This window comes from Lotus japonicus, chromosome 6, assembly GCF_012489685.1.
Source record: "Lotus japonicus ecotype B-129 chromosome 6, LjGifu_v1.2".
In the NCBI taxonomy this organism is placed as follows: Eukaryota; Viridiplantae; Streptophyta; class Magnoliopsida; order Fabales; family Fabaceae; genus Lotus; species Lotus japonicus.
Genome location: NC_080046.1, coordinates 3,332,929 through 3,392,074, shown reverse-complemented (window position 1 = coordinate 3,392,074; position 59,146 = coordinate 3,332,929). Strand labels below are relative to the sequence as shown.

Here is a 59,146-nt window from a genome sequence, read left to right as displayed (position 1 = left end):
TTGACATTCATGCAGGAACATCGCTCTTGTTATATCTCTGCTTTTTTTAGATGAGGTTGTTCCCCAAATTCCATTTGTCCCATGTGCATTTTGGAGAAGGAAACGGTGCTCCATGCTATGCTGCTATGCCCTACTGCACAAGATGTCTAGTTCGATAATTCCCTTTGTCTTTGCGTGTTCAGCAGCTCCCATCCCGTCTTTCCTTGAGTGGATTGAAGATTAACTCAAGCATTGTGATGATTACGGCCCTGATTTGTCTGCTGCCCTCTAACTTACATCTATCGTCTGCATATCACATCTTCGGATGAAACGTTTAGTGGTGTAGTCAATCGAGATCAAATTCCATAGACATAATCTAACCCCCCTTCCCCTGTTGTGTCCGTGTGATTTTCCTCAAAGGATCTAGCAGAGAAAATTACAGTTAATCATCCCAATTTATCTTTTCCATAAATAGCTCTAAGGGTGGACTCTTTGTTTGTTTTCGTTTGGTGGTTTGTTGTTGGGGTTGGTTTTTTCTAACTTTTGCTAGATATTGAAGAACTTTTTCTTGCCTTTCATTAAAAAAATTACTTTTCAAAAAAAAAAAAAAGATTATAATTCTAGAGGATAAGTGCTAATTTAGAGAGCAAAGGAAATTATTAATAATCAAATAAAAAGTACGGTCTCTTAGAGAGGAGACGAGGTGAAAGAACCTACATAACCCCCTACAACGGAAAAGCAACCAACAACCTAAACCACTAATAAAACCTCCAAAAGCCCCAAAAGTCAAGACAACCCAAAACCAACAACTAGAGCCCCAAAAGCCAAAAAAACCAATTGAACGTCGTAAGACTGCTTTGAACCCCCATGCTAATTTTCTCAAAGGTCCTCCGCCAGACCACAAATGACCTCTTCATCACTTTTGGGGAATACCAGATCTGCAAAATTTTCCAAAAACCAAACCTCCTTAGCACGCGTGAAACAAGGGCCAGGGGGAGAGGGAGAAGCAGCCGACGGAGGGCCGTTGGCGACATCCTCGCAATCAAATTTCTTTGGTCGACCTCTAGGCCTACAAGGAGAACCCTCTAAGTAACACTTCGCCTCTAGTTTCTTCCTTCACTGACCAAGGGGCCTGGGCCTCGGAGGAGAAAACTCAAGAGCAGGTTCCCCAAAACAGTAAGCCTCATCCACCGTAGGTGAAGAACATTGAGATAGAGCAATGACCGCCTCCCTCTGTTGCTCTAACAGGTCGTGAACCATAAAGCTATCCCTTTGAACAAACTCTAGACCTCCAAACTCCAAATCCCCATGGGGTCAAGATGAAACACCAACACCTGCAGAAGCTGAACAAGACCCCACCTCAAAGCTAGAAGGCAACAACAATATGGTGGAGAGAGGATTAGGAGAGATGTTATCGTGAGAGGGCACCACACACGGACTAGGGGCATAATGGAGAAGCCTTAAAGACGTGCTATCCAAACTAAGAAGAAGAGGATAAATGATAATTTAAATTAGTTAGGAATTTAATTTTGATCACAACACATAAATATATTAAAACCATGATAAGGAATTTTTTTAAGGACTTTAACCATTAAATATTGATACAAAAATTAATTCTTGGTTAAAAATGATAAAATATATTGAAAATATGTATTAGTAAAATTCAAATAATTTTGAGTATTTATTTTTGTATAAATTAAAACTCACAAGTTTTAAAAGGGGGTTTAATTCAAAACTTTTGAATTTCTTTTCCATAAAAATGTTAAATTTTGTATAAGAAAAGTTTGATAATATAAAATTATATTTTGAAAATTTTAATTAATAATTAATTATATTAATTATTTTTTTATTTTATCAAAAGCGCAACTTTAATTTATGAAAATAATAACTATGAGACCAACTCTCTCATATGGTAATTTGTTTTTCGAAAGAAAAATGATATATAAGATATTATAGTCAAGAATACACAAACCAACAACAAAAAAAAGGGGGCATAACAGGTAAAACAAACCAACGCAAGCCTCAAGACCAAACTATACAACTAGCCCCTAAAAGGGAGAAGGGACCGACCCCTTACCCCAAAGTAACCCCTACCAAAAGACCAATGAGGGAAGGGTCAGCGCAACATACAAGTAAAGCCTCCAGAGAATCAACCCGAAAAACCCCCTACAACCGACCAAAAAGGACCAACCAACCACCGCTTCTAAGAAGGTTTGCTTGCAACCCTGAACCAGATTGCGGCAACGATTCTCATATGGGTAAATTGTACAACAAATCATGAACAACCCAAATCAAAACAAAATAAACCCAACCCTTAATGCAACAACCAATCAAAATTTAGATTTTTTTAGACATAAAATTAAAATAATAAATTCAAAAGTTAATTTTTCTTTTTTGAAAATAAAAGGTGAGTCAAAGCCTCCCATGTGACCATTCGTTTGCATACACTTTCTTCAAAATGAAGAGCACGCGAGAGTTTTAACTTTTATTCTCACTCTACTATTTTAGCCTTCAATCATTACACTATCAATTTATATATATTTAAATATTTTACGGTAAAAATCTCATTTTCTACAAAATAACATTAGATCCCATCATTTTCTACCAAATCAAATGAGATGACAATTGCTACCCACCATCAAAATATAATCTGAGGCACTCCCTGGAGCTACGACACAACACCAGCAGGCCTCAACCTTCATACCAATTCATTACCAATTCTAAAACCAAGACACATCAGTCAAGGAAAAAACAATAACAAGCATTCAGATGCCGCAATGCATCAGAAAAACAGAAAGCAAACCAGTCACAATCATAATGTCTTATAACATCCAAAGCACATATAAAAGGGCACCAAAATGTCTTATGACATGAACCAGAGAAATAGAGTCACCACAACCAGCAAAAAACCAGCGACAGCATGCTCTAACACACCAGTACCTCCACCGAAATCACCTTTTCCCTTGTTTCATCAAGCTTTGACACCTGAACCAGAAAATTTAATAAATCATGAAAATAAGCAGAAATTTAAAATAACATTGATTGTAGATCAGCGGACTAAAATAAGGACATGTCTTGGTGAGGTTGTCCCCAATCCTGTCCTTATAATCAGAATTTAACATGTCATTTATAATATAAGCATAAGAAATTCAGAGTGAAAAAAGCTAAATAGTGCGGAACAAAATATTTAGAAGAATACCAAATGCATTGATGCATGAATTCCCCACAGCACTAGATGAGGATATCCACTCTTTTATTTATCACAATACATCATTAATATTAAAGAGTGAAAATCACATTTTTAAGAAAATCATAATTTGATTTGTGTTTGGTTACAATAATTAAAATTACTTTTTTTACCTTCTCTCATCTATCATAAAAGACTTCTTACAATAAGTTAATCAAAGTATCTTTTTCAAATAATATGTTTTCAATTTTTGAAAACTGATTTTTTTTAAAACTGAAACAAACATCTTAAAATCTTAAGAATTGATTTTTTAATTAAAAAAATGATTTTTCTTTTAAGAAAACTTAAAGAACCGCACTCTAAAGCACTTCATCTATTTGTCTATTCTTGAATTTTATTTAAGGTTTTTTTTTTAATAACTAGCATTCTTGAAACACCCACGAGATACGAGAACTCAAAGGTTTTACAACCTTGTCTTCCCTGCAATCTGATCTATGCAATACATTTTTTCATTCATGAATTAATTTGGTTCCAGATTCTTTCCAATTTTCAAAGACTATTTGTGCTATACAACTACATATATCACCAGACCTGAGTGCTATTGATTCCATAAAGATGGTTCGATCAAATAAAAGTGGTGGAAGTTGAAGAAACTTGTACGTACACACCCCAGGTGTTGTTCGATCAAATGACTAATGAATTCTTCCTATTCTTAAGTGAGTACCATCGATCATTTATTCATTAATTGAATTGTGTTTGTATTATGATAAAATGCATCTTTTGGATGCATTTGTGATTCTTAGCCTTAGGTTGTGAAAATTAAATGTATGTCTACTATAGATACAAACAAAATAAGTTTGTGCAGTTTGATTTTTACTTAACCAGCATAAACACATATAATATCATATTAGACCCCAAAACTTGCATTACTCACTTCTCGCACTCATCTTCCTACTCTACTGTTAAGGCCTATGGGGAAGAAGTCCAGTAATTAGGTTCCTCATGTATTAAGGCCTAGGTTTTCCCAAGAGAGTTTTTCCTCGTAAGGTTTTATAAAGACAATTTTTTAAAGTCTTTCCTTCAAGGAGTGTTGGGTTAGCTGTTGTAATTTTTTGTTGTTCTTAGACCTTTCTTCTTGCTCTTTCTATTGAGTTGAAGTACTCTTTACCCTTCATTTCAATATATATATATATTACATGACCTATAAAAAAAATACTTCAGGATCAGCTACACTTCAACTTCCAGAATATTCGAAACTCCTCACTTAGCTCATGTCATTTGTTATATAAAAGTAGTAAACATGACAAGATGATATTAATATATATAAGCATCAAGATATAATCCAACAATAACATTATCCCTAGTTAAGAGCCAATAACATTTCAGCATAACAAGAAATCATTTGAACCTATACATACCTTCAAATATAAATATATCCTTTGCATTCTTGTGAAGAGCAGTAGCACTTATGACTTAACTCTCTCAGCTTTATGAAGTTTTCTATTGTAGAAATTATAATTGTACGTAAGTTCTGTTCCTGCAGGTATGTTCCTCACAGCGTACATCATCATGTAGGGCAACGTCGACTTATCACCTTCTTCATTGATACATAGATTTGGAGTACAACTGTGATTTATAAATCGCGCAACGTTTCCATATCTTGTGGTGTCAATGTAACCTTTTCCAGCACCTACAAAAACATAAATTAAAGCACCCATTAAATTAAGTCTAAACACACACACCAGAGAAGATTTATTATATCCATCAGAATTCAGCAACATACCAATGTCGAGTATATAGTGATGTATACCCAATCTTAATTTATCTTTTCCGTCAGGATAAAATTCCCCAACGAACTCACAAACAAAGCTCTCTTTTGGAATGTAAGACCGGGTTCTGACACCCCAACCCTTCGTTTTGGTTTTGTATATAGCTAGTTGGAATGGACCACGCGAATCTTTTGGATTTGGCTGCCTCACCAAGCTCAGCCTCCCTGAATAGACTACATCAACTACATATTCAAAGGGTGGAGGCAACTCAACACAGTCACTTGTTGCCATCAATGGAATAGAAAACTTTTCTTTACCCTCAGAAACATCATTCCTTCGAGCCTTCTCCTTTTGCGCAATTGAACTTCCTTTAGATCTCTTGTGAGTGCTAGAACTTGAAGTAAATGACCCTTTAAAACCCAAATCTCCATGGGAAACACAGGTGGGGGGTTGATTTGGCATTCTATTCAATGTAAACTTGAACACAAGTCTCCCATTTTCACCCCTTCCTCGGGCAAAACCTGTCACCAAATATAGTCCATCGTAGACAAAAGCGAAATTAGAGCTATTGCCATTGTCATCAACAAAATTTTCAGAAACTTTCAATATCACCCTAACAGGACTTCTGGCTTCCATGCTGTTTCTCAAAGCGAGATTCCCTCGCTCCAATTTCTGATCATGAGAAGAACCACCATTTATTCTGGAATCAGGGTTCCCTCCCTCACCTATGTAGACCAATGAGCCATTGTGGAACATGTTAGCATAACGATTAGTAACAACAATGCTCGTTGCCAAAACTTGGTTTATGTTGTGGACATAATCAATTCCACTATGAGGTTGCTGGTGGAGGCCAGTAACAACAAGTTCAGCCCTGTAGTTGAATTTGTCACCCACTTGAATTCCTTCGAGAGGTCCCACTCGCTTTTCATTGTTTTCAACCTCATCCTTAGCTTTCATTATACTCATTGCCTTCCACAGAGCTTTTAGTTTTGCTCCCGGTTGTCCAGGATTCTTTGCTATCAGTTCATTGAAAAGTTTGGAAGACAATTCTCTAAATGCTTCTAGTGCTTTTCTCACATTTCTGTCTTCCAGAGAGTCTCGTTTCTTTTTCTTCTCAGAAGAAGCAATTAAAGTAAGAGTCTTCTGAGACACCATGGACGATGATGACTCTTTTCCATGATTTCTCCCAAATGGCGGTGCCATTTCTAGATCACTCCTTCTGCAAATAGAAAGAATAGTGTTAGCATATATATATAGCTATTGGAAGTACATTAAATGCACAAGGGAAACCATAGAACATGACAAGAAAAAGAGAACTTCAATGCAGTGAAAATGAATGAAAGAATGGGAAAAAAATAAAGAGAAGCATTAAAGTAATGGGGGCATTAGTTGAGGGAAAACAGTCAAAAGACAAATCAAATTAAGAAACACCAGTTAGAAATATGAAGCAAGTACTTGTAAAAATCATGAAACAAGCGGTTGGAAGAGTATTTGTTAGTGAGGAATGCTAACAATACCTACTCTAGCACTCAGCATTTTATTGCTTAAAATTTATGAGTCAAACTAAATTAGAAGAGAGACGTACATTTTTAGCGGACCACATATGATTTTTACCAATAGTTTTGATAACATTTTTCTTTGTTACTATTACTCGGTTAGGAAGAGAATAAATGGATTTTTTTTTATAAATTCACACTTACTTTTTATTTCACCTCATTTTCATTCACACTCTTTCTCTTCTCATCTCATCTATCTCTATCACTCATATTACTCATTTATCTATTTTCTATTTATCTTTCTTACATATGATATGAGTTTTGGATGTGAGCATATTTTATTCTAGAAATGAATTTTATATTTATATGATCAAATAAAATTGAAAATAAATTATATTATGTGATAACAAAATTTTGATTTTGTATAAAATGCTTTCAAATAAAATAAAATAAATATATTTATAAAATATCATGCAAGTCTCATACCACATCACATTACGTGTTTATAAATGTTATTTTATTTTAGTTTAGAGTTTAATTATAGTATATGCGGTAAAGAGTTACACTTATATCCATGTACATCTCATTGTAAAAGAATGGCTCTGATTTGGGTTTTTGTCTAGGTTTTTCATGTCGTTCCTATCTTGGGGCTGTGGTTTTCACTGAGGGGACAAAGAGAATTCGAAGAAAGACGAGGCTTTGGCGGGGGTTTGGGAAGGTTGATGGAGTCTGGGCATGAGTTTAGTGTTTTGTCTAGCATAGTGATGGTTTAGCTATGGATGTTAGTGAGATATATGAAAGTTGTGACGAATCTGTGTAGGTTGTATGTTCAGGATAGATGTGTCTCTATGCTGAGGTTGACTAAAATAGCGTGAGATAGTTTTTGTCAATGGCTACAGGATAAAGATATCTAATTATGGAATTCATAGTTTTATAACAACACACTAATCAAACATGCAAGATATTGAATAAACTGATGCCAAAATAAAATTTAAGAAATCATACAGAAGAAAAGAGGACTTGCCTTAATCTTGAGAATATGCGCACTTTTTCTCACTAAACCTACATAGTAAAGAAAGTCAAAAGAAAAAAAATTCAATGATAAAAAATAAATGTGAAACCAAAGAAAACATACAATACAAAAGACACAAAACAAAGAGACAAAATGAACAAACCACATGTCAGAACAAATGGATAAAGCAAGAATAACAATGGAGTGAACTAAAAGGAGATCTTAAAAACTGACCAGAATGTTGCTAACTGCTACGAATTTGTAATTTTACTAGAATAGAGAACAAGAATAAAAATGAAACAGGAAAGGAAATCGAATTGGATTTTTTTTAAAGGGCGACAAGCTAGAAGATAGAAAAATCTGACCTTTACTACAATGGATGATGCAAAGAAACCATCATCATATAAAACATGGAAGAAGTAATGCTTGCATGAAAAGTTTGAATCTTTTAAAACCAAAACTTTACATTGTTACAAACAAAATGAGGGATCTTTTCATGAAAAATGAGAGAAAGATATGATATTTATTGCAATTGGTGATTCAAATGACACATAAACATCTAAAACACAGAAGAAAAATAAAAAAATTGTTAGCATCTCACCCTATGAAAATATTGAAAGAGAAAGCATCTCAAGGTTGGAACAGAGAATCATAAAATAAAACATTGAAACAAAGTTCAACATAAAATAAAAAAGACTACGCGTGGTGAATGAAATAAAAATTGAAGCATGAAAATAAAGTGAAAAGAAAGAAACTCTTTGGATGAGAAAGAAGACCACTGAAGAAGAAGACAAAACATTAGCAAAATTGAAAAGAATAAAAGATACTTAGTGAACACATTCAAGTGTAAATAAGAACATAAAAGTGGAGTACAATGGAAGAAACTCACCTGATTAGAAGAGAGAAATGAGAATCATAAGGTTGGACCACAAAAGTTGAGAGGAAAATGTGAAACGATTAAGCGAAATATGAAAACGCAAATGGAGAAATTTCACAAAGAACCAAATGAATGAGTTGAATTAATTTAAAGAAGAACATTTGGGTATTAATTCAAAGGCCCTGCATGTGTAAAATAGATAAAGGCATCCAAAAAGTTTTCGGACAGTAAATGCAAGACCGCACTTATTTCAAATACATAGTCATTTCTGCATTTCCAAAACAAAAGATGATTTAATTACAAAAATAATAAATGCATTAATTAATTAATGAGACATATAAAAAATATTATATCTTTGAAGAAGCGGGATAAGACCATTGACGTGGAAACAACGATAAAGAAAAAAAAATTATACATATGAATTGTCTTGTGAAATATTCAAAATAAAATTATTTAAGGAAAAAAATATACTAAGAAATTTTGCTATTATTTAGTGTTTGGTAAATACTAACAAGGTCCAGTCTCAAGGTTGGAATAGAGAATCGCAAAACAAGACATTTAAACAAAGTTCAAAATAAAATACATAAAAAGACTGAGTGTGGTGAATGAAATAAATATTGAAGCATGAAAATAAAATGAAAAGAAAGAAACTTACTGGATGCGAGAGACGACCACTGACGAAGAAGACCAAACAACAGCAAAATTGAAAAAAATAAAAGAGACTTAGTGAACCCATTAAAGGAAAAATAAGAATATGAAAATGAAGTAAAATGGAAGAAACTCACCAGATTAGAAAAGAGAAATGATAGTTATAAGGTTGAACCACAAAAGTTTGAGAGGAAAATGTGAAACGATTGATCGAAATATGAAAAAGAAAATGGAGAAATTTCACAAATAACCAAATGAATGTGTTGAATTAATATTAAGAAGAACTTTTGGGTACTAATTACAAAGGTCCTTCCTATGTAAAAGAGATAAAGATATCCAAAAGGTTTTGGTGAGTAAATGCTAGACCGCACTTATTTCAAATTCATTGTTATTTTTACATTTCCAAAAAAAATGATTCTACAAAAATAATGAATTGATTAATTAATTAATGACACGCGATGAAAAATATTATACCTTTGAAAAAGCGGGATAAGACCATTGACGTGAAAACAAAGATAAAGAAAAAAATATATACATATGAATTGTCCCCTGGAATATTTAAAATAAAATTATTTAAGGAAAAAAATATACTAAAAAATTTTGCTATTATTTATTGTTTGGTAAATACTAACAAGGTCTAGTGTCAATGTTGGAACAGAGAATCGCAAAACAACATTGAAACAAAGTTCAAAATAAAATAAAATAAAATAAAAGGACTAAGTGTGGTGAATGAAATAAAAATGAAGCATGAAAATAAAGTGAAAAGAAAGAAACTTATTGGATGCGAGAGACGACCACTGAAGAAGAAGAAAAAAAACATCAACAAAATTGAAAAAAATAAAAGAGACTTAGTGAAACCATTAAAGGGAAAATAAGAACATGAAAATGAAGTACAATGGAAGAAACTCACCAGATTAGGAGAGAGAAATGAGAATTACAAGTTTGAACCACAAAAGTATAGAGGAAAATGTGTAACGATTAAGCGAAATATGAATAGGCAAATGGAGAAGTTTCACAAAGAACCAAATGAATGTGTTGAATTAATTTTAAGAAGAGCTTTTGGGTATTAATTACAAAGGCCCTGGCTGTGTAAAAGAGATAGAGGCATCCAAAAAGTTTTTGGTCAGTAAATGCTAGACGACACTTATGTCAAATACATAATTATTTTTACATTTCCAAAAAAAAGAGATGATTTAATTACAAAAATTATGAATGCATTAATTAATTAATGAGACATTATTTTGAATTAAGGGGGTGTACAAAAGTCTTAGGGATAGGGAGATTGTGGGGGACCGCCTCCGGCACCTTTGCTAGAGATTTCCTCTAGCTAAACATTAGATTATCTCTCACTTGTTTCACCCCTTTGTTTTTCTCTTCTTTCTTCTCTCTTCCTCATGCAACCTTCTCTTTCTTTTCTCCTTCTATTTTTTCTCTTCACGAGTTCTACTCACTTTTCGCTCATTCTCCATAATCGTTACTACCGCGTGACGGCTACGTATTGTAAATATATCTTCAGACATAAACATACATCACATTATCATACATGTACGCGTAATTATATTTTATGGCTTATTAAGCCGCCCTACGACCTATCTTACAAATCTAGGGCCACGACTATCAACACACATAATTAATATTATACATATTATTATTATACAGAGGTGATTGTCAGAAGGGTCATCAGGGGCTTCATATACATCCCTCAAACTTCTATTCACCACTACGCTTCATCATCCTCTAAGGGAGTGGTCTCTCGGGAGACATGGATCCTAATCCTGCCAGAGGGATCCTCTGAACTCAGTCGGGCATGTCTCCACATTCTTCTCAATCACACTGCATTGCTCAGTTGGGTGTAAACTACTCTAGACCCGTTAGCAATGGGCATGTTAGTCGGAATATCAGGCTAGGATCGGATCTCTAGTGCACAGGGTGAACTGGTATCGTAGGCTGGAAAACTGGTGGCTCATGAACGAAGAATGTAGGAACTATATATCGCGGTGGCATGTAAAAGGTGAAAGAAGGAGGATTAAAGGTCGGGTACCCAGGGTCAGAGAAGCTTGGATGACGGTACCAGAAGGTGGACATTCCTGTATAGGTGCATACACTTGTGTTCCCATCCACGCATCATCCCTTTGGCACGTGGAAATCAGCGACAATCGTCTCCACTGGAAATTTGTCCAATGAACTCTTGTGGGTCAGAATCTATAAATATGGGGCAAGGGGGATCTACAAAACAACTAAAGCATAAACAGACTTATAAGCCAACAAAACAGAATGCAAGCAAAACCATCATGCTTAATCAACACACACAAATCATATTACACCATGCACACAAAACACAAGGTCAAACAATCACAATTATAATATGTAGAGATGCAATGCATGTCACTACACTTCGCCAACTTGCTCAAATTGAATGTTGGGCCCATTGGTTATATACAATCTTTACTCTTCAGAACGCCGCTCGGGAACTTGGATACTAAATCTAGCCCAATTTCTTTACCGAGCAATGATTACCATCTCAGCTTAACGCAACCTCTCTTGGCCTTCCCACTCCACTAGCCGGAAACACAAGGATCCTAAACTCAACGGTTTAGTGTTGATTCCTACCACTGAATCGTCCCCAGGTCACCTCATCTCTGAAGCATCACCTCAGGTATCTTGGGCATCCATGCCAAGTGCAATCTGAGAGCTCTGTGTAAGTTGTCACGCAATCTTATTCCTTATTCCCTCTGCAAAACAAATTTATGCATGCAAAACAAAATACATATTTATACAACCAACTCCCCCTAATAAGCTAGCTAGCCAAGCTACATAGAGTTGGCTTCACATAACACTTACTTATACAATTCTGGATAATCTTCTTGAGGCGTCATCTCGAAACCTCACACAAGGTTTGATGACCAAGGATTATATGATCTTTTCTTGTGTTTTCTTTCTTTATTTTTATCTTTTTAAATCTTAATTGGTGTGTTCAGTAATAATTGATTCTTTTTATATTTTAGTGTCACCGTTTGCATTTTAGTCTCTTTAGAGTCTTTATTTGCATTTTAGGCCTTAGGATTAAGTCTTTTTTGCATTATGGTCCTTGGTTTAGCTTATTGGTGCATTTGGGTGTAAAATGGGAATTACATTATGAACATGTACTGAAATACCTTCTGAACTTTATGATGCTTAATGTAATTTTTGTTGTTACAAAGTGAAGGTTTATGTTCATTTAGTGTGCAGCCAAGTCATAAATGTCCATCATTTGTTGTCTTGGAATCTTTAATGGTGAAGAATGACAATGGTTGATGATGATTGAGGGCCAAAGAGTTTCAAAACTGAGAAATGATGACAATTAGAGTTGTTGAAGGCCATGAAGTGCATTAATGGGGGCAAAATGAGCTGAAAAATGATGAAAAGTTGTTGCTAGACGAGGTGTCCACGAATTTGCGTGCACCATAACCACTCACATGCGTGGAAGGACAACAACTTGGCACTTTGGGCCATGAAGGCCATGCATGTGCGTGCACACAGGCTACACACATGTGTGGTAGGTTAGTGACATGGCATGATGCCATGCATGTGTGTGAAAGAATGCGATGCATATGCGTGGCTCATCAGTTTCTTTTGCTATAAATAGAACACTTGTAATTTTAGTTTAGTATCTTAGATTTTCTTAATAATGGATTAGATAAGTATTTCTTAAGAGATTTCTTGGAGCTTATCTCAGGTTTTATTATGTCTTTCTTAGCCATGCTTAGCTAATTTTCATTTTAGCACTTAGTATGTGAATCATTTTCTATGTTATGTTTTAGTTTCTGAGTTTATATGAACATGGTTTTATTCTATGAATCTATTTCCCTTTTACAATATTAGCATTTCTTTTTATCGGCAATTGAATTAATGTATTGATTGGAAGTACAAGAGGTACTTCAATCTCAAATACAAGTAACAAAAACAACAAAAGAAGATCAAGGAGCTATTACAAATAATAGAACCAAAGAAGACTAATAGCCAAACTCCAAAGCAAGAAGACACGCATCTCCAGCAATGAATAAAGAGTCAAATTCAAGGAAGCACAACAATATTAGCGTTAATGCATGCAAGTTATTATGCTTATTCTTTTCAACAAATGAAAGTTTGGTTTAGAATAAGAGACCTGGGATTAGATTGATTGGCTACTTGTGCCTTAGGAATAAGGATAGAGATAGTTGGTGGCCTGATAAAAAACTCTCATCTTCAATTGAATTATTCATAGATACTAATAGACTAATGAGATTGAATTGAAATCTTTATTTGACTTGAGTAATCAACATCTAAAGACTTAGGCTAGATCAACCATATAATGAAGCTGAAAACATAACTTGATTTTGTAAAACTAAACCCAAGTGCTAGTCTTTTATCATAATCTTCTCTTTGTTTCTGAATCTAGTTCATCTTCAAACTGAATATATTTTGCCTTTTACTTTCTTGTGCTCTAAACAACTTTCTCTTCTTGCAAATTGGTTTGTCTCACAATCTATGTGGTCCGATTATCTTTTGTATTACTTTGAGCGTACCGTACACTTGCAGATTGCATATCAAGTTTTTGGTGTCGTTGTCGGGGGTTGTGTTGATTTATCAATTTTTTGTTGTTTTAAGTTGTTTAGAACATTGTTACTTTCTTGCTGAGTTCTTGTTGGAATAGGTGCTTTTGACTGTTTGTTCTTTGTATGCAAGGTTCAATTGATCCTAAATCGTTGCTTTTGGAGCCAGAGACCAATCAGACGGCGAGCGTAGCAAAGGAGGAATCAATCAAGCCGCTGACATGGTTGATGAAACCCTAGCACAACTCAAAGTAAGGCTTCATGCTGAGTTTGGTGCTCAGCTCCAACAAAAGGTTACTGATCGATTGTTTCGTGAGCAGCAATTGAGGGAGGAGGCAGACACTCAAAGGTATTTAAGAGACCTCACAGCCTCGTGAGTTGACTACAACTTTGATGGAAGAATCGTGGTTCCTCGAAATAATCCTCCCAACTTCCCGATTCCACCGCACTTCATCGCTTTGGTTTCCCAAAACCAGTATGGTAGAAGTGCCACTGAAGACGTTCACGTACACCTGGAGCGGTTCACTCATCATTGCTCCACTCTAAGGTGAAAAGTGAACTTGGACACAATTAGGTTGGTGCTCTTCCCTTTTTTTTTCTCTTAGGGATGTAGTAGAGGAGTGGCTCAAATCACAGCCACTACAGAGCATTACCTCTTGGGATGACTTGGCTGACAAATTTGTGGCAAAATTCTTCCCTGACAGCCAAGTCAGAAAATTGAAATAGGAGATCAAGTCCTTTTTCCAACTTGATTCTAAGAACCTCCGTGAAGCTTGGGAGTGCTCATTATGACGTTGGATGTCGCCAATGTTATGCATCATCCTTGCCCAATCTTCCTGAGTAACCACCAACGACCACGATGGCGGTATTGGTGGTGGGGGTGCCTGTGGTGCCTGTGGCTGCTGGACACGCGGATCTGAAACAACATGGCCCAGATGTGGTAGAACTGGACCCCTCTGAGCACCAACCACTAGATCTGGTTGGATCTGACATCGAGGCACCCAAATGCGTCGCCGCTCCGGTGAAACTCTGCGACGTCTGCGCCTAGTCTCTGTGGTCAAAAATCTTCAAACTCAAGTAAGTACTGAAAGAAATATGCGTGATCTGGGAATAAAAGTTCATCGACCCCCACAGACGACGCCAAAATGTTCCAGAATGAACACTTAGTACGGGTGTAGGCCCTAAACCCTAGCAGAAGTAAGGTGAGGTAATAACCTAGCCGTTTTCAGATAAATGCTAAAAGGTCCCTTACATGGTACACGAATTCTCTTTTATAGGGTTGATACAAGGAACTCTAACTCCTAAGCTAATTGGGTTAGATGGACCTCGTTACTCTTGGCTCAGTTCCCTTACGTGCTGGTGACCGCCATATGGCGGTCGCTTTGAATAACTATGCCTCTGTCACTGAATATGTTCATTGCCCTTGGCTTAAAGGCCCGTGCTCAGTTGAAACACCTATATGTAGGACCTCTTTAGGGGCTGGAGGTCTCACCCAATCCAAAATCTTTTATAAACTTGAATTTAAGTCATTGTCCTTTCTTATAAAATAGAGTACTACTTTGTCCTTTCTAACGTGAGAAGCTGATGCACGGGCTTGTTGTCATTAGCTCCCTTGCAATCTGTTTCTTCTTATGTTGCTTCTTTGCGATTTTTTCTTTTCATGTTGTGTTGATTTTATGTTTTTTTTTGTTTTTTTCCTTTTGTATTGCTTTGACTTATTAGTATCTTCAACTGGGACGGCTTGTTCCTAGTACTTGTTTTAAAAAAAATAGAGTACTACTTAAATCATAAAATAAATAAATAATACTCTTTCTTTAAAGTCTTTCTTCTTTTGATCGTGTACTAACATGTCAATCAACATATCGTCTAACTCTCATTTTTCATGAAAATTAAGAATTCCAAATCTTTATATTTCTAGTGGGTAACCACAACCCTCTTTTTTCTTTTTCTTTTTCTTTTTATTTTTACTATAAAAATAATATTTTTAACTAGCTTTACGTGGATGAATTTGACTTTTATAAAAATGATTCAACAAATTTTGCTTATTTGACTTTTAGTTTTCAGGAATATTGAATTTAAAACCATTTTTTTAGAAAAAGCTTGATAGTCAGAATTCACAAAAGTGGTGAAAACACATTTGTTTGTTCTGCTTCAAAAAATGATGCACTCACTCTAAACTCAACCTTACATTCATCATTATCTCGATCAGGGGCGGACCCACTCAGAGGCCAGGTGTGGCATTGGCCACACCGGTTTTTATTATTTTTTTTAAAAAAATTTATATGGTTAAAAAAAGAAAATTTATTTGTTTTCTATCACCACCACTCACGCACGCACGCGTCTTCTCTGTTCTCGCACGCAGCACTCTGTTCTCTCACTCTGTTCTCTCACGCCTCCGCCTCTCTCTGTCGATTCACGGCCGCACGGCGGCGGCGCACGCCTCTGGATCTCTCGACTCTCGTTCGTGCCTCTCGCCCTCTCTACTCCTGCTCTCCAACGAACCAACAACGAAGCTCCTGCCACAGACCCTCAGTGCTTAGTGCGACAGTGCTTGTCCCTCTCAACTGATTGAAGCTTTCACTCTCAGTCACTCACTCAAAGTCAAAACTCAAAAGGTAATGCTCTCAGTCACTCGAAGCTCTCACTCTCAGTCACTCAAAGGGTTTGGGACTTTGGATTCTTGTTCTAGGGTTTGAGGAAATTGAAATTGATATGTGGAAACTGAAATTGATATGTGGAAAAGGGTTTTCTGAATTCTTGTTCTAGGGTTTGAGGAAATTGAAATTGATATGTGAAAACTGAAATTGATATGTGGAAAAGGGTTTTTTGAATTCTTATTCTAGGGTTTAAGGAAATTGAAATTGACATGTGGAAACTGAAATTGATATGTGGAAAAGGGTTTTCTGAATTCTTGTTGGACATCTAATGATAGTTGTAATGAAATAAAATAAGATGAGATGGAATGTCACATAATATAGCTATCATTCCATTATTGATTACATCTAATGCAAATTGTTGCTATGTTATTTTGGTTTTTGATGGTTTCATTATCTCTTTATAGGATGAAGAAATTTTTTCCTGTGCTTTCAAGAGACAAAACTACTTCTTCGGTAAATCTAGACGCATCGGAAACTCCAAGTGAGGGTATTAAAATTGTTGATTATGAATTGTTGGAAATAGATCCAGGAATTAGGCCTCCAATTTCAAGCTATCATCCCGACATCCAAAATGAGGTAAGGAAAGCTTATTTAAAAATAAGTCGTCATCAACCTCTATAATATTTCTCTTTTAGTCTATAATTACTTTTATGTTTAGCTTCACTGATATTTAAAGTCTGGATCCGCCCCTGATCTCAATCTATCTACTAATGGCAATGATGATCATGCTAGTCCGTCTCATTAAATAGTAGATATATTTTACTATGTAATTAATTAGAAGATTTCAATAAGAACTAAAGAAACTTCTTATACTTGGTTGACATTTAGATCTTAAATTTTTATTAAATCAGTAGATCATGTGAAAATAAGTAAGCTTTTTCAGTAACTTTATATTAATTTTTCAAGTTGAAAATAATAATTTACGGTTTAAATTAAGATGTTATCATTCAGATGTTTTTCAATGTATTAGTTTAGAAAAAAATGTCAAGTTTATCTAAGTTTTACCAAGAGTTGGTTCTTAGTTGAAAACAATTCCTATTTCAACTATACATAGCGGGATTTTTCTAAAAAAGTTCTTAAGATTGAGGTTGTAATAAAATGAAGGATGATCATCTTAAAAATTTATTAGTTATATATATATTTTGATAGAGATATTGCTCAAAAGTTCAGTGTTAATACACACATAAATTTGTACCAAAAAAAATACACACATAAACAAATTTAATACTACGAATAAAAGAAAAAAAAATTACTTGATGGAAATTGCTACACTAAAGTACTAAACGCTGCACTAATTTGCTAAAAATTCCATAAGCATATGACAAATTCTTATAGATATTCAAATTTATCTTCAATTATCATTTAAATGAGGAGTTACGTAATGTAAGAATGTGAGTGTTACGTTGGAATCATAAATGTAGAGTTACTAGTGTGATATAAATGTCAAGGTGTGATAACAAAGAGTAGAAAGAAAAGCAAGGTGATGCCTCGTTTTCTTACCTGTTATTATAACAGGTATTTCCGAGTAATTTCGCGCTATAAGAAACAAAGACTTCGTGTTTTCAGAAGCAACTAGATTTTTCACCCGTGCGTTGCACGGGGAGCATATATCAATTAATTCATACTTTATAAACAAATAAATAAGTATAAATCAGCACAATAATATGAGGACGACTTTTAAAAAGACATAAATTTACACCAATTGACCAAAATATTTAAACGGTTGCCATAAATAGAAGAACATATACCTGTATAGATTAAATCATGCACTAAATGATATAAAAATTGATAATAAACCATCAAATAAGAACAACTCCATTATGAAAAGAATTTGAGGTTCTACACAGTTTCGAGATGAATGATATAAAAAATTGATAATAAATTAGCAAAATGATGTCTAGTTGATCCAAGCTACTCTCAAGAAAAACTCCTCTATTTTTTCTTGGACTTGGGCATTGTAAATGGAAAGGAATTAATTACTTCAACTTACAATTAAAAATCAAACACATAAATCCCATTATATATTGTATAATAACATGAAATTCGATTTAAAAAAAGCATTTACTGAAGACGAAGATAGATAGACGTATTCAATCTACTACAACAATTTAACAATTAAGTTTAAACCTGCAACTATAAATATTAAAATAATGATAAACTAATCTGCCATCCCAAAACATACTAAAAGATTTGGGTATTGAACTATTGGGAAATGGAATTTATATCATAATTGAATAGTTGGAAATATGAAAGTTTATTAATTTAAAAATAAAAACCCACTATCATAGCGAGAACCCACGGCTGATAAAATCCCACTATCAAATATTAATTGGAAATAGCATTAGATAAGAAGCCCAATGATTTAAAATTTAATTCATGACTCAACACAACTATTTTAAATTTGAATTAATACAACGTAGGAAAAATAACAAATAAACAACTTTTTGTAAAAACTTTATTTAAGAACAGATTTTGATATATAACTCAACTTTTTGTAAAAACTTTATTTAAGAACAAATTTTGATATATAACTCTTAAAACAAAGATATCTAATGGAATTAATACTCAGATTGATACATAAATCAAATAAAAAATGGGTATTGGAACCATTGCATCAAACAAAATGCTGAACATAATATCAATTGAAACATTCATTACATCCAGGTACCCAACTCATAGAGCAACTTGAAATAAAAAACAAAGAATAAAAGAAAACCTAAATCAAGGATCTTAAAAGGGAAACCATGGCTCAAAGCACCAACAAAATACATCAAAAACTAAAACCAATATCAATAACCAAACTATCTTTCACATTTCCCCCTTGACAATCTTCAATGGCTTCTTGCTTGCTAATTCAGTTGCAATGGCTTCAGATGAGGAGAATCATGATCCTCAGCCTGAAGGGGTCCTGAGAGTTGCAATTGTCAGGGACAACAACTTTGATATTTCCATCAACTTCAACTTCCTTATCCTGAGTCTGCAAACATAAGGGAAAAAAATTAATAGGTATATAATGTCTTGCAAAAATTAAGTAATTTGAAAACATAAGTAATTATAGGACCTGCTCGTTTTTCTTAGAAGCAGAAATTCCATTCTTTTTTTAAGCTGAGGATCCATTCTTGTCACCAACTGATTTCATTTTATAATTAACTTTAACCTCCTTATTCTTATCTAAAAAAAACCTTTAACAGGACAGGTAAATTCGGATTTGGAGATGAACATCCCTGCTATTTTAATCTGGTTAAAAGCAAGAGGAAAAACACAAAATCTAATTAGTAAAAAAAGAACATACCTCCTATTCAAAGTATTGCAGATATATTAATTAAGCCATAAGAAGAAAAAGTAACAGATTGAAGAATGAATTACCAATCAACTCCAAATCAAATTTTCCCTCATAGATCGTATAACTGATCAGCCATATGAAATTTACCCGTCTTTGCGAATACCCATTCTCTACATTTCTTCAATGCAACCACTTGCACTTAAGGTGATACATCCAATAGTGCCTGAGACAGAATACGTAAAAATAATCTCAGCCCACACTCATTTAAAACATACAAACAGATAAAAACACATACTTTTTCATGTTCTTGTAGATAATAAATTTAAGAAAACTCAACCAAATGATTATAGAGAAGACATTAAAAGAATGGGTTTTGCATTAAGCCCATGCGGAGATTTAATTGAGGGGATTAACCAACTAACCAATACAAACATGAGGTTTGAGGATGCCAAGGACATTGCTTCCAATTAAAACACTTGCTAGTAGTAGATTTGGAGTCTTTCACCAAATTCAAGCTTTGAGCATCCTACAGCAACAACAAAAAAAAGTTAAACCTTATATATTGAAAAATATCATATATATGCAGGTTGGAAATTAAATTACTCATCTACTGCGACCACCAAACAAATAGCAAAGAAGGATTTGATAGACCACCAACGATAATCAACCTAATGAGATAAACAAATCCAAAGAGAATTCATGGAAAATACTTGAAAAAAGCTCAACATGTGTATTGATCTTCCTATGCATTCTTTGTAGTGAGAATGATGAATGCTTCAAGGGAATATGATCATGAATTTACAAACAACAACTAAAACTTTCAAAGCATGTCACTATCTTCCTCTTCAGAGATATCGTCCTTTGCTTTGAGGAAACAAATATGTTCCACAACTTTTTTACACAAAATTGAAACAGAATTCATATTTATGACAACAGAAAATTGGGGAATTTGAAGCTAATGATAATAATAATGAAGAATACCTTTTCTTCTGAGAACTGAGATTAGAGTTGAATTATCTTCCCTTCATCTGGGTCGTCCAAATCGATAGTGGTTACGATGTCTTCTTCTCACAAACACGATCTTCTCAGGTTCATCATTAAAGCCCTCGAACAATGAAAAACGCAGGCTACAAAATCCATAGAAGAGACCATAGATTAGAATAGGAATTCAGATAACAATCCATTACAAACTGGCAAGACTCCCAAGACTAAAAAAGTTTTCATCAAACATTCAGAAAAATATCAGTAAAAATATAGAGATAAAAAAAAGGAATCAACCTAACTCAGAAGATAAAGAAATCCTATGACAGCCATCAACACATGGTCTCGAGAAACTCTGGGTTAGGGCCTTGGGTTCTCGGAGTCTCGGACTACGGGAACAGGAACGAAGATGGAATCAATGGAGCGGCGCTGAGATCGATTTGCTATTTCTATCCCTGCAAGTGAATCGATTTATCAGATTTGTTCTCTCAAGATTCAATTTCATTCGGGACAAAGATGGAGAAGAGAGTCTGGGAGAGATGTTGAGAAAGAAACAGAGAAGAAGCTGCTGAGTAATAGGCTTCAGCCATCAATGGTTAGGTGGAGGTTAGTGGGGATGCACAATTTTAATTTTAACGTGATGGAGGCTGCTGAGTAAATGAAGCCGTGCGATTGGGCAACAAAACGGCTCAAGTCTCTGGAAGATTGCAAGGCCTAGGGAAATTTCAAATGATAGAATATGAACAACCAGATAAGAGGAGTAAGCGTGTTATGTTTAATTGCAGGGAATAAAGAGGAGAGAGGGTAAGAGATCAGAATTTGAAATGAGGCCGAGAGTATTGAAATGTGATAAGAGATTTGATTGGATGAGGCATAGGCTTTGTTAAAGAAAAGATTCAAATGAAGGAATTTGCAATTCAAATTCAATTGGTTTAGTAAATCATTAAATGAAGTTTAAAAAAAAAAGAGGGTCTTAATTTTGTATTTCAAATTTGAAATTTGAAAGAAAAGTAGGTAGGCATTAGTAATTGAAATTCTAGGTATTGCAGATTATTAATTGGTCTTGGAGAAAGAAATAGGAAGATTGGTATTTTCACACATGCTTTAGAAGTGCTTTAGAAGTGTTGTAAAAAAACTCGTGGAACGTGCGCATAGGAGAAGATGGAAGAACATTAGAGGATGGATGGATTTAATGAGGCTTTGGGTGGGAGAGAGAAAAATAAGAATGAGATAGTGGGAGAGAGAAATGTGGTGAAAGAATGAATAAAAACTAATCCATAATCCATAATATATAGAAACAGGAATAGTTCAGGGTCCCACTATTCCAGGTGGCATTTTACTACCCATTCTTCATCATAATCCACGTGGCATTTTCATAGCATTTTCTAATTTCTTTTTTTCTCTTTGCTCAAACTATCCTGTCTCTCCTTCAAACGATATCAGGCTTTTCTCTCTCTTTCTCCCAAACTCCACTTTTTTTTTCTCCTTCAACCGCAATCTCAACAATCTGAGAGAAAAAGCAGATCCCGATAAAATCCATCTCTTCTCAACATTCATCGTGCTATCAATGAATCACTCGATTCTTATCAGGAGCCCCAAATCTATTCGGCACGCGATTCAATCAATGACGAACTGGGAGATCACGCGATTCTGGTTACACATCTCCTACCCGTGTCTCCAAGCACGCGAATCTGCGTTTTTTACTGCAGTAATCTCCCATTTCACCATGGTTTGCTTTCTTCTCTCTTCTCTCTTCTCTCACTGCTTCGATGCTTTTTTTTCTCCCTATGAGCACTCTAAAACCCCTTTTGTTTAATTTTTATTTTTCTGACAGCATAGCGTCGTGTTCTTCCAATCGTCGTTTTGTTCACCCATGTCCAGATCTTCAAATGCTTGCTGGATGAAGACACTCAGGTATGAAGACTTGATTTAGGGATTTTGTTCTTCATGTACCATTTAGGGATTTTTTATTAACAATGGCAATATACATGCTGAAGCTTCATACATGGGTTGATTTTTTATTACTGTCATCCTAAATCTATTCATTCATTTTTTTTATAAAAATTCTTGCTTTGATGATTTTGATTTTTGGTTAACAATGGCCAATATACGTTCCCTTCTATACTTTTACTCACTCCTTCAGGTAACTCAAATTCCTCCATAATCCCTTAAATTTCTCTTCAAATTAGGTAATTTCTCCCTTAAATTTCTCTTAGTAATTTATCCCTTAAATTTCTCTTCAATTTATCTAATTAATTTATTCCTTAAATTTCTCACTTATCCATTTATAAGAGTAATGGTGTTGAATTTGATTGAATCAGATTGTTACATTACATCACTTATACATATACACATCACTATAACAACTAAATCCTAATTAATAGGAAGGAATGCAAATTTAAATGGTTGTTATCTAAGATAGGCACACGACTGTTACATGTCGTTATTGAATTCAAATTCAAACTTAGTATAACAGCTCTAACAATTCAAGTTCAAATTTGAATACAAGATTGAATAATTACTAAGCATAAAATCAAAATCAAATATGTTAAAGCTTCAAAGGATCAAACAAATTATTCATCACTAGAATTATAATGGATTTACTTTACTGGTGAACCAAATAGAGGCTTTCTCAATAGTGTTTTCTAACATATAATCCTACATATCTCTTTTGTGGTGATGGTGGCAACAGTAAAACACTAACTATAAAGAGACAGACATATCATTATCAACTACAGTATTGAATGCCAACCTGACCCCAAGTCAGATTTTAGAGTTCCTTTCGTTGAAGAGCTAATAATAGACATATAGCCATGTTTGTAATCTAATGAGATTGTGTTTTGTTGTTGTTAGTTTGTTGGAAAATGACATTCCTTTTATTGTTAGTGATGTTTTGTTTCAGTAAATTGGATCCATTGACGTTAGGGACACAATGAGACTATTGTTCATATGATCGAAAAGAAAGAGATATTGTGGAAGAGGAATCTAGCAAGGCAGTGGCTTGCTGATCTGGCTTATGGAATGTTTGTTGTTTCATTATCTTCAATGCAGAATGTTGCTCTCTCTGTTTGTTGTGGTCACTGCCAGTTTTCCTGTATAATCTGAGTTCCAGTTTTATAGGCTCTCTATTTCTTTTGAAATTTCATACTGATTTAGATGCTTTCATTATATTTTGGCGCTTTGTTAATTTTTTCCTATGTTGCTTTAAGGTATAAAAAAATTTCTGGAAGTGGAAAGGAAAGCGGATAAAAAAGAAATGCTCAGTTGCTTCAAGAATCTGAAGATTGTGGTGATGAAGATGACATGAACTTTGATAAACAGGTATCTGTCTCTACACATACACATAACCATGAAGGGGTTTTATTTTTAAAACTAAAGATTCTCATGTATCTAGAAGAAAGGGACTAAAATAAGATACTAGGAATAAAATGTAATTACTAAAAATATGTTAACTGAATACCCAGGATAGAAAATAAAAGTTAAATATCAGTGCAGTTGTAAATCTATTAGTCATAAACAATTACGGACATGGAAAGGAAATGCTTCTTTGAATATTAGTGTCAGCCACCTAACTAAATAACTGAATACTTGAATTTTAAAACTTATGGGGTATCGGTGATATACTTAATTGTATTGTCAGTTTCACCTTATATATGTTGATTTTCATGGTGACTATCTATGTTTCTTATTCTATTTCAGTATCAGCTTCTCTGAAGTGTCTTGATCGAGAGGAGATTGGAAATGGTTGTAAAAAATGTAATCGCAGAAGATATAAAATAAAGGACATGTTCAAGAAATTTGGGAGGGATCAAATCTAAGGTACTTTCAGGTTTTCGCTCTTGATAGTTTAATAGTTTGAGAAGCTATAAATTTACTTGACTGAGGGTTAAGATAATTACTCTGGATATTCCAATTCAACTAAACAATTATACTTATTGGACTAGACTGTACTGTAGGGTGGATATAACTTAAACTAGCAGCAGTTTGGTACCTGTAGGGTGCCATGTTGGAGGTAAGATTTTTTCTGACCTTTTTGAACTGATAGCTTCTGATTGAAGACATCTCTCCAATGTTTTGCTTGACATATGAATTAGGTTAGGTGGCATGTTTCTTAAGCTTATTTTGTTTGTTAGTTAGTTTATACCATGTCATTTGATTTCTAATATTAGTTTAAAGTTTAAACATCCATGACATGAGCTTTCAAATTTCAATCACTTCCCTTATCTTTTTCGATGAGCTATGGTCTTCATTTTTTATTACTTTGAATAAATACTACATGGCTTGAATTCAAAGCTCAATATTGCTCATTCATTGTTAACCTGTCAAATTATTTGAAATTGAATAATTATATTGCTATTGGATAGGAATTTTTGATTCATGTAAATGTTAATTCTCTTGATTCTGAGCTCTATCACCTCAAGTTTCTGGGTCTTACCATTTTCTCTTACATCGATATTGTCTAATGATCCTTTCCCTCTATACTGTTTAAAGGTTAGCAACGTTGTTTGTTGTGGTTATAATATGATAAGTATTGTTTAAGGGTAAAAGGTGCAATTATGGTGCTTTTTCACATTGCTTTTCGTTCAATGAATGTTAAACATGTAGTAGATTAATTAGTCTCTCAAGTTCAATTAGAATTATTAATTTAAGTGTAAGTTTAGTTTAAAATTAAAAAGGGAGAAAACACACAAAACACATTTTTTTCCTCAAACCAAAGAAGTGATTGCTTCAATTTTAAAATTCAAATATATTTGGTACACAAAGCCACCTAATCTATGGTGTCGTGAAGTGTTCTTTGTTAAGGGTTTCATTTATGTGTTCTATGATCATTCAAGTTCTAGCATTGTAGAAAGTAACCTCAGAGTACTTATAAGAGAAACAAAAAAAAGGTCAATTAGAATTTAAGCAGAGAAGTTTATACACTTTAGTATTCCTCATTTTATTTTCTTCAAGCTGACATTAGACATTTCTTTGAAAAGTCATATACTACATTTTATTTTCTTTGAACTGCTGCTTCGACTTTTGTTTCTTTTTCATATTCTTCTACTGCATCATATATTGAGTTTGATTGAGATGAGAAGCTATTCCTTCACTTTTAGCAGAGAAGAGAAAGAAAAACAAATGCAAGGAGAATGGCGAGTGGACACTTACAACTATGAGCAAATTGGTGTCTATGTTCTATATTTTTATGTATTCGCAGCTTGATGAGACACTCAATGAGGTTGGATTTGTTAGACGATGCTTCATGGTCCCACAAAAGGATATTAACTGATGAAAATGAAAATTTGCACCTTTTTTGGGGTTATTTTCTGTACGATATATTGACTTTTTGCAATTGGAATTTGTAAATAACTATTTATCTTTATATATATAATATCAATATAGTATATATTTATTTATGTTTAAATTACAAGGTTAAAGCTCTCACGGGGGGATCATTTCACTACTTCATAATTTTACGTTAAAAGTGTACTATAAAATAATATAGCCTATTTTCATATTTGTACAAATTACAAAGAAAAAATTATTACGGGGAGAGATATTTTCTTCCCTTACTATACTATTCTTTGTCAATTGCTTATGTCCATTCTTCCTCTGCTTTTCCTTATCCTGCAATTGGATTCACTATCTGATAGGATAGATATTTTACATGATCATACTTTCATGTTATAATTAACATGACATTGATTTTTTTTATTTATAATTGTATAAGTAAATACAGGAATGAAAGTAAAATATTCTCTAACGTGGTTTAAAAAACATTAATATAGCTACAATTTTTTCAATTATACTGTAAACCATTTAAATAAAACACAATAAGTCGAAATATTTTAGACGAAATAATTTATGTTAATTTAGAAATAAAATTAATATGACATAAGTGCTTTTTTGAAAAAAATTAAAGAATTTAAGAAATTTTTTTTTTGAACGGAAGAATTTAAGAAGTTATTACATATAAAAGTATGATAATTCGATAATGAAGGTTCATAAATTAGAAAACATTAATACTTCTGTAGTATACATTTATTTATGTTTAAATTGTATGTTAAAATTTCTCACATAAAAAAATATTTTACATGAAAATACTTTCATATAAAAGTAATAGATTTTTTAAAAAAAAATTCACAACTTTTAAATTTTAATTTCATGTTTTTTTTAAAGATTTGTTACGAGTAGAATTTGAACCATGGACTTGGGAAGTTTTGATCCATCAAGTTCCAATTAGGTCATCACACCAAACATTTCATGTAAAAATTGTACTATCATTGTCATTAGTTTATTGAATTATCATGTTAAGCATAATAAATAAATATTCACATATTACATACTTCCCCGTGCATTTGCACGGGTAAAAAACTAGTAAAATAATAGAGAAGGGAATAAAATATTGCTATTTATTCAGGGTGGGGAATAAAATATTTCCAAATATTTGAGGAGCTGACACATCAGCTAATCACTTCTTGGAGTGATTATGTTTTAATATAAGTATTGATGATTCATTGATTATAATTAAGGTACAGATTTATACCAAGAAAAAAAGGTACAGATAAAATTTGATTGATAAAAAAAATGCCATGAAAGGCTTTATGGAGAATAGGGGAGTAATTTTATGTATTTTTGGAAACAAACAAAATAGTGGGAGAGAGAATGAGTTCTTAATAATGAAGGAAGATAGTGAGAGAGAGAATGGTGAGTGGAGCATGATAAAAAAACAGAAAAAATAAGGAAATGCCACGTGTACAGTAAAAAGGAGATAAGAGCTTGTAGAATGCCATGTGGAATACCACTAAGTCTAAGATTGCATGAGAGAGCAGAATGCTTGTGGTTGCGACACATCAGCATTTGGTCCTTTGAACCTTTGCTCTTTTAATAGTATTATTGATGTTCCTAAAATTTCAAAATCTATAGCTAATTATTTTCTTGTATTATAAGCTTATAACTTTCACATTGTTAACTTATGGGATTTGAAGGTGTCTACATTTAAACTAAACACATACCACGATACTAAACAAACACAGTTGACCAAATATCATTGGCATTGAAGATGTTCATAAGTGTTTTGTTTGTGTGTATTTGGTCCATTTCAATGCAAATTCTTTCAGGATGAATTTCATAAAAATTTAAAGTGTCTCACCAACACTTATTAAATGAATACATGTGAAAAGAAAGATAAACATAAAATTTCAACCTGTTAAAATATGAGAGTGACCCGACTTAGCTTTATGTTAAGGTTCTCACCAAATCAACAATGGACGTGACAACACAACTTTATGTCACGTTACTCACGTATATACAAACTAGACGAGACATGACTATTTTATGTCACGCATTAGACGAGACATAAACATTTTATGTCACACGTTACATGCGTCATCACCACTTTATGTCACACCTTGCACGAGATAATGCCACTTTATGTCACACGTTGCACAAGACATCATCATTTAATGTTACAGTTACACGAGACATCAAAACTTTATGTCACACATTACACGAGACATCACTATATTATATCACACGCGCTTTGAAAAAAGTTTGATTAATTCAGCTTCCGTCACCATCACGGATCAAAGCATATATCCAAACCATAAGTCACTTACAGGTGTTCATACAAATCGCCCACCGACGCTGGGTTGGAAATATAATTTAAAGTTCATGTATCATTTACCTAATAGTTTAAACTCTAGGATAATTGGTTTTTGTCATGGTACCAGAGTCTCTATGATTAAGTGGTTTAAGGTTCAAGTCTAAGTGGTCTAAAAGGTCAATTCTTATCACCTCCAATTCTTCTAATTACAAACAAAGTTGAATTTCAGGACATGGTAGTTAGGATGAACATTGTACACACTTCAAACTCATGTAGGCTCTTGTGTGAGGAGTGTGTTAAAAATATAATATAAAACATTCACTTTTACCTAATGATTTAAACTTTTGGGATAATTAGTTTCAACAAACACAACCCTCACATGGAAATTGAACACATAAAATTCTAAGAGGAAGTGTTTTGTCACTTAGCAACCGAGTCAACATCAACATGGGTTGATTAGATATACAATAGATTGTCACTAGAAACATCTTTAAATGGTCACTTGAATTATCCTAAAACACTTGATAATCAAAAAGATTATCGCCTAATATGGATATCATGTCTTGCTAGTTGCTATAAGCTATAGCTAGTACAAATTTTCTAGCTAATATAATACAAGTCATTAGACCCTGTCAAGTATCAATCTTCTTCATGCATAGCATACTAACTACTTCCAAGAACCATACGCTGCTTCACCTCAACTCACCAGTTAGCTCATCATATCATGATTCAGTTAAACTGAAAATGGTAGACATGTCAAGATGTTACGTAATAAGTATCAAGATAATAATCAATAACAGTTTACCATGACAAGAATTCATCACCAACCTTGGGAAGCAAAACTATCACAATTTTTTAACTATTATGTTAATCATTAACACCAAAATCTTACTATTTGACAAAATCTACCACCCCTGAAACCTTGAATTCAACACAACTTCTACAAAAAAAACTAGTTTATATGATACACATTGCCACCTACAAATTACTTTCATAATAGTCACAGCCAATAAGTAAAAAGAAGATTAAACATGTAAATCCATACATACCTTCAAATATAAATATATCCTTTGCATTCCTGTGAAGCACAGAAGCACTTAATTTTGTCAGCCTTAATAAGTTTTCTGTTGCAGGAATTATAATCATAACTGAGCTCTCTCCCAGCAGGAATGTCCCTCACAGCATACAGCATCTTGTGGGGAAGGCTCTTATCATTGTGATCATACACAACATCACTGATACAGAGATTAGGAGAACAGCTATGATTTATAAATCTCGCAATGTTTCCATATCTCGTTGCATCGATGAATCCCTTGCCAGCACCTACAAAACCAGATCAAAGCATCTGTTGAATCAAGTCCAAACTCACACACACACATAAGAGAAGATATCCATCAGAATTTAGAAACATACATACCCATGTCAAGTATATAGTTATCAACACCTAACCTTAATCCAGCTTTTGATCCATAGTGATGAACTTCCCCAATGAACTCACACACAAAGCTTCCAGATGGAATGTACGACCGGGTTCTAACACCCCAACCCTTCCTTTCCGTCTTATAAATGGCTAGCTGGAATGGAGCACGCGAATCTTTTGGATTTGGCTGCTGCATCAAGCTCAACCTCCCTGAATAGACTAAATCGACTATGTATTCAAAAGGTGGAGGAAATTCAGCACAGTCACTTGTTGCCATCAACGGAATAGCAAAGTTTTCTTTACCCTCAGAAACATCATTCCTTCGAGTCTTCTCCTTTTGTGCTGCTGATGAACTACCTTTTGATCTCTTGTGAGTACTAGAACTTGAAGCAGACGACCCTTTCAAACCCAAATCTCCATGAGCAACACAGCTTTGGGGTTGATTTAACATTCTATCCAATGTGAACTTGAACACAAGTTTCCCATTGTTACCCCTGCCTTGGGTAAAATCAGTCACCCAATACAGTCCATCATAAATATATGAGAACATAGAGCTGTTGTCACTCTCATTCTCACTCTCATAATCAGAACTCCCAAAAACTTTCAATATCACCCTCACAGGACTTCTAGCATCCATGCTATTTTTCATAGCAAGATTCCCACCCTCCAACTTCTGATCATGGGACAGAACATTTCTTCCTGCAGCAGAGTTCCCTCCCTGACCTATGTAAACCAAGGAACCATTAGGGTTTATCGTGTTAGCATAGCGTTTGGTTACCACAATGCTTGTTGCCAACGAGCTCTCACCCTTCCCCATATAATCAATACCACTTGAATGCTGAAGGTGGAGGCCAATAATGACAAGTTCAGCCCTGTATTGAAACTTGTCACCAATCTCAATTCCTTCCACAACTCCGACTCGCTTTTTCGTGTTTTCACACGCATGCTTATCGCTCATTATCTTCGCCGCGTTACACAGGGCTTTAAATTTCGCTCCAGAATCTCGAGGGTTCTCGGCTTTGAGTTCATCAAAAAGTTTGGAGGACAATTTCCTAAACACTGACAATGCTTTGTTCACCTTTTTGTGTTTCAGAGAGACTCCTTTATAAGAAACCACAGATGAATATGATGACCCTTTTCCATGATTTCTCCAAAACGGTTCCATTTCTAAATCACTCCTTGAAAAATAGAAGAACAAGGACTCAACTGGAAGAAAAATGGAAACTTCAATGCAGTGAAAATGGGTGTAAGAAAAAGGGGGAAAAGCTAGAGTCAAACATAAGCAAAGACAATGGAACAAGCATGACTCTTTGAATCAAAGATATTTGAGAGATTTAACCAAAGATTCTCCCAAAATCTGAAACAGTAAAGTCCAAAACAAGAGCATTAAAGAACAAAACTTTACCATCATAAGGAAGTTGTAACGGCTAGAAAGTATTAAAAGATGAGAAACTACACAATCATGAGATGAAAAATCAAACCCTTTTCAATGTGATGAAAATGGAGTTCCAGAACAAGCTGAGGGAGAAAGAAAATGAAAAAGGGAAACTTCAATGCAGTGAAAATGGATGTAAGAAAAAGGGGGGAAGATATAGAGACAAGCATAAGCAAAGACCATAAAACCCATCATGCATTCAAGAGAAAAAAACCCACTGGAACTGATGAAAACAGAGTAATGGAAAACAAGAGCATTAAAGTACCAAACTTTCCCATCATAATGAAGTTGTAACGCCTAGCAAGTGGGATTTGGGTTTAACACCCCACCCATTAGGCCCCCCGCCCCACCTTGGGGGGCGAAATTACCAGAAAACCAGTTGATTAAAAACGGTAAATGATTACCCGACTCTATAACGGGTAATCATTTACCGATCGTGTTTAAAACATATAAACACGACAGTTTGGGTTTTGAAACCCATTATTTCAAAACCCAAATTTCCCTCCCTCAATCGCATCCTCTCTCAAAGCTCGGTTCCACCACTTCAATCATCTCAAAGGTGGGTTCTAATCATCATCAAAGCTCCCACAAAGACCCATTCCATTACATTCAAAAGGTAAGTTTTGATTTCAATGATTTTCACATTTGAAGTTTGAATTAGGTCAATGGTTGAACACTAGGGTAGTTGATTGATGATTAGAGGTAGGTTTTGTTGTGTTTTGTTGCCTGAAATTCCATGAAACGAGTACGGGCACGAGTGGGGTGCATTTGGGTCTGTTTCTGGGTTTACTATAATATCGGAAAATCAATTTCCGATATGATAATGGAAAATGATTTTCCGATATGGTAATGGAAAATGATTTTCCGATATGACAGTATGACAGTGCAGACTTCCAAAATTTATTTCCAATATTTAACCATGGCATGTATTTAGCTTCCAGGATTACTTTGCTGATTTGTTGAGAATTGGAAAAGATCAAGATAGATTTGATGTGTTGTGATTAGGAAAGTTGTTTATTGTTTATTGGAAAAGATTAAGCGCTCAAATCATATGCTTCATGTGTTGTAATTAGGAAAGTTGTTTATTGTTTTTGTTTGCTTGTGATGATGGTTGCTTGACCTTAACACAGCTAGAAATTTAATTTAATCACATTCACATGCAAACTAACAACTAATTCTCTATATTTTCCTTTTCCTATGGTTAGTTGCTAAACGATTGATTGGAAATTTCCTGATTAAGTTAAAAAATGACTCAAATGATATGCTCATATGTGAAAATGCTTTACTTATCATGACAAGTATTGTTAAATTTGTTTGTTTTGCACAGATAGCGAGAATGAAGGGCGGGAGGAAGAGGTCACGACATGCTTCTACTAGTGAGGATCCAGCGGATCGACACGAGCGCTTGCATGCTTCTACCAGGCGCGACGACCATATTGCAGCCACTCAGGCGGTAGAGGCTTCAGCTCCGTCTCCATCCCCATCTGCTACTCCGGTCGAGGCTCCGTTAGCTACCCCGGCTCCATCTGCTACTCCGGTCGGGGCTCCGTCAGCTACCCCCGCTCCGTCTGCTACTAGGGCTCCGGCTGAGCTGGACCCTGCTCCGTTGTCTCCGATGGCTGAGTTACCTCGTCAGGAGACATCTTCTTCTGAGCCTAGTGGCGAGGAGTCTTCTTCTTCTTCTGAGCTTAGTGGTGAGGAGGAGGAGCCTCTTATTCTGCAGGAGGAGATTGATGCTGCTGATGTTGTGCCAGATGTGGTGCCAGAGGGCGGTGCAGAGGGCGGTGCGGATGAAGACCTCATCCAGAGGGTGGCACCGTTTCCCGGGGGGCCTGAGGATCTGTCGCTTCTTGCGCATTATCCTGACCACAAGGCTCCTTGGACGTGGCAGGCACTTCTTCGCACAGACCCGCGGTACGTGGACCGTCGGACATTGAGGGTGGCCACTGTTGGGGGGAAGGTATGGAACCTCCCCTGTGATGGCGATTCAGAGGCCCACACACATGTGCGACAGCTGCTGCAGCAGACGGGTTTGTATCACCTGCCTTGGTGCGGGTTACCGGAGACAGACCCAGCTGTCGTACTGGCCCTTGTTGAGAGATGGCATGAGGAGACGAGTAGCTTCCACATGCCGTTCGGGGAGATGACTATCACCCTGGACGATGTGTCTGCTCTTCTCCATCTTCCCACAGGGTCGAGGTTCTACACTCCGGGCAGAGGGGAGCGAGACGAGGTTGCAGCGCTCTGCGCCCAGCTCTTGGGAGGATCTGTTGCTGCTTATCTGGCTGAGTTTGAGGCGGCGGGTGGCCAGAACATTCGGTTCATTACTCTGAAGACCATGTACACGTCTGCTATGGATGGTATGTCTTAATAATTACTTTATTAAGTTGTATTTATTTTTAGAGTATTATTAATAATTGTTAACTTAATTCATTTCATTGTAGGGGGACGCTATGAGGATGCTGCTAGGATCTGGCTGGTGAACCAGCTTGGTGCCACCCTCTTTGCCAGCAAGAGTGGTGGTTACCACACTACTGTCTACTGGATCGGGATGCTTGAGGACCTCGGTCGCGTGTCGGAGTACGCGTGGGGTGCGATTGTGCTGGCTTCGTTGTACGAACAGCTGAGTCGTGCATCCCGCAGGAAGACAGCGCAGATCGGTGGGTTCACCTCCCTCGTGCTGTCATGGGCGTATGAGTACATATCCAGCAGCGTCATTATCAGGACGGAGGTCCCCGGCTAAACACAGGACCAGCCTAGGGCGCAGCGGTGGTCCACGTCTCGGATCGCGCATTCCGGACTCGATGAGAGACGAGTCATGCTCGATGAGCTTACAGTGGATGATATCATATGGACCCCTTTTGAGGACCATCGAGATGTTCGACCGCGGGATCCCAGGGCCCTCTATTCCGGCTACATCCGGACACCTTACGGCCGGTCTGTGAGCCGACATCTACCAGAGCGGGTTATGCGTCAGTTTGGCTTCATACAGGACATCCCTCGACACCCCTCTGAGATCCAGACGACGGGGTCCCTTGCTGAGACCACAGATGCTGCCTATGCTGAGTTTGAGCCGCACCTCCGCCCTCAGGGGATACCTGCTACATATCCGGGAGAGGCGGTGGAGGGTTACATGAGGTGGTATAGCAGAGTGTCACATGTGTTCATCATCCCTGAGGATAGGAGGGAGGAGCTTAGTGCTGTGGTAAGTTTGGATTCTAAACTTGTATATTATTTTTATTCATTCAATTGTGATTTTTGTTAATGAAATTATTTTTGTATATTATTTTTATGCAGTCTGCCATACGTAGGGGTGTGGAGTTGTTGGAGCAGTCCCTGGAGGTGCCAGGTGCTCTTGCTCCAGGGACACAGCCCCGGATCCTCACGGAGAGGGCGCTCGATCTCTTTCGACGGAGTTCCTTCGTTGGTACCCAGGGAGTTGCCTTTTCTGCTATTCGAGGAGCCGCAGCTGCGGGAGGCAGAGCTCGTGGAGGCAGAGCTCGTGGAGGCAGACCCCATGGAGGCGGAGCTCGTGGAGGCAGAGCTCGTGGAGAGGGTGATCTTGGAGAGGGTGTTCGTGGAGGTCGAGCTCGTGGACCCAGAGGTCGCAGGGGGCGGGGTCGGGGAGAGTGATTTTATTACACTTGTTATGTGGGATCCATTATTATGAGAAACTAAACGAGCATGAGATGCAAAATCAAACCTTTTCAAATGTGATGAAAATGAGTTGCAGGACTAGCTGAGGAAGAACAGTGAAAAAGCAGATAAAGAAAAGAAAGACACACGGGTAAAAATCAAGATTCAAGTAAGAAGGAGAGGAGAATTTTCAGGTCTGTCTACTTTATTTTCACTTCATTTTTTATTCATCTCTTTTCTATTTTAATCATACTCCCTCAGTTCCTTATTATAAGAACCAAGCACCCATTTCACACCCTTTAAAAAATTTGGTTAATCTAGATAATTGTATTAAATTTGTTCTCAATTTATATCAACTTTCCAAAGTTACCCTCCACCCATTATTCTTAATTTTTATGCATCATTAATGCTATAGAAAGTGGAAAGATAGAGAAATTCAATTAAATAAGAGTATTCTTGTCTAAAAATAATTAATTCTCCACAAACTCCAAGTTGATTCTTACAAAAAAGACCAAGTGCACTTTCAATTTGGTTCTTATAAATAGGAACGGATGGGGTACTATTTATCACATCACATCCTTAGTTTCTCTTTTTTCTTTCTATTACTCTTACCACCCCTCCAATTTTATTTTTAAGAAGTGTGAATGAAAATTGTATTATTACTGTATACAACTTTGATATATTCACACCTTACTATTTTTCCATTTCATTTTCATTCAATTTTTACATTTTTCTTCACTTTTTATATCTCTCTAAGAGCATCTCTAATGCAAGGTTCTTAGTTCTTATCTTTGAGTTAAGAACTAAGAACTGAGTTTTTAACCATTGGAAGGCATGACGTGGAGTTCTTAGTTCTTAAAAATAAGAACTAGGTTCTTATATAAGATGTTTTACTTTTGAGTTCTTAGCATAAAAAGTTAATTTTTTCTCTCTCATTCATTTAATTTAAGTATTAAATTAGCATTTAAATTTAAATCAAAATTATATGGAAATAAAAAATATGAAAATAATGGTATTGTAGGACCAGATAAATAGTGATAAGAACTAAGAACTAAGAGCTCATGGTTGGAGCGAAATCTGCAAAGAGTTGCTTAAGCACATGTGGCAGTACGGGCCCACATGAATAGTGCTAAGAACTAAGAATTAAGAACTAGCATTGGAGTCTCCACTGCAAGGTTCTTAGTTATTATTTTTTAGTTAAGAACTAAGAACTAAGTTTTTAACGATTGGAGGTGCTGACATGAAGTTCTTAGTTCTTAAAAATAAGAACTCAGTTCTTATATAAAGAGTTTTACTTTTTGAGTTCTTAGCATAAAAAACTATTTTTTCTCTCTCAACCAAATTACTTTATTATTTTATTTGTTTTGTTTTATTACTTTATTAAAATAAAAAGTATAAATCATGTGGTTGGTGAGACCAAATGAATAGTGGTAAGAACTAAGAACAAAGAACTCATGGTTGGAGCAAAATTGCTTGAGAGTTGCTTAAGCACATGTGGCAATACGAGCCCACATGAATAGTGTTAAAAATTAAGAATTAAGAACTAGCATTGGAGATACTCTAAAGGTGAAGTGAATTAAGTGTGATTATAACATTTTCCTACTCAATAGGATATAGTCATAGTACACTTTGTCTTCAATACTATTTTGATTTGCATTTATTTTCTCTTTTTCTATTTTAAGTAACTATTAACTCATCACTTATTATATCACACATTTTTCTCTTATAAGAGATAAAGGTAAGAGTAAGGGGTATTATTTTTTACCACTATGATTTTGTCAAATTTAAGTATTTACACTTCATTTGGTTAAGGAGAGAAAATGAGAAGATACAATATGAGTAGAGAAAAGATGTGTATAGAAAAAAATTTATAAAATAGTAGTTTTATAGATTTTTTGATATTATAGAAATGCAAGTGAAAGAGAAAAAAGATGTGGACTCTATTTGTTTATTTAGTCAAATAGAGAATAGAAAAAAAGTATTACTTTTTGAATAAAATATCATTTTTATCCTGAACATATAAATATTTATAAATAAGTAGTGAAATGATAGAGACATAATATGTTAAAGTGAAGGGGAAAAAATCACACTCTCGAATTCAATCTCTTTTCACTTAGTCTAGGACTCAATAAAGTGGAGCGGCCTATCTTATTTAACTGTCAGTCAAGTTTATCTTCATAGAATTTAGCTTTACAAAAGTGAGATAGTTAATTTAGAGGGTAAAATACGACATCACAACCATTAATATTGATTATTTACATTAAAAAGTCAATAGAGTAATTTAATCAGGAAAGATAACTTACTTCCTCTTAAGTGATTAACAACATTGATTTTCTACCTCCACCAAGGCACCAACTCTTTATTCTCTTTCTCTTTCCACACAACTCTTATCTAACAAGCATGAATGAGTTGCTCCTTGAAGCTAGGTCTACACTCGGAAATGTCCTACTAACGAACAGGCAGAGTACGTTACTAATTGGTCAATCGAATCAATCATAAACTCATGCCCTTATTGATCAAGAAATTCCCTCCTAAAATCTTGAAATTCAAAACATTTTCTTTTGAAAGATCAAAGCTTTCTTTCTAAAAGTTTTTGCTTGAAGAACATTCGAAGAAAAACATAATTTTCGTATAGTCTCAATTCTTTCAAGATCAAAGGCTCTTTCTAACAATTTTGCTATGAAAATGGGAGAACATCATAAGAACGACCATCATACTCAATCAAATGATCATTCTTTTATGGATGTGAAAGATCAGTTTATACTACAATCACAGAGCATACTCAGAATGACCAGCATCACCTTGATCAAGGAATAAAACAAAGTAAGAAAAATAAAATGAAGAACAAGAGAGGGAGAGAGAGCTCACGCAAGCTAGAGAGGAGAGGAAAACTCTTGGTGTAAAAAATGCAAATGTAAAGCCATCTATTTATCCTAGAGGTTTGGAGACAATGCATTCAAGTGAGTCTTAAATAAGATTTTCCCTCCAAAATGATTTGAAATATTTAGCCATCAAAAGTCAAACCGAGGACCATCTTGCAATTATTTTCTTCTTCTATTTTTTTTTAAAGATAATTTCCAGCAGGTATATGGTAGACATGGTTTTATTTGAAATAATGAGTTGACATCCAGCTATGGTCCATGTTATATGACCCCACATAACAAAAAAAAATCTCTTAATTGCTTTCAGTTTTTTTTGAGCTATACTACTAGTAGTAGAGCTCACAGTGCTGTTATGCACTCAATTTCAATATTGGCATCCAATGGCAAAGCACCTACTTGATACGTTGAACGAGCTGGGGCAGGTGAAGGGAAGGTGTATTTAGCATAGATCTTCCAGATCTCATTAACTTTCTTGAAGTCCTTCAAGTCAGCCAACAAAATATGTGTAGCTCGCTCCCCCATATTTTTGAGAATCTGCTCTGTCTGATCTTCTATTTTTTACCCAAAATCTCATTTATTTTATGCTTTAATCATACATTAAAATCCAATTAAAACCTTCACTTTTAGAGATTCAAAGACAAGCCCTCCAAAACTTAAATGAGGGAATCTTTATTTTTAAAATGGTCCTTAATAAATCCTATCATTCAAATCCAAGTTCTCCTCATTAAGAGAGTCAAGGAGGCAAACCCCTTGATCTTCTCCTTTCACCATTAACCTCCATTTGACTAAGTTTGAATTTGACAAATTCTTTTCAACTTTTCCCTCCCAAAATTATGTGCACCACCTCATCAATAGCCCAAAATTATTTTCAAAATTATTTATTTAATAAAATCTCAATTTAAAAATAATTAAATGCATTTCATTTAAATAAAACTCATTTTATTTAAATAAAACCCTCCTAAAGGAAAATAATGAATTTTCTCTCATGGAATATTCTTAAATTCACGCCCAACACCTTTTCATGTGGTGTGACCCACGAAATCGTCATCGTCATCGAGAATTGCTAACTCACCGTCGCTGCCAGACCATTTTTTACCTAAAAAGTCACTGTGATATTGTCATATTAAAATTACAGTCAAAACAATCGTAATGTCACGTATATCGATGTCCAGACATTATTGAGGCCTAATATTGCCTCTACCAAATAATTTCCCTTTTAAAGACATTATTTGACACATAAGCACAAATAATTCATAGCATAATATTTAATATTATTATTTAATTAATATGCCCTAAACCGGGTCTTACATTTTATACATACTTTTTATTTCATCATATTTTCATTCACATTCTTTGAGTTTCTCTCTACTTTTTCTTATTCATCGTTTTTCACTTATCATATCATTCATTTGTGTGACATATATTTCTATCTTTGTCATTTATTATATCATTCATTTTTCATTTTTATCTCTTTTACGTACTTTTATCTCTCTTTGGATAAGTCTGAATTTGGGATGTCAACCTAACTTTATTTTTAATTTTTTTTATACATCGGAAAGATAAATTGCATCCGTCAGGAATCGATCCCTAGACCTCCCCCTACCCAACTCATATGTCTCTAACTCCTACCACTTGAGCTATACTACGGGGACAATTTTATTCTAAAATTAAATACACAGTGATATGATGTTATGACACAAGTTAAAAATAATAAAATAATTTTAAGTGATTAAAAGTCTAATTTAGTATTAAATAGCAATGATAAAATTATAAAATATCCTGAATTTCTATACATGAAACAATTTATTTTATTTTATTTATAATATAAATATTTAAATTATTTAATTAAAGTTGTCAGAAGGGATTGCCCAGTAAATGTAGACTTTGGATAAAATGAAAATGAAGTTTTTTATTTTTTTAACTGGAAAATGAAGGTTATTCAATTCTGCTAAACCTGGGGTGAGTGTTTTACTCATAAATTAAAATTTTACGTGGCAAAAAAATGATTTATCCAATAGTTTCATAATTATAAATGTCTTTTATTTTTATTAAGAGTTTAATAAGTATAGGGTCCCGTCAAAAAAAAATTAAGTATAGGGTAAATTAAGGGTAACAGAAATATCCAATTACATCTCATCATTTTCCTTTAATTTTTCAATTCATTTTTAATGGTAATTTAATTATAATGTATAGTAGAATTATGAATATTAATTAGATATATGTTAAAATTATTTTACATAGTCAATATATAGTTATTAAACTCTTTAAATAAATTATAAAATTATTTTTTAATGTGAGAAAATATGATGGTAGTATAAAAAGTTTTACTCTCAAAATACATATAAATTAAATTAAAAAACAATACATATTGTTTCGGTCGGCTTCTCAACCACCCGACTTGAGGATATCTTAGTCGACCAAAAGGCTTGTATTTGAGCATCTCCACAAGGCTTGATAGAATGACTCAAGAATGAACACCACGTCTGATTGTGTCTGCTCGAGCACAAGAGGACTGAGATCTGCATGTCAAAGCAAGGCAACTTAGGGTCACTTATCTACTCGAACACACCTTGTTTAAGAGACTTTTCTCACACTTGTATAAGCAGTTTTCAATGACTCTGGCCCTATAATCATCCATTTACATAACATGTTATTCATCTCCTAAGCAATTTAGGATGAGTTCTACTAAATAAAATTTTCTTTAAAAAAATACTAAATAAAATTTGATTAAGGATCCAGTCAAGTGATAATGAAACAGAAATACAAATTAAAACCAGGCGGTTAAGGGCGTTAAAGAATGAGGCGCCACCGTTGGATGACAAATTGACAATGGCTAAACTGATTCAGTGTTACCTTCGTAGGAACTAGGAACCCCTTTTAGTTGACAATGGTGTTAACATTGTCATGTTCTTTAGGATATTTATAGTTTTCAGAATAGTGTGAGCATATTTGGCAACTATCATGGACATATAACAATTATGCTTATTTTTTAGCAATTCCATGAAACAGCAGATTACGTGGGCACAAGAAACAGCAATTATATTAGTTTTTTTTTTGAAATTAATAATTATATTATTTTTACATAGGAAATAAATTAATTAACAATTATATTAGTTAAAGAGTTTAATATCGGTCTTCCTCTTGTAAAAAAAAATTAATATTGATAGTTAACATAGGCTTATTTCAGTTAAAGAGTTAAACAAGAGACACTATCTAGTCAAATATGTAAAACAATAATCCCTAATAAGTAATAACACTCCGAGGACCAATTTCTTCTTGTATTTTTCAGCATCCAACTCTTTTTGAAGAGATGCATATTTCCTTTTGCTCTCCTCAACCTTGTGCCACGTTTTCCGAATTCGCTATATATATTAATATTGTACATTATATTTAAGATTTATATACTAATCTGAAAGGAAAAAGAAAAAAAATTAAACTGAAAAATTTAATCCAATTCAAATTACTATAGATTTTCTTCCTCTTGTAACCAAAAACAAAAAATTGCTATCGATTGGATCAGATTCATTCGATTTTAAATTTAGAAACACATCCATGGGATAATGAAATGACAAAATTGATGAGATTAGATGACTTTTCTCTTCAATACTGATTCAATGATTTGTTATTGTTTTTATGCTTGTTGTTGTTGTGATCACATATAGCTTGATCCTTTTGTCTATTTTTTTATTGATATTAGCGCTTAGGAAAGATCAGAACCTATAGGTGAGAAAAAATATATTGCGACTAAATCGAAGAATAGAAGACAGAAATTATGAGAATAAAAGATGGCCCTTCATCATACATATTAAAGATAAATTAAATATATCTACCACCCTGGAAAGGGCATGCCTTGCTTATTTCTTTTAACGCTTCGATGCATTATTATTTTCTATAAACTATATAAAGAGAGAGTTTGTGCAACTTTGGGAGCAAACCAGTCATTCAACAATTAATTTCAAAAACTATGAAAGTTTGACATGGGTATTTTAGTAAAAAAGTAATTTATTTCTCTTGGATTGAATCTCAACCGTTGATTCACAAGCATTTGATTTATCAAAGTGCCTAATAATGATTTGCCAAAAAAAAGTGCCTAATAGTGAATTATGAGAAGTTTAAAAAATTAAGGCGATTTAGGAGTTACATACATTTAAGAAATTAATTATAAGAAGTTAAAAAAATAAACATTTAACATCCCACTTTAAATTACCTAATGATGTTACAACAACCATTCATATTCTACAATCATATTCTCATATGCTTTCTATTATTGCATAAATAAATAAAATGTCTTAAATGCGCATATAGGTTACATATTTTTATACACACAAAATTTTTTATAAAAATATTAATGCAATTTAGAAGTTACATATAAATTAAGAGATTAATTTAGAAGAAGTTTAAAAATTTGTAACCTTCAAAATTGGTTTAAAATCCTACATTAAAGTATCTAATCATGACACAGAAATAAATAATTAAAACCACACTACTAGAAAATATAGATTTAACATCAGAGTTTTTACCTCGGGTACACAAACACCTGATGTGAAAGATAAAGCGGTGGCAAAATTGAAATTATAGTGAACTTTAATGAGAGATTTCACATCGGTTGATAATATATCTGATGTGGAAAGTAATTAGTAAACATGTTTTACAACTGTTGATATAACAACCGATGTGAAAGATAAATGCGGTGGCATTTTTGAAATTTTAATAAAGTACTTTTCACATCGGATATAATCCAACCGTTGGGAAAAGTCTCTCACACAACACTGAAAATATCCAAACACGCACAACTCAACCATTCACGGCCGGAAAAAACCTAAGTTTGCTAACACTCACCGCTGCTCGTTGCTAAGCCTCGACCTCGCTCCTGCTCGTGAATCGCCGCCGCTCCTGCTCGTGACGCGCCGCCGCTCCTGCTCGTGACTCGCCTCCGCTCGTGCTTCTCTCAAAACCTAAGTTTGCTAACACTTGGAGGAAGAAGATGGAAGTCGCTTAATTTGGTGGGGTTTTGCGATTCATACAAGGTAAAGCATGATTCTAAGAAACTGGCAGTATACGTGAATTCCATTCAATTTGTCATTGTGAAACTCTGTTATTCATGATTGTACAAGAAAATTCAGATTGTACAAGAAAACTCTGGCATTATGTAATAATTGATGAAGGTCACCGCATATATATATACACTCCTGTAGAAGCAGCAAAACGAGCATATTGCCTGTGACCACCACATGTTTGAAGATCTTCTTGCTTTTAAAATTTAATGAACACACATATATAGTCTTCGATCGTTGTACTGTTTGTTGTGGAGTTGAAGCAACCAATTATACCTAAACATCTTGTAAAGATGACTTCAGATTGGACTCTATTGGTTGTTTCTGCAAATATTAATTAAATAAAGAGTAAGATAATTGAAGTTTGTACAAACAAAATACTATATATACTAGTATAAATCTGAATCTTGTTGTGACTAATGTAGTCTTATTTAAACTTCAAAGTTCAAACTGTTACCGTCATATAGTTGCGTTTTTAAATGCTGAACTGAAACACTATCAGAGCTCGCACAGATTGTTGTTAACCGGAACTCCGTTGCAGGTTTCTTTGGATTATTGATTGTATTTGATTAAAAGTGGATTTCAAATATATGCCTGTGCTTTTTTGTATGATCATATAGAGAAGTTTCTGCCAGCCCTTGATAGAGACTCATCTTTGTCTTTAGTCTTCCTTCCGTGATATTGATGGTATGGATGATGGCTTCTTTTATATTCTATGCAGAATAGTCTTGAGGAACTATGGGCACTACTGAACTTCTTGTTGCCAAACATATTCAATTCATCAGAGGACTTTTCTCAATGGTTTAATAAGCCATTTGAGAGTTCCGGAGATAATTCAGCTGATGAAGTAAGCACTGGATAATTTCTATTTTGTTCATTTGATGTTGTACAGTCTTGATGAGTAACTTCTAACCTTGTGTATTTTTATATGCTATTTGTGTTGTTTTCTGTCTGTAACAAGGCCTTACTTTCTGAGGAGGAGAATCTGTTGATCATAAATCGTCTGCACCAAGTTCTGAGGCCATTTGTTCTTCGGAGACTAAAACACAAGGTTTTAATATCTCTATTAGAGTACATCACATACCGTGTAGTAGAAGCACATCCAAGGTAAAGCATGATTCTAAGAAACTGGCAGTATACGTGAATTCCATTCAATTTGTCATTGTGAAACTCTGTTATTCATGATTGTACAAGAAAATTCAGATTGCACTAGTGTTTTACATATAGTGGCTTTTCAAAATACACCAGTGAATTGTGTTTGGAATTGGCTCTCTTGTCTCAATTTTCTTTAGCTGTATCTCATTTTTGGTCCTGCAATTTATAGTTTGGGGAGGGAGCATTGTAGTTAGGCCTAGTATTGAGTAGGCTTTAATCTTTAATTTGGGCTCATTGGCATAAACAGCAGCTCTTGTTTTTTCTGTTTTTCTCCAGCTGGTTTTTCCCTTTCTTTGTATAGGGTTGGGTTACCCCTAGTACCCCTTTATATTATATCACTTTAGCTTATTAAAAAAAAACACCAGTGAATTGTGTTTTTTACAGTCTTCTCTTCATGTTCTTTAATGGTCTTGTGAATAAAGCTTGGGTGTATAAAAAAGTGATTAGAAACTACAACTTTCTGTCTTGTAGGTGGAGCAATTGCATAAAATTTTCAAACTTTGTGGCTCACCTTCTGAGGACTATTGGAGAAAATCAAAGTTGCCTCAGCATCTGCTTTGAAGAGTGAGGTGTGAAATTCTTGAGTGTCTTTTGTATTGTTCACACTTATGAAATGCAACTCTATGAGTACATATAGAGAGTGGATGTTGGTATTGGGAAAATCATAAACTTTTATGAACGAAGGTTGTGGGTTTCCTTGCAGCCTTAAGTTTTTTAATGTCATCTTTTTGCATATTTACTCATGTTTTAAAAATAATGCTTCTATATCATCTCTTTCTCATGTGTTCTCCTTTATGTATACATATTGTCTCCACGACTTGAATATGATTGAAAATGGATGCAGTATGTCTTGCTCAACTAAAATTTTGCACTGCTTTTTTAGTTGTAGATTATTGTTTTAAAACGTCAGTATGCATTGCTCACTACTTGAATTATTACTGCAATTGGTGAAATTGCATTTTAGATAAATTCCTGTATTTGTTTCTCTGTTGGTCTTTCTTCTTTAACTGAGGTTTTTTGGGATGGATAATGACATGTTTAATGAATTTTAGCTGACAGATCGGATCAGACTACAGACCAGGATCTACTGACTCATCTTCTAAGGAGTCTTGCTAGTCGGAATGGTGAACAAGGGGGCAATAACTTGTCTAACATTTTGCGAGAACCAGAGAATTTGTTGAGAGAAGGGGGTTCATCTAGGGAGTCAGAGATGGTGCCAACTTTACTCTCCAATGGTTCTCAAGGCTCTCCAACTGATATAAGACAACATCAAACTGTATCTATGAATAAAATGCAACAAGAAGTGGTGCATGCACATGATGCTAGGGCTACTGATCAGCAGCTCATGTCTTATATAAAGCCTAGCATTTCAAACACTCCTCCAGCTTACGCAGAAGCCAGAGACAGTACCGCTGGACAAATCAAGATGAATAATTTTGATTTGAATGACATATATATTGACTCAGACGATGGCATAGAAGATCTAGAAAGATTGCCTGGAACTACTAATCATGTCACTAGCTCTCTTGATTACCCATGGACACAACAAGATTCCCATCAGTCAAGTCCACCTCAGACAAGTAGAAATTCAGAGTCTGGATCTGCCCACTCCCCTTCTAGTTCCACTGGAGAAGCTCAGGTATGTCCGATGCGCTTCATTATTTTGAATTGGCTGCTCTACTTGCAATTTTCAATACCTTCCTTGCACTCAAGTGCACAACTTGGCTCCTTGATTGTGTAACTTTGTATAGAAAATTGAGGATGTTTTACTGAAATTACAAGTCTGTTTGTGGTCTTGGTTATTAGACTTTTTTGGTGATGTCTTGACACACAATTCCATCTTGGTGGTATGACTATAAAAAATGAACTATTTCATTTAGTCATGCTCCGAAAGTAGCATTACCGTCATCTTTAATTGGTTTAGCTGCATGATTTCTGTGAAATATATGAAGAATGAAATTTGGTCTTTTTTTGTTTTGGGGATGGGGTCCAGAGTTTTTTTATATATTTATTTGAAGGGGGGTTTTGAGACCTTGGGAGAGGATTGGAAAAGACTGGCTTTGCATATTTGGAGGGATTGATCCCAGGATATTTGACCTCCACAGGAAACCATAGAAACTTTGATATGAATATATGAGTATTCTGATTTGATCACTCTAGTTCTTACTGGATGCGTCTCCAGTCTTTATGCTGCTTCATATAGTGTACTGTATAGAAACACATATGCCTGCACAAATCCTGGTTTAAATAGCTTGTCTGGATTTAGCCTTTTATCCCCATTGACCTGTCTTGAGGATGCTTGATGGTGTTGTTGCATCCAGTAGTTATGGTAGTGAGAAAGATTCAAACAATGTTGGTCCTTCCTTAGGGTCAAATGTGATGCTGCTTGCTTAAGTAGTTAAGTTGCTGAGGCAAAAGTTTGAAAAACAAAAACAAATTGTCTGTATTCCTATTAATTAATCATTGCCTGCCTTCATATATGGAATTTATGGTACTCACTGCTTCCAGTATTTGATTAAATAAGCTCTCATAGTCAAAACCCCACTCTCACAAAAAAAGGACTTTGGGAAAATATAACAGAATAAATCAATAACAATGGGGTAATTATTTCCCCTTTTCACCCAGGTTTTTGAACAACGCATTTTTTTGTTAAATTTATCATATATTGAAATTGTCATCATTTAACTGTTAGTTTTTTGTTTCCACGTTTCAGTGTCGCACAGATCGTATTGTTTTCAAACTCTTTGGTAAAGAGCCGAGTGATTTTCCTCTTATACTTAGAGCACAGGTACTTTAAGCTTTCCAAAGCAGCTACGAGTAACTGCTTTTCATTTGTTTCTCTCCAAATTTAATCACACTGAGGATTTCAATTGCCAGATTCTTGACTGGTTATCACACAGTCCTACTGATATTGAAAGCTACATACGACCTGGTTGTATTGTTTTGACAATTTATCTGCGCCAGGCTGAAGCTGTTTGGGAGGAAGTAAGCTTTTTCTTCTTAAGTTATTGACAAATGACCTGGGTGGTTATTTCTCTTTAAATTTGACTATCATGACCTGGTTGTTATTTTGCAGATTTGCTATGATCTGACTTCTAGTTTGGGTAGGCTACTGGATGTCTCAGATGATACTTTTTGGAGAACTGGATGGGTTCACATCAGGGTGCAGCATCAGATGGCATTCATTTTCAATGGTCTCTTACCTTATAACATGGATTGTTGATCTCTGTATTTATTGCATCTGTTTATAGGGTTCAAAGTTGCTCACCTCCGCTGCTCTCCTAATTTATGCTTATGGTGCTGGTGGCTTTCCTGCTTGGAGCATTAATTTGCTGAACTGTTGCAGTTTTGCTGAATTGTTGTTGTTTAACTATTTTGTCCTAATTTCATGAGCAATTGCTGTTTAACTTCATTTAAAGAACTAGAATTGCTGAATTGTTCTAGTTCTTTTAGGCTATTATGTTTTCTCTTTTGCTGAGACCTTGGATGTTTAACTCACTTGAGAGAGTGTGTTCTCAAGATCTCTTTTTATTTTAATAAATTTTCATTAAAAAAATATGTATATTCAAGTCAAATTCGTGTGAAAAAAAAAAAAAAATGGTTGAGCATTCACATCGGTTTTCAGTCTAACCGATGTGAAGTATAAACCGATGTGAAAAGTATACTTTTCACATCGGTTTTTTGTCTAACCGATGTGAAAAGTATACATATTTCACATCGGTTTTTTGTAAAAACCGATGTGAAATATGTATACTTTTCACATCGGTTGGATGACAGAACCGATGTGAAAAGTGTACATTTCACATCAGTTGGCTGACTTAACCGATGTGAAAAGTGTACATTTCACATCAGTTGCCTGATTGAACCGATGTGAAAAGTGTACATTTCACATCAGTTGGTTGACTTAACCGATGTGAAAGGTATACTTTTCACATCGGTTATAAACCCGATGTGAAAAGGTTAGGAGATACCACATCAACATTGTTTACATCGGATAAAAACCGATGTTAAAACTCAAAAATACCCGATGTGAAAACTAGTTTTTCTAGTAGTGCCAAGAGAAAAAACCATTCCACTTCTATAACTTCATTCCCATTTGCTTACTATATAAATAACAAAAAAATCTTCATCTCAACACACAATTTCCCACTCAAACATCTTTACCTTTGAAACGATTTTTCACCCTTTCGCATTGTTGCATATGCCTCAGTCTCAAAAATAGATAACTTGGTTTGCAAAAGGACCATTGTTTATCGCCGTCTAAATGAGGCTGAAAGATGAAGATCGCAACTATAATTCATCAAATTATGGATCTTCGACCAACGACACAAGTAAGTTTCGTACATATCAATTTTTCAATTATTTTTTTTATCCAAATTTTTCTACAAGTTTAACATTCATGAATCCACCATTTTCATATAATGCCTAATTCTAACATAAAATGAGCTAAGGAACTTATGCGAGGTTTCAACAATCTAACACTTCTGGACTGGGCGAGCCCCTAGAGGGGCAACGCCCAGCATGTAGCCCGCCCTGTGGCGGGGCCCTGGCCTTAAAATTGGGCCTTGATCTCGGAGACCCAATTGGCCCAATAGGTAGTACTCAAGCTCTATAAATAGGAGGTAGTTACCAATTGTAGAGGACTTTTTGGCTCATTCGATGAAATCATACATGAAATTCAGCATTCTCTCTCTCTAGCGCAATTCTCCACTCTCTAGGTACTATACCTTCCATCAATGTTCATTGCAAGAACATTTGGCGCCGTCTGTGGGGAATGTAAACTTTCTACTCCCATTCACGTGGATTGATTGTGCAGGAAGTTATCTCTGTTTGTGATTAGGCAATTCTCTGGACTTTTGGTTTTGATTCTGTAACCGGTGTTCGTTTTCCGATCGAGTTTGCATCGTTCTTGTTTGGATGGAAACTCGACGCAGGAGGCAGCATCATTCACCGGTGCGACAGCGAATTTCGCCGCCTCGGCGGCCTCATCGCGTGATCCTGGATTCTCCGGTACGAACGGCGGGAGTACAGCCGCCTTCTCATCCTCCATCACCACCACCTCCTCCATCGCCTTCATAGGTTGGATCTCTGGAGCGCTCACCAGAGAATTCACCTGCTCCGGAGCAACAGCCGGCGGTGACACAGGAGCAATGGCGCCATCTGATGCGCAGCATTGGCAACATCCAGCAGAGGAATGAGCATCTACAGGCTCAGTTGGATTTCTACCGTCGCGAGCAGCGGGACGATGGAAGCAGAGAAGCAGATTCCGTGGCTGAGTTCCGTCCGTTCTCGGAGGATGTCGAGAGTGTGGCGATTCCGGATAATATGAAAACGTTAGTTCTGGATTCTTACAGCGGAGATTTCGATCCGAAGGATCATCTTCTGTATTTCAATACGAAGATGGTGATAATTGCGGCGTCAGATGCGGTGAAGTGCAGGATGTTTCCATCGACGTTCAAATCGACGGCGATGGCGTGGTTCACAACTTTGCCGCGCGGATCGATTTCGAATTTCAGAGACTTCTCATCAAAGTTTCTAGTGCAATTTTCGGCGAATAAGAATCAGCCGGTGACGATCAATGACCTATATAATATTCGCCAGCAGGAAGGAGAGTCACTGAAAGAGTACATGGCAAGGTACAGCGCAGCGTCGGTCAAGGTTGAGGACGAGGAGCCTCGAGCTTGTGCTCTAGCATTTAAAAACGGTTTGCTACCGGGAGGGTTGAACAGCAAATTGACACGTAAGCCGGCGCGTTCGATGGAGGAGATGCGTGCTCGCGCCAGCACTTATATTCTTGATGAGGAGGACGACGCTTTCAAAAGAAAGCGCGCAAAGCTGAAAAAAGGCGATACGTCGCCCAAGCGCGCGAAAAAAGATAAGAATGGCGAAGATAAGGGGGATGGCAAGCAGCAAAGGCAAGATAAAGGAAAGCCGGCATTGAGGCCGACCAAGGAGCAGTTGTATCCACGGCGTGATGACTATGAACAGCGCCGGCCATGGCAATCCAAGTCCCATCGCCAGCGGGAGGAAGCTGACATGGTAATGAATACTGAATTAACGGATATGCTCCGTGAGGCGAGGGGCGCAAATCTAGTGGATGAGCCAGAGGCCCCTAAGTATCAATCACGGGACGCCAATCCCAAGAAGTGGTGTGAATTCCATCGGTCCGCCGGGCACAGCACAGACGACTGCTGGACTTTGCAGCGGGAAATTGATAAGTTGATTCGGGAGGGATATCAAGGAAATCGCCAAGGCCAGTGGCGCAACAACGGCGATCACAACAAAACGCATAAGCGAGAGGAGGAGCGAGTGGACACTAAGGGCAAGAAAAAGCAAGAATCAGCGGCTATCGCCACAAGAGGAGCTGATGACACGTTCGCTCAACACTCAGGACCGCCCGTCGGGACCATAAACACCATCGCTGGAGGGTTTGGCGGCGGTGGCGACACCCATGCGGCGCGGAAACGCCATGTTCGTGCGGTTAATTCCGTTCATGAGGTCGCTTTTGGATTCGTACACCCTGATATAACAATCTCGATGGCAGACTTTAAGGGGATAAAGCCTCATAAGGATGACCCGATCGTAGTGCAGTTAAGGATGAACAGTTTCAACGTTAGAAGGGTACTCCTGGATCAGGGTAGTTCGGCTGATATTATCTATGGCGATGCATTCGACAAGTTGGGACTAACTGACAGTGATCTGACTCCATATGCGGGAACCTTGGTAGGTTTCGCGGGGGAGCAAGTGATGGTGCGAGGATACATTGATCTAGACACAATATTTGGGGAAGATGAGTGTGCCAGGGTTTTGAAGGTAAGGTATCTGGTTCTCCAGGTGGTGGCGTCTTACAACGTCATCATTGGGCGAAATACATTGAATCGCCTTTGTGCTGTAATTTCAACAGCCCACTTGGCGGTCAAGTATCCGCTAAGCAGTGGAAATGTTGGAAAGCTGAAGGTGGACCAGAAGATGGCGAGGGAGTGTTACAATAATTGCCTTAACTTGTATGGCAAGAAGAGTGCGTTGGTCGGTCATAGATGTTATGAAATTGAAGCTTCGGATGAAAATCTTGACCCACGTGGCGAGGGGCGGGTAAACAGGCCTACGCCAATTGAAGAAACGAAGGCGCTAAAGTTTGGCGATCGCACTTTGAAGATTGGGACCAGACTGACAGAAGAGCAGGAGACGCGCCTGACAAAGCTGCTTGGGGAGAACTTAGATTTGTTTGCTTGGAGTTGCAAAGACATGCCTGGAATTGATCCAAACTTCATCTGCCATCGACTAGCATTGAATCCAAGTGTCAAGCCTGTTTCACAACTTAGGCGGCGCTTGGGAGGAGACAAGGGAAAGGCGGTTCAACAGGAAGTTGACAAGTTGCTGGCGGCAGAGTTCATCAGGGAAGTGAAGTATCCGACGTGGTTGGCGAACGTCGTAATGGTGAAGAAGGCGAACGGGAAGTGGCGAATGTGTGTAGATTACACAGATTTAAACAAAGCATGTCCAAAAGATTCGTATCCCCTTCCCAGCATTGATAGCCTCGTTGATGGTGCCTCGGGCAACGAACTGCTTAGCTTGATGGACGCTTATTCTGGCTATCATCAGATCCGCATGCACCCGGCAGACGAGGACAAAACGGCTTTCATGACCGCCAGAGTCAATTATTGCTATCGCACCATGCCGTTTGGACTAAAGAACGCTGGGGCGACCTACCAAAGGTTGATGGATAGGGTTTTTGCTGGGCAGGTGGGAAGAAACATGGAGGTTTACGTTGATGATATGATTGTTAAATCGGTACGTGGTTTGGACCATCATCAAGATCTGGGGGAAGCATTTGGCGAGATAAGGAAGCACAATATGCGCCTCAACCCGGAGAAATGCTCTTTTGGTGTTCAGGGTGGCAAGTTTTTGGGATTCATGATCACATCCAGAGGAATAGAGATAAACCTAGATAAATGTAAGGCGATTCAGCAGATGAAAAGCCCTTCTAATGTGAAGGAGGTCCAACGTTTAACAGGGCGAATAGCGGCGTTATCTCGGTTTCTTCCTAAGTCTGGTGACAGATCTTTCCCTTTTTTCAAGTGTCTTCGCAAGAATGTCGCATTTGAGTGGACGGCGGAGTGTGAGGAAGCTTTTGTTCGCCTCAAGGAACTCCTCTCGTCGCCACCAATCTTGTCGAAGCCAATACAGGGACACCCGCTGCATTTGTATTTTGCTGTGAGTGATAGTGCTCTGAGTTCTGTGATATTGCAGGAGGTAGATGGCGAACATCGAATTGTTTATTTTGTTAGTCACACACTCCAGGGCGCAGAGGTCAGATACCAGAAAATCGAGAAGGCAGCATTAGCGGTCCTCGTCACCGCACGGCGGTTAAGACCTTACTTTCAGAGTTTTCCAGTAAGGGTGCGGACGGATTTACCCCTGAGACAAGTGTTACAAAAGCTGGATTTGTCAGGCAGATTGGTCGCCTAGTCGGTTGAATTGTCCGAATATGGGTTGCAATATGATAAACGAGGCAAGGTTGGCGCACAGTCGCTGGCTGATTTTGTGGTGGAATTAACCCCAGATCGGTTTGAAAGAGTAGACACACAGTGGACTCTCTTTGTAGATGGATCCTCCAATAGCAGCGGCAGTGGCGCGGGAGTAACGTTGGAGGGACCCGGAGATCTAGTACTGGAACAATCGCTGAAATTTGAGTTCAAAGCCACAAACAACCAGGCAGAGTATGAAGCTCTCATCGCCGGGTTGAAGTTGGCGCGGGAAGTAAAGATCGGGAGCTTGTTGATAAGAACGGACTCGCAGTTGGTGGAGAATCAAGTGAAGGGCACTTTCCAGGTCAAAGATCCTAATCTGATCAAGTACCTGGAGCGAGTGCGATATTTGATGACGCTTTTTCAAGAGGTTGTGGTGGAATATGTTCCTCGGACTGAAAACCAGCGGGCGGACGCGTTGGCCAAATTGGCGAGCACGCGGAAGCCCGGCAACAATAGAAGTGTGATTCAGGAAACGCTGGCGTTCCCCAGCATTGAGGGCGAGCTTATGGCATGTGTGGACAGAGGGGCGACATGGATGGGGCCTATATTGTCTATCTTGGCGGGGGACCCGGCGGAAGTAGAGCAATGCACAAAGGAGCAGCGGCGAGAGGCAAGCCACTACACTCTCATCGACGGACACTTGTATCGCCGTGGTTTTTCGGCGCCATTGTTAAAATGCGTGCCGCCAGAAAAATACGAGGCGATCATGTCTGAGGTGCACGAGGGAGTGTGCGCAAGCCATATTGGGGGGAGATCTTTGGCTTGCAAGGTGTTGAGGGCGGGATTCTACTGGCCCACCCTCAGGAAAGATTGCATGGACTTTGTGAAAAAATGCAAAAAATGTCAAGTGTTTGCTGATTTATCTAAGGCACCGCCAAAGGAGCTCGTAACGATGAGCGCCCCGTGGCCTTTCGCCATGTGGGGCGTGGACTTGGTCGGACCTTTTCCGATCGCCAAGTCGCAAATGAAGTTTATATTGGTGGCGGTGGATTATTTCACTAAGTGGATTGAGGCTGAGCCCTTAGCCAAAATAACCTCTGCAAAAATAGTCAACTTCTACTGGAGGCGAATTGTTTGCACGTTCGGGATCCCAAGGGCGATCGTATCCGACAACGGGACCCAGTTTTCAAGCAATCAAACTAGAGAATTTTGCAAGGAAATGGGCATACAGATGAGGTTTGCCTCTGTGGAGCATCCGCAAGCAAACGGGCAAGTGGAATCTGCAAACAGGGTAATCCTGCGTGGATTAAGGCGACGGCTCAAGGGGGCTAAGGGAGCATGGCTTGAGGAGCTCCCGGTGGTGCTATGGTCATACAACACCACTGTGCAATCCACTACAAGGGAAACCCCCTTTAGAATGACCTATGGGGTTGATGCTATGTTGCCAGTGGAGATTGACAACTTCACATGGCGAACCCAGCCAGATTTTGAAGGGGAGAATCAGGCCAATATGGCGGCGGAGTTGGACCTTTTGTCGGAAACGCGTGACGAGGCGCACATTCGGGAAACAGCGATGAAGCAGCGCGTGGCGGCAAAGTTCAACAGCAGGGTTCGCGTCCGAGATATGCAGGTCGGCGACCTGGTCCTCAAGTGGCGATCGGGAGCCCCGGGAAACAAGCTTACTCCTAACTGGGAGGGGCCCTACCGCATTATTAAAGTTCTTGGTAATGGGGCCTATCATTTAGAAGAGCTTGATGGAAGGCGGCTACCTCGGTCGTTCAATGGTTTGAGCTTGCGCTACTATTATAGTTGATCGCAGGCGAGAAAGCGAGCAAGGCGGAGTCGCCGGAGCCAGATATCTTTAAAATTTTCTGAAAAGTGTTTCCAAATTCTCCAATGTATTGCAATAACAAAGCGTGCTCTTTTTCTCCGAAAGGAGTTTTTTAATGAGGCGCTCCATCAATAAAATAAAACGAAAATTCACGAAATTCGTGTCCAAAAATTCCAGGGATTCCCTGACGATCGGAATTGCCGATCGACTTAAAGAATTACGGCGATTACTAAGTGGGGCAAGCTTGATCCCCAAAGGGGCCTGCTAGAACCCTGATGGTGGCGGCGATTCCACGAATGGCCTTTGATGCCTGGGAATCGCCCCCCGGAAAGTCTAATGTGATCGCCGGTCCCGTAAACGATGTGTTGGGTAAGTCTCGCCAGAATACGACGAGCACCGTTAACTAGGCAAAAGTCTTGGGACCCCCAAATGGCCATTGGGACCCAAGCATTGTAAGCCCCGAGCGGGCAAAGCCCCTGGCGAAGCCCTCGAGAATGGAGGTCATTTATCCCTTTGTGGAAAATGTTAAAGTCTTGGTGGGGAAATACCAAGCAACAAGTCCTAGTTAAAATTAACGCACAGAATCGTTAGGCGTAATTCAATCATATGACGCGTGAAAAAATGGCGCAAGATATAAGGTCGGCGGATGAATATTTGGCGAAAGCATTCCAACATGATTTACAAAATATCTAACGGCGATATAAAAACTATGGCGAAAAGTTGCTTATATATATGAATGGCGGAAAAGTGCATGACAAGAAGGCAGTAAAAGCTAAGTGATGTTAAAATTACATTATTCATTGTTTTCTTTCTCTTTCTCTTGTTCTTCTTCTTCCTCTTCTTCTTCAGTCGCTGTCCAGAGGTGTTGGTCGATCAGGGGAGGATCGTCGGGACCAACCAGTCCTTCAGCGGTTATCTCTTTCATTACTCCCATGGCGCTAAAGTCAAAGTTCGGGTACAAATGTTGGGCCTGATCTTTGGCGAGGTAGAAACCGCGCTCGCGATTGTCAAGGGCGATGTCAGCGGCTTGTTACCTCGCCTCAGTGGCTTTGGCTTTCTCCATCGCCAGCTCGTCCTCGAGCACTTTGATTCTGGCCAGTTGGGAAGCAATCTCGGCATCTTTCGTGGCGAGGGCCTCAGCGTGAGCGCCGGCCGTTTTCTTGATTTCCTCAGATGTGGCTTGCATCACCGCCTCCATGTCAGACCTCGCCAGGGCCAGGGACTCGGCAGACTTCTTCTCTTGCTCCGTCAGCGCCTTCTTCGCTAACTCCAGCTCAGCGCGCAATGTTGCGAGCTCCGACTCCTTAGCAACCAGCATCTCGCCTCTGGCGATCAGGTCCTTCTCAGCTTGCTCTTTTTCCTTCTTGCAAGCTTGAAGACTTGCGTCAAGATCATCCGCTTCTTCCTTCATCAGCGCCAGCTGATCCTCCAGTTCGCCGATTTTAATCCCCGCCGTGCCAATCATCTTGTCGGCATAGACTTTGTCTTTTCCTGCCTGTGTCGCCAGTTTGTCGAAACGCTTTTCCCAAGCAGCGGCGGCTTCTTGATGCTTAGCGCTTTCGGCCTTCAACCGCTCAGCTTCAACGGTGGCGGCGTTGAACTTCTCAAACGCGTGGGCAAAGATGCACCCAGCACGTAAAAGACAGGCAAGGGTTTCCTCCTTAGTCTCGTTGATGCCTCGGCTCATCACTTCTTTTTCTATGGCGTCGCGGTTGAGGCCAGTGAGCAGGAATTCTGAGGGTTTGATGGCGTTGGGGAGCATATTGTAATAGCTTGAAGAGCCGCCCTCGGGAGCAGGAGCTTGCTCAATCCGGGCTGCTTCAGAGGTAATGGTGGCGCCAGGGCAGGATCTTTCCTCTTGATGAGGCGGGGAGGGCATGGAGCCCCCATCATTTGTTGGGGGTGGGCTAGGAGGTGCGTCCTGGCGGGTGGGAGATTTCGGGATTTCATTTTCTTTTTCTTTCTCCCCAGCAGGAGTATCGGAGGACGCAGCAGCATTGGTGGCAGCGGGTTTCTCAACAGCCGGAGATTGGGAAATGTTGGTGTTTGTGTCAGCAGAGGTGGCTATGGCACCGAAGGAGGCGATTGTGGCGCCAGCAGTGGACTCGGCGCCAGCAGTGGACTCGGCGGCGGCAGTGGCAGAAGTAGGAGCCGGGACGGTGGTTGTCTCGGTGACCGCGGCGACGGAGGCTTCAGCGACATTTTTTCCTTTAGGCGCAGCAGCGGTGGAGGCCTGAGCGCCAGGGGTGGAGGTGCCGGCGCCGGAGGAGGCTTTGACCAATTTTCTCCTCTTGGGAGCTTTGGCGCCCTCAGCTTGGTTCTCGGCACCGCCCCGCTTTTTCACATCGCCCTCGGTGTTGAACTTTGGGGAAAAGCGAGCCATTCTCCTCTCGCGGGCCTTCAGGAGCTCGGCGTTCGTGAAATTCATATCTTCTGCAACAATAAAAAACATCAGTGACAACTCAGAAGATGAGAAAAGAAGGTGTCGATAAGAAAACCAAGCTATGGACAACCTAGGTATTTGGGAGTCCTTGAGTGGTCAGCGCCCTCAAGGACTGTTGAGCAGTCAAGGATGGGGAGCGGGGCAAGGAGATTCAGAAAAGCTTTGTCGTTGGGGGACAAGGATTCCTCTGAGGGATCAGTAATCCCATTAGGCTTCTCCGTCCAGTAAAGAGGGAAAAGGGCGGTCCCATCCCTAAGGGTAAAGGCCTCTGGATAGGCAGGGTGAACCGCCACGCGAAAGTACTTCCGCGCGAAGGAGGACTTCGCGTTACTTTTGTGGGGATTCAAGCACTTCCGGCCGGCTCGGGCCTTTAAGGAAATCCATCCTCTCTTTTTGATGGACTTGGGGTCAACATCGTAGAGGTAGAAGAAACTGGTGGGAGAGAGGGCGATGCCAACTGCGGCGCATAAGATTTCAAAGCACCGAATGAAGGCCCAGGCGTTGGGGTGGAGTTGGCAGGGAGCCGCGTTGATGTCGCGGAGGACGGTTTGGACGAAGGGCGAGAAAGGGAGCCTGATTCCAAGCTCGCTAAACATGTATTCATACGCAAAGAAAAAGTGGGATCTCTTTACGTCGCCGTTTGGCTTATGAAGCCAGGGGCGATCCCCGGGACTGCAAATCCAGATCCTGAGTTTGGCGTTAAACTCATCGTCATTGGACAAGCCACCCAGGGAGTTCACGAATTGCACAATGAGATCGCTATCTTGGAAGATGGAAGGTTGGTCTATAGCCTCGTGTTTGGGGGCTACTTGGACTGGAAGGGGCAGAGTGGCGTAGGTTTTTAGTCGGTAAGCAGGGATCTCCGGAACCTCTAAACGGAGGCCGCCGGCGGCGGTGGAATCAGGGTCGCTTTCGGAGGAGGAAGAGGAGTGATTAGGGGAGGTAGGGTTTGAAGCCATTTTTAGAAGGCAGCGAAGTGAAAGAAAGGAAAAGATGAGTATGTGTATGATGCAGAGATAAGGACAGTGGGACTCACCGGAATAAGATGTGAAGAGTGGGTAGCGGAAGGGGTGATAAGCGATGGCTCCGGAACGGAAGTTGGCAGAAGGAGTCTGGTAAGCGATTAGGGAGGTGAAGAGGGGTTTCGGAAAGGGATGATTGTAGGGAAGAAGGGTTTTTATAGGGAAAGGAGGGAGTCTGGAAGGGTGACGCGTGTTGGACGCGTGTGGAAGGTTGGAAGTCATAATGGTTTTGGGAAGGTGGGTCGCGTGTAATGGGGAGTTACTGCGCACGATGGGACGGTTATGAAAAGTGAAGTGACGGTTCCGGAGAAAGAGGGAAATTGATGTAACTGACACATCACGTGGGGCAGTCACGTGGGGCAGTTAGGGATTTGAAAGAGTTTTGAAATAAGGGAAAGCGCGAAAGGCCTCGCCACTGAAGAAACCAAACGCCATCGCCTGACAGGTGATACCGGCAACAAAGTTTAGTCGCTCCAGAATGATGCCCGCCGGCGAACGATCATGTACCTGCTCCAGCTAATCGCCAGCACGGAGCAATCGCTCTCGCCGCTTGTGGACTTGTGGACTTGCCGGCTCGGGTTGCTCGCCAAGTCAGTGGACTGGGTGGCTAAAGATGTTAGTTTCCTTTTGCTCACGCCATGTTGGCGATATAGTTTACCACACTTTTCTCAAGTCATGTTGACAGCTTAGATCCCAGTGTACAATAGGACACATGTAAAGGCATTTAAAAGACACACTTAGCTCTCATACTTCGAGCTCGGTGTCTTGTGGACTAGTGGACTGGGCGAGCCCCTAGAGGGGCAACGCCCAGCATGTAGCCCGCCCTGTGGCGGGGCCCTGGCCTTAAAATTGGGCCTTGATCTCGGAGGCCCAATTGGCCCAATAGGTAGTACTCAAGCTCTATAAATAGGAGGTAGTTACCAATTGTAGAGGACTTTTTGGCTCATTCGATGAAATCATACATGAAATTCAGCATTCTCTCTCTCTAGCGCAATTCTCCACTCTCTAGGTACTATACCTTCCATCAATGTTCATTGCAAGAACAACTTCTAATCGTAAAACAACTTTTATTTGATTTATGTTGTGCCGGTGTTTTGTTAATTAAATTGCTTTTATATATTCTCTAAAAAAAAATTGATGTAAATATTTGTATACCATAAAAAAAACACATTTTGAATCTCTCATGTAAAGGGTTTGGCACGAAGCAGAAATTCACCAATTCAGAGAAACCATGTCAACGACGAAGGAACTTCTGCAAGCATTCAACAACCTAACATTTCAAATGGTATGTTTCAAAAACAAAAAAATTCAGTTATTTTGTGTCGGTGCTTGATTATCTAAATTGCTTTTATATATTCCCTAAAAATTCTTTTAAATGGAAATATTTAAACAAAACAATGCAGCAGATCAAAACACAACAATATGTATCTCCCATGTAAAGGCCTCGGCACGAAGCCGAAATTCACAAGTTCGTAGAAACCGTGTCAATGATATAAGAAGTAAGTATCTGTCATTTAATTTAATTCAGGTTTTTTATTATTACTACTAGATATTTATTAATAAAAAATAATATAACATTTGACTAAAACCATACCACACTATTTTAATCAAAAAATTCAATAGGTGGTCTAACTCAAAATTATATGAGCGAAGATGAAACTCAATTGCATTGTTTAAAAAGGGGCGGGGGACATTCCATGCATCTTTTAGATCTCGGAAGGATATTGATTCTTCAAGTGTCTTGACTTT

The 59,146-nt window shown here is 37.5% G+C and overlaps 3 protein-coding genes, 1 long non-coding RNA gene and 1 pseudogene across 6 annotated transcripts; 3 read left to right on the top strand and 2 right to left on the bottom strand.

Annotated features, from left to right (window-relative positions):
• Positions 1–4,586: 4,586 nt before the first annotated feature.
• Positions 4,587–6,138, bottom strand: LOC130723016 (histone-lysine N-methyltransferase, H3 lysine-9 specific SUVH5-like; annotated as a pseudogene).
• A 15,540-nt stretch (positions 6,139–21,678) lies between these two features.
• Positions 21,679–25,752, top strand: LOC130724545 (uncharacterized). The gene is made up of 6 exons (XR_009014566.1): positions 21,679–22,189; positions 22,295–22,374; positions 23,363–23,554; positions 23,670–23,781; positions 24,160–24,279; positions 25,563–25,752. It is a non-coding gene; the product is annotated as an uncharacterized LOC130724545 (long non-coding RNA).
• Positions 25,753–29,437: 3,685 nt separating this feature from the next.
• Positions 29,438–30,662, bottom strand: LOC130726705 (histone-lysine N-methyltransferase, H3 lysine-9 specific SUVH5-like). Its single transcript, XM_057578002.1, has one exon. It carries the CDS (start codon positions 30,631–30,633, stop codon positions 29,443–29,445), a length of 1,191 nt encoding a protein of 396 aa, XP_057433985.1. The 5' UTR covers positions 30,634–30,662; the 3' UTR covers positions 29,438–29,442.
• Positions 30,663–31,032: 370 nt separating this feature from the next.
• LOC130723011 (serine/threonine-protein phosphatase 7 long form homolog) lies at positions 31,033–34,095 on the top strand. The gene is made up of 4 exons (XM_057573920.1): positions 31,033–31,164; positions 32,231–32,440; positions 32,627–33,263; positions 33,348–34,095. The coding sequence occupies exons 1-4, from the start codon at positions 31,033–31,035 to the stop codon at positions 33,644–33,646; spliced, it is 1,278 nt and encodes a 425-aa protein (XP_057429903.1). The 3' UTR covers positions 33,647–34,095.
• An 8,087-nt stretch (positions 34,096–42,182) lies between these two features.
• Positions 42,183–47,205, top strand: LOC130724008 (squamosa promoter-binding-like protein 1). 3 transcript variants are annotated; one of them, XM_057575166.1, is made up of 8 exons: positions 42,183–42,448; positions 43,197–43,322; positions 43,437–43,582; positions 44,102–44,199; positions 44,690–45,269; positions 46,344–46,418; positions 46,508–46,615; positions 46,707–47,205. In XM_057575166.1, the coding sequence occupies exons 5-8, from the start codon at positions 44,841–44,843 to the stop codon at positions 46,851–46,853; spliced, it is 759 nt and encodes a 252-aa protein (XP_057431149.1). In that variant the 5' UTR covers positions 42,183–42,448; positions 43,197–43,322; positions 43,437–43,582; positions 44,102–44,199; positions 44,690–44,840; the 3' UTR covers positions 46,854–47,205. The 3 variants fall into 3 exon arrangements, with proteins under 3 accessions (XP_057431149.1, XP_057431147.1, XP_057431148.1); XM_057575164.1 differs by having other exon boundaries at positions 44,683–45,269; XM_057575165.1 differs by lacking the exon at positions 42,183–42,448 and adding an exon at positions 42,954–43,016 and having other exon boundaries at positions 44,683–45,269.
• Positions 47,206–59,146: the final 11,941 nt, after the last annotated feature.

What these genes read in the sequence shown, in the direction of transcription:
- LOC130726705 (XM_057578002.1), bottom strand. Translation starts at nt 30,633, where the DNA reads ATGGAACCGTTTTGGAGAAATCATGGAAAAGGGTCATCATATTCATCT.
- LOC130723011 (XM_057573920.1), top strand. Translation starts at nt 31,033, where the DNA reads ATGGATGTAAGAAAAAGGGGGGAAGATATAGAGACAAGCATAAGCAAA. An exon ending in TGGAAAACAAGAGCATTAAA is followed by an intron (nt 31,165 to 32,230) that starts GTACCAAACTTT and finishes TGTTTTGCACAG; the next exon opens with ATAGCGAGAATGAAGGGCGG. An exon ending in CGGCTCCATCTGCTACTCCG is followed by an intron (nt 32,441 to 32,626) that starts GTCGGGGCTCCG and finishes CTTATTCTGCAG; the next exon opens with GAGGAGATTGATGCTGCTGA.
- LOC130724008 (XM_057575166.1), top strand. Translation starts at nt 44,841, where the DNA reads ATGGTGCCAACTTTACTCTCCAATGGTTCTCAAGGCTCTCCAACTGAT. An exon ending in CTCTTATACTTAGAGCACAG is followed by an intron (nt 46,419 to 46,507) that starts GTACTTTAAGCT and finishes TTCAATTGCCAG; the next exon opens with ATTCTTGACTGGTTATCACA. An exon ending in CTGAAGCTGTTTGGGAGGAA is followed by an intron (nt 46,616 to 46,706) that starts GTAAGCTTTTTC and finishes GTTATTTTGCAG; the next exon opens with ATTTGCTATGATCTGACTTC.